General features: G+C 34.5%; 1 protein-coding gene across 1 annotated transcript; it reads right to left on the bottom strand.

Annotated features, from left to right (window-relative positions):
* Nucleotides 1–19,797: 19,797 nt before the first annotated feature.
* LOC149776229 (peroxidase mlt-7-like) lies at nt 19,798–37,838 on the bottom strand. Its single transcript, XM_089942621.1, has 9 exons — nt 37,821–37,838; nt 37,204–37,348; nt 33,039–33,227; nt 28,923–29,030; nt 28,144–28,332; nt 23,589–23,687; nt 23,100–23,204; nt 21,728–22,040; nt 19,798–20,020 (listed from the first exon to the last, which is right to left on the bottom strand). The coding sequence occupies exons 1-9, from the start codon at nt 37,836–37,838 to the stop codon at nt 19,798–19,800; spliced, it is 1,389 nt and encodes a 462-aa protein (XP_089798747.1).
* Nucleotides 37,839–72,089: the final 34,251 nt, after the last annotated feature.

Genomic DNA, 72,089 nt, shown 5'->3' with positions numbered 1-72,089 from the left:
CAAACGTAACACAACCAGCTTATCACAAAAAAGGGTAATGGAAAATACGTTTTCCGGTCCCAAGAGAGAGATATTGATCACATGATCTTCTTTTTACTATGCATTCTCTGCAATCTAATCATGATGATACAAGAAGGTCCATCAGGGCAGAACAAGAACAATATCCTGAGATCTAGTTTTTGTTTCAGAGAGCTATTTTGTGGAAAATGGGGGTAATTATGAGAAATGGAGACCACCTGAGGTACCGCTGGCGATAAGTGGTGCGTGAGATAAATTATAGTTTCTAAGTCGTTTAAATAGGAAAATCTTTATTTTAGCCCACGAAATTTGTTTGGTGATTTAAGAATTGTTAAGACTTATCACGAGATTTTCCATCGTTCTTGTTGAACGGAAATTAAAAATGATATTTCCAAGTAATGTAAATCTTGTTTTATTTGTCAAATGGCCGGTTGTTGTTCCGAGATGATATCGACGGGCAGGCTATTTTAGGCCACCTTTTCTAGGCCCCTCTCTATCCAGGGTGAGCAGCGCTGTCCTGAAAAGGTCTGCCCAGTCACTCTGGATACTGCCGAACTGTTCTGCTGCCTTGTGTACAGAGCAGAGCGACCACCTGTCCAAGGGCCGTCTATGTACAGGTCTCTGACTACAACTCACAGTGGTCATCTCCACCTATTGCATCGCCAGTCGCCCATCGTCGTAGAACTTTGGTAGGTACAGGTAAGAAACGAGTGTGATGATGAGGATGAATGATAGGTGCACAACATAACCTGTGCGTGAAGGAGATTAAAGTGAAACAGCCTTTACACAAAGACAGTCTCACTCTCTCGGACTTGGTAGTTGGAACTCAGTGGTAAGAAGATTCGTCACGGCTGGGGACTACTTCGGTTGCATTGGATGACCATGACGTCTTCCGTGCCTTGTTATACTCTACGCTCTCCACAAAGTGTTTGCAGATTCGCCTTCGTGGCCATTGGATCACTCCGTTGATCTCTTCCGCCCAATCTGTCGAAGCTGGCTTTGCATGCAAGGATAGACAAGCTCCTAAGTCACAGAGGGTTTGAGGCCCGTCGGCTACCCTCAACCTGGTTTAGCCGGGCAGTCGAAGCTGTTGCCGTGGTGTAACCGCTGCACATGCTATGCTACAGCTGCTTGGAGCCACAGGTGAGAGCTGAGCGCCTGGTGTGGACCAAAGGTGGACGAGCTACTCCCGAAGGAGCACGAAGTCCCTCCCAACAGAGGTACTACCCCTCCCAGAGCACCCCGAACACCAGATACATACATACATACATACATACATTCATACATACACGTCTTAATACATCACAACATAAACTGACATATGTATTTCCTATAATTGTTACATAACTTTTTATGTGGGATGTGAACATATCTGTGTTCCTTATGATAGCTTCTGCTCTGAAATGCTGAACAGCCCTTTGTATCTCCCTGGGATTTTTCTTAAGATCTCATCGTCCTTTAATAATCTGACAAATGTTTCAATATCTTCTTTTCCTTGATTTTTTATTTTGATTTTCCTGACTGGAACGTTGCGAATTTAGTCACAGTCTTATAATATATTTTTAACCAACATTTCCACGTACGTTATTCTCGGTTGTTCTCGAATCACTGTATATTAAAATTTTTACTTTGTAAGATCATGGATCATTCTCTTTGATATGTACATATAAAATGCGTGCATGTGATCCTGGCCCCATTCAAGGGTTTATTGGATATTCTACATTGGTATAATATAATTTTAAACGCAATGACAGGTCATTGCTCAGCAACTTGGCCTTGTTGTAGGTTTTTTCTTTTCTTTTTCTCTGTGTTAATTTTCATTTCTTTCTTCAATTGACTAGCATTGTCCTCCAGCATAATTACCAAGATATTTTTGTATCATGTAATACATGACAAATATGTTAATTGTTTACTCACCTCGATTGTAAATAAAATGAATCATCTTATCCTACTTGCGCTGCAGTAGCGACGCATGTTATCGCATATGTATTTTTAAGAATATTAAAGCCTCACAGCTTCATTACTATGCTGCGTCATTCAATATTCAATTTCAATCATTTGTATAATATTTATCAGAAAATAACTTTGGTATGCAATGTAGGTGCATCATAAAGGTATGGTGTTAAATGTGATTTGCTTTCAATACAAAGTCACGAAAGTGGCCAGCGTTAAACAAAACGTGCGACATCATTCATGTTTGCAAGCATGAAAATGTAGCTTTATTTAGTTCCTATAAATCACATGAGATGTGAACATTGTCGTCACTCCATCTCCCTTCTTTTCGAAGAGCTTATATCGTAGAGTGTGAGTTAATGTTCACCCTTTCTCATTCACATTATATATAACAACACTGTTAGGCTCACCTGTACTTACCTCCATTTACAACACTGTTAGGCTCACCTGTACTTACCTCCATTTCAAACAATGTTGGCATTCTCTCCATTTCCTTCTTCTATTCAACATTTTATAATCGTACTACCTACCGATCTTATCCATACTCGTTTCGCTTACACTTTTTGTTGCTTTCTTTTACATTCACACACAGACTGATAATAAGATCTTAAGTAAAACTATTTACTCTTGTGTGGGAAAGTCATGGGAGGTATGGGATCCTAGCATAAGGAAATTCATGAGATGTTTGATGAGATAACGTATTCAAGCTAGAGAGCAATTTTTTTTTTATAAGTGTATTTATACGCAACAGGGACAACATTTTATATCAGCATTTCACGTGCGTAAAAGCTTGTGTCAAAGTCATAATTGTTCATTGCGCAAAATGATACTTGATATTGAAACAATAAATATACACGTACAATCTACAGTGCAAAATAAATCTATATATGCATGTATGTAAATATCCACTTAAATACGTCTGTATGTGTCAATATAGCTCTAAATGAATACTGAAGTTACAACATTTGTGTCAAGTGAAGATTTAATCTGAAGACACACTGCAACCCTCTCTCTCTCACTTTCTCTCTCTCTCTCCTTTTCTGTGACTGTCACTGTCTTTGTTTCTCTCTCTCTCTCTCTCTCTCTCTCTCTCTCTCTCTCTCTCTATATATATATATATATATATATATATATATATATATATATATATATATATATATATATATATATATATAAAGAGAGAGAGGCACAGAGGGAAAAATAGCCATATCCACTTCGTCCGATCTCGCTTAAGATAAAATCCCATTTAGTATGAACCGAAACGATTTTACTCATCAATCTGGATAAAGATGAGAGAGAGAGAGAGAGAGAGAGAGAGAGAGAGACTTTACTAGCCAATTATTGGTCAGAGATTTCAAGGTATAGCATATCAATTAACTGAGTCTGAGTACGGAGATCGCCTCAATTAGCTCTTCAGTGAAACTGTTTTGCAATTATCGAATAAATGGGCGTTATTCACTTCAGGTTCAGAATATATCACGAGCAACCAGGTATAATATTAAACAAGTAGCCTTAAAATTTGTATGTAGACGATAAAATCGTGTCCTAAATATTCAGTATCATGAAAGTACGTCACGATGACTAAACTTAAATCAGCATGTTTACTTCACTTGTGTCAATTCTGTTAGGAAAAATGACAATTGTCCTAACGATTACAACGATACCTGAACGATTATATATATTGTTACGTGTTTAGGCTCGTTGAATAAACAGTAACACAAGAAAGAGTGATAACAACAAGCTTTAAGAAAAAAGAATAATTTATTTCCCTGGAAAAATTCTATAAAATTGAAAAAATATGAACTTACGGTTTTAAGAATCAAATCCAAAAATAATCGAACAATAATCCACGAATAAAATTTTTGAAGTCCTAATAACAAAATGTTCTAATGATTTCAAGTTCGAGTCCCGACGAAGAATCCAAGATGGAAAACGATGACATATGCTGTAATCTGTAGTATCAAAGTCTACAGTTCCTTGTAGAAACAAGAATTATCACTCCGGTTTTGGAAAGCTGAATACATTTTTATAAAAGCTGTCCTTATTCAACAATTTCATAGGAGCACACGTATTTTCCAGGAAAAAAGAATTAATCCTTTTGAATCCAAGTAATTTTAAATAACTCAAAACAGCACAACATACAACTTCCAGTGTATGAAAAAGCCCAGCCTCTACTGAGAATAACTCTCCAAAACACAGGTTATTTCGTCTTCTAAAACGCAAAAAGGGGGTCACGCGATCATGTTCCAGAACCCCGTATAAATTAGGTACTTGTTAAAAATCACGTACGCCCTGACAAAAAACAATCAATTTACTCTAAGAAATAACAAATAAATAATTGTTTGCATCTTAAAAAGGTAGTCCCATCATGACCTTGACAACAACCAATCATTTAAAAATAAAAATTGAACTTATTTACGTGGTTGCTACTAATGTTGAATCAAAGTCAGGATTTAGATCAACACTTGCTTGTTTATAAAACAAAGTCAAGGTCAAATTTTTTTCTGGAAAAAGTATCATCTCTAGTGAATGAAGTTATATTACAATAGCATGTAATAAAAAATTAAAAAAATATTTAAAACTGAAAACAATTAAATTGAAATATAATTGAAATATATGTGCGTGTGTGCTTCTCCCTTTATGCACATGTTCTGAAAAACGTGTTGCTTGAGCGCACAACAACGCAGACTTTAAACAAACATGTCGACTGTCGAGATCTCTCATCGGATGTCCTCTTCCATTTCGTTACATTTAAAACGACGATATCGTGCTAGATGGCGTTGGTTTACAAGCTATCCTTACTCATCATTTTTTATTCCTGTTTTCAATTCCTCACGAGAAATAGCTATGATGGGAATGTTAGCCACACTAATCGAAACACCCCAAGGCTTTTCTACCAAAATCCACCTCAAAATTTTTTCGGAAGGGTGAATTAAAGTGCATAGGAAGTCGACGGAAAATGGCGGAAATAAAATGCAGAAGTGCACATGTTCAAATATTTAAATAGTACTGTACTAAAACGATCAAGATAAATAAAATCTTATTCATCTTTGGTCCATGAGAAAATTACCAAAATATTTTACTGATTTTTAAGATTAATGACTTCCTATAAAGTATTTTCGCAAGCAATTTGCACGTTAATACAAAAGACTCTTCCTTCATATTTCAGGTGTGATATTCCGACCCCGGACGGAAATTCTTGGTGATATTATACAATATGAAACCAGCTTTTCTTTGCCCGTAAATTTGTCAATGACTTCGAATAATAACTTTGACCATTTTCAAAGGATTTAAAAACAAATTGTTTACTTTGTTTTTGCACAATACAAACGTACAGCTTTAAATATGAACAATTTTACAACATTTTCATTCATATTCATTTTATCCTTTGTAAATGACATCAACAAGCACGTTCCGTATACCTCTTTTTGTGCTGACATGAGCATTGCAGGCAGCTTACTTATTCGATCCCAGCTTTGCTGAATACATCATAGTTGCTGTAACACTGGCTGTAAATAATAAACAAGAAGGAAAGACAAATACGGAAATCTCTAAGAAAGGTCAGACTATTCTGCATTGAAGATCTTAGTTTTAAGTTTGAGGTAGAGATTTGTTTTCAGCCAATCGAAATCTGAACTTCCCAAGTAAAGCCTGTTGTGATCGGCTGTGTTCAAAGTTCATACTCCTATCTCAGGCTCATAAAGAAATAATCATCGTCAGTCTTGTAATTAGGTATATGGGAGATTGTTCACGGAAATTAAAGAAGTAATGTTTCAGGTTAGGGACAAAATGAACTAGATTTCAGGCAAGGTCAAATCCAAAATATAATTATCCATAGCCTGTAATAACATAAATAGTAAAATAAAAAAAATTAACAAACAATGCAACATGGATAGTAGCAATTAGACCCCGATCATGCAGGTTCCTAACAAGGTTTTCCTGGGTTCTTCCTCAAGCAGTTATACACATGTATAAATATTTCTCAAATCAACAAATGACAACACATTACGAAGCTCTATTTATTTCACGCTTTCAATGTAATATAAACACGATCCAAATGATTACCTATGCTACAATATTTGAGATGTTCCATTTTACGAAACTAATCCATTCTGTCATATAATCTCTGTATATTACGCATTGAGGCGTCTACTCCCAGAAATTGACTTATAACTCATGCTGACAAATATCTTCCAATTATCGAATCCCCATAATCAACAAATAATCACTGCAAGAACCTAGAACATCCAGACTGGGACATTTCCTTTAGACCCCAGAGTAGTTTTCTAAACTCTTAATATGACAGCAACACCGTGTAACATTTTTTTTTTTTGGTTCCTGGTTAGTAAGTGTTAGTTTCTAATTGCTTATGCCTCTAAAGTATAGAAAATGGCTATTATTCCCCGCAGACATTCGTTTTGTGACCAGGAGAATGATATTTTGAAATTTACCTTTTTTCCAGAACATTCCAGATAGATTCAGTGCTGAGTAAACTTGGAGTAACTTCTGAAACTATCTAGAACTTTACAGTAATATTAATAGTAGTATAATACAAGGGCCTTAAACCCACCAGTTCAGTTTATTTCCAGATGCCAAAGTGGATACATATCTGCATTTTTCTGAGATGACATCAAAAGGCTGCAAGCATCCGGCAGACGCATTTTGCTATGCATGCGACCATTTTATCAAGACAAGAGCGAAAACGTACTCCGTGGCAGCATCTGCTAAGATGCGAGAGGCCTATAAGGCATATTTCAGCGTGTCTGTCGGGGATCAATACAAACCCTGGGCACCTCATTTAACATACGAACACTGCAAAAAAAAAAAAATATGGAAAGTAAGATGGACAATTGTTGCTCGGAATTTTATGTTATAAAATTTAATAAATTTTTTAAAGCTTTACAATATGAAATTTATTGCGACAATCTCTTACACATTAGTCATGGGTGAAATAAAAGTAATTTGTAGGATGGTAAGAGATGACAAGAGAGCCATGAAGATCGATATCCCGAGAATTTGGCAGGAACCCACTGACCACTCAAGCAACTGCTGCTTCTGCATGGTGGACCCTTCCAAATGTCGGACTGGCAAGAATGCACCTGCTATCACGTATTTGGACCTTCTTTCGTCTATCTCTCCGGTGTCACACTGCCCTGAGCTCCCTTTACCCATTCCTCCGGAGAGAGAGAGGAGCCGTCTTTAGAAGAGATAAGCAAGTCAGAAAGCGAGAAAGACGTTGTAGATCCAGATGACAATTTCAGAGGTGGAACTGAGGAGAGAAGTCAATACTATCCCAAACAAAAAGACTTGATCATTGATCTTGGTCTCACCTAGCCCTTTATTTGCTTTTGACGTCTAGGCTCAAGCATTGGAATTTGTTGGATGAAAGTGTGCAAGTTGCAGATCAGAGGTAGCGTCACCAAGCTTTTTCCAGCTTTTTCACACGTAAAGTTGGGCTCTGCTTCTGGCACAATGTGACCAGTCTGTTCGAGGCCATCAGAATCGCCTGTAACCAGAATTAGTGGCGTCTCTTCAATGACAGCACATCCAGGAACCTCAAAACCATGCTGCTCCATAATGGGAACAAGTACCCATCTCTTCTCCTGGCTCACTCTGTGCACCTCAAAGAGGATTAACACAGCATCAAGACCTTGCTGGACGCCCGGAAGTATTAAGAGCACAGATGGTAGGTCACCGGAGAGTTCAAAATGGTGGCATTTCTGGTGGGTCTCCAAGGCAGGTTTACCAAGTTTCCCTGCTATATTTGCCTTGGGAATAGCACGGACACCAAGGCGCACTACCACAAGTGGGACTGGCCACGGTGGACCGAGTTCTCTGTGGGGAGGAACTGCGTCAAGTGGGAGCCACTGACTGTACCCACGGAAGGTGCTGAATACCACCACTGCACATCAAATTGGGCCTTATGAAACAATTTGTCAGAGCTTTAGATAAGGAGTCAACAGCCTTCAAGTACCTTCAAGACTTCTTCCCTAAGCTGTCTGAGGCAAAGGTCAAAGCCCGATTCATTGTCAGACCACTGATATAGAAGATCCCGGAGTGCAATAAATTCTACAAGAAGCTCACTAGTAAGGAGAAAGCGGCTTGGAACAGCTTTCTCGCAGTGGTTCAGGGCTTCCTAGGCAGTCAAAAGGCCGAAAACTATGTGGAGCTGGTAAAGACTCGGGTGTAGAAATACGGCACAATCTTCTGCAGGATGACGTTCAAAGTCCATATACTTGATGTTCATCTTGATAAATTCAAGGAGAACATGAGAGCGTACTCGGAGGAGCTAGGCGTGCGCTTCCACCAGGATATACTATACTTTGAACGCCGCTACCAAGGACAGTATAACGAAAACATGATGGGAGACTACATTTGGGGCTGATTTGTTAAAGTGATTTACAGTATAATCGTATATCTCGAAAAACGATTCACTTCTAAATCTTCTGTGGTCATTTGTGTATTACTTTAGCATACATACATATTAATTTTTGATTTATATGTTGCTTTCTTCTGAGTTTATGATACCTTTCAAAATATCACTGTCCTGGTCACAAAAGCAAAGTTTGTGGGGAATAATTGCCATTTTCTATACTTTTTAGGCATAAGCAATTACGAAATAACACTTACTACCCAGGAACAAAAATTGTGTTACAAATTATAATTAATATGTAGCTACTATCGTATAATTTACTGCTGTGTTTCTTGACGTATATTTATCTGTTTAACTTTTTCTTTTCTAACTACCTGCCGTCTCTCGTTCTTGTAGACTTTATTACCTCTATCTTTTAGTGTCTTTCTATATGTCTGTCATCTACTGTGATAGTATATTGAAAAGCATCTACCTCGTTTTCAGGATTTCTCACAAAATAAAAGACAAAACATACGTATCTATTAGATATATCCGAGATGTCGAGCCAGTTAGAAACTGCATCAATGCTTTTAATTTAAAATAAAAGGAAATTATGAAGTGTTTCTGAAAGTGAATTATATGCATCAATGATCGAAATATTAAAGTAGTAATTCTAAATTGCCGGATGGAGAATCGAGTTCACGAATTCACTAATCCATACTGCAAGCGGAACTTGCTGCATATTTTCTAGCGTGGACAGTCTCTGTATCGTGTCCTTATCTCTACACCGGTTTCCACGGGTTATTTCTTATTTATTTATTCTTAGATTCACTCAATTATCCAATTAACCAGTGGTCTTTCACCTGTCTGTCTGTGTCTTATTCTTATGAAATTGCATTCGTATTTCTATCACTCTGTTTAATTTCCTTCTTTACTTTGGTATACAACGTGGCGCACCACGTTCGTTAGGGTCGTGAATATTATTTTTTATCTGAACCGGGACTTTGAACCTTGCAATTTAAGAAAATGGGCTAGTTAAACTCTTTAACCTAACGAAGTGTCTAACTATTGCAAGGCTTTCTTGAAGATCAGTAGAGTGCATTTCGGTTTGGTTGACAGTCTTAAATTCATCTTCAAAAGTTATTTTTAAAGGAAAATCCACTTGAAAATAGACCAGTCTCTCCTAATATCAATATTATCGTGTCTGAATGTTTATCACAAATTGTTAAAAAAAAGAAGAAAAAAAAAAACACAAAAACCCCACAAAAAACACAAGTTAGAAACTTAGGTCTGATCAAATATGTATTAAAGTCTTCTACTTCCCCTTGCACTTCCGTAGAAAACACTGAACTTTGTAAATTATTTGCCTTGGTTTTACAATTCTGATTTAGTATTCTGATTTATTAAGGCAGGGCCGGAATGATCAAGTTTGTATCAGTTAGTCCTAAACGCTAAAATTATTAGCTAATGTTTATTTGTAAATTTTCTAGGAATTCCATTTTCCTGCCAATTGTTGCAGCAGTGCTTTTCATCTTGATTGGTAATAGCAATGAGATCCATAGCTTTAATAAATGCTTAATTAATTTATTAGTGATTTAATGATGCGTCTGAGGCTTCAAGCTTTAAAGTTATTCTCGAGACAAAATTTTAAGTGTAATATGACGATACGAAATGTGATAATTTTGCTGGACTTTCTAACATAATTGAGCTGTTTAGCAGGTTCAAGGAGTAAATAAATTTGTAAAGAGATGTAGTTTTAATCTTTATTCTGCACTGAAAAGTTTCTGATATAATTAATGGCTACTGCATGTGTCCCTGTCTTGTTGCGAAACGTTTGAAACTTTTATTCAGATCATTTTTCATAATCTAAGGTTGAACAGATGCATTACAAACGAAAACAAAATCAAAACTAAGATCACAAACATCTAATCTCGTTTTTTTGTTTGTTCTGAGTACCGAAGTTTTAATCTCATTTATTTCTTAATTAATTTATTAGTGATTACTATTTATTAATTAATTAAATCAGTTGACCAATTTTAAAGGATGTTTATTAAGGAAGACTTTTCATTGCTAACCTTAATGTTACTTGTTAAGTGATGTAGACAGTGGGAACAGTGAAAATAAGCTGATTTGTTTTCTGTGTTTTATTTCATAGTTATCATAACATTGTTTATATTTTTGGACATCCTCCATTCAGTACCATATCCATTGGTTATTGTATGCCTTGTGTGGCTAATCCCGAAAGACTTAATTCACTGAGATCTACGACGAGGACATTAATTGAACTGCTTTGCATTATATATATATATATGAATTTTTGTATTTTGATTTGATCTTGTCCAAAATATTAAGTTCATTTTCTACCTGCTTTGAAACTTTGAGTTTTTAGTTCTGTAAACAACTAATACATTGTAAACAATTTCTCTATGAATATAGCTAAGCTATTAGTATTATTATGTTGGCCTGAATCAGTGGTGTTGTGTCCATGATGCTCTTCATTACAATTATAATAACAAACTTTCTAATTATGACTAAGATTTTTCTTAAAAGTTGTCTATATCCTGGCTTTTTTTTGATGTCTTAGTTTTTGTATAGTCTTATTTACTGGAAAATTATTTACTCGTGGTGTAAGATATGTATAGAATCAGTTACATTATTGTTTGTCCAATAATTGGTTTGGAATGGAATTTATTTATTCAAATTATTTCATTCAGGTGATTCTTCAACGAAAACATAACATTCATGGAAATTGAGACTTGTGTTTATAATGAAACTTAAATAAGGATATATTTATAGGACTGTACTATTGTAATCTAATAAAGACACATCATCATGATACTGGCCGTTACCTTCCGCGTTGGATTTATTTTGGAATACCGATAAAATGTATTCAGAACTTTAATTATTAGGACTTGTGTTAGGTATTATAGGATTTTCTGGGACTTAATTCCCTTTTCCTACATTTTTACTTTGTATTCGATGAAAATAAATTATTTGTGATTTTGTTACAAAGCTTGCTACGTTTTACTCTTTTCTAATACTTATTTAAAGACCAGTGATTCAAAATAATTCTTTATGTCAAAAATGTATGCGCTAAAATGTTTGACGTTTTAGCCTCTTGATCGCTTGGATGTATTTCAATACAATAGTCCTTATCTTGCTCTTCCAGGAGGAATTGTTAAGTTCCATCGTCTTTCTGGGATTTCACTCCATGTTGGAGTCCAAATGATCTATCTCACCTTTTATCCTCTTTTCGATTGGTTTTAAATACTGCTGGATATTAGATAGTTCGCTCGATCTTTCCCTTACTCTGTGTAGTATTTGAATGGCAGAAGAAGAAGCTCTGTCTGAACAAATCTAGTGACACCGAAACCTTGCCACAATATGTCTGTAGCTATAGCTATATGATTGTATTTCTTCATTTGGTAGTACTCTAATCGATAGCTGTTAGTGTACTCACTATTTTCTCTCTCTGTCTTGATAATCCAAATCATTGTATCATCCAATCTCAAACACGTGTCTTATTGGGTGTTTCCATTGTAAAACCACTGCAGTCTCTGTCCCAACTCTCAAATTTATAACTCACTGGTACCTCTCAGACTTCATTTTGACCTTTAAGATATATTTGCCACTCGCTGAAGTAAGCCATATCTCTTGCGTGAAAAGCACATTAAAAGGGAAATTATTAGGTACTCGATTGGGAACTGGCAAAGAGAAGCAGCGATAATTAGTTTGAGATATTATTCAGTAACCAGTGTTGATGGAGTACCCCAGAGTAAATCTTCAAAAGCGTATTCCAAGGAAGGCTGTTTAATGCCACATGGTGAACTGCGGTAATAATTTTTGTGCTTTATATATAAGCTTGTAGTTACTTCTGTGCAGTGTTAAAATTTCTTGCAGACAGTAATTTGTGAACTGTTCTTTGGTGATTGTTCATTATATACATCGGAGGCTAGAGATAAACCAAATTTATCATCGTTTACAGCAACTGGATGTCGGTGACTCCGTCATGTCAAGGTAATAATAATTTAACCAAATGAAGAGGATCAAATTAAAACAGGTACACCACCACTTATCAAATATTACAGTTTAATTTCCAATTTTACGTAAAGAAAGGTTCATTAAAATCCCACCAACTTGTGCATTTTCTTTCATCTTGCACTTCTTCAGTTTTATTTGTTGTTTTTACAGGTTCCAAATTTTCTTTTCTGAATGTTTCTGTTTCCGAAGATTTCTACCTATTTCATCTCGACATGGATAATTACGTTTGTACGATTTTACTATCTCTGTTCATTGTTCCACTGGCATATATTTCCTTTATGCATGCTTCATCTACCTTTGGTGTTTGTTTCTCTCCACTATCTATTGTTCAACTTCCGTCTGTTTTACAAGAAGATTTGGAAACAAAGCTGAACATGATTTGTTATAAAGGTTATATGTATGTCATTATGTCAAAGCAATCTCTCCCAAACGCGCAATATTAGAAAATTAATTTGAATAGTGCAATGAACTTAAAATATATTTGCTTACGGGATGAATTTCTACATATCTTCATAATGTAGTTTAATCAAAAGCGAAGTGAACTTAAATCTTGCCAAAAAGAAATTTTAAAAACTACATTTTTAAATGAAGGAACGAACATAAAGAATACCGCACAAGTGCTACAATACCAAAAAATTAGAAAAATAGCATATGCATGAATGCAAAGGAAAAAATTATATTTAATTTAATTTTTAAAGAATATGTCGACCTTTACATGCATTAAGGCAAACCATTTACTGAGCATATAAATCCCTACAATTGCATTATTGCAATGAACTTAGAGATTCTGAGCAGTCTTTTCTGACGGAAAGATCGACATCTTAGCAATAGAAAGATCAGTGCCATATGTATGCATCTATGTATGTATGGATGGATGGATGGATGGATGGATGGATGTACGTATGCATGTATGACTCGTATCATCATATAATTAGTGGACAAGAGATATATCCTGCCTGCAAAATGCAGAAAGCAAAATCTAATGAGTTTTAAATCTAGGTCATCACTACATATGGTGGAGATGGACATTATAAATTGGTAGATGTTTTTATTAAGTTGAACTGTAGTGAAACAACAACAGTAGTAAGCAAAAATATATTTTTTCGAACAGAAAATATCTATTAGAACTAGAACTGGACTAATATATGTAATGAAAGGAAACTTTTGAGACAAGAAAAAAAAGATAATGCCTATAAACTCTACCCATCTAAAATTGTATTATAAGCAGCATGGAAAGTGATCCGTTTGTTGTAGATCACGGAATAGCTTATAGTTTGCATTAAATAATTCTTGGTAATTTGTTTTTAAAATGGCCGTCTTTCTTCATTTTATTTTCAATGATATGCAATAATGGGGGTTTAAAGCTTTGTTTATCTTTTAATTCTTTATACAGTTTATAAACATAACTTTTTATTTGTAGTTTAGGAAATAATAATGGTAGACGAGGCAAATAATATTGATATCCAAGGGCAAAAATGCTGATAGACAAATGCAGTGCTACTAGTACGCAAGGGAAATGCTGCTGGTAGACAAAGGAATGAACACTATTACTAGTTGACATGGGCAATACTACCAGTATACAATGGCAATAATACAGAAGGCAAGGACAATATTACTGGCCTAAAAGGGCATTATCATTAAGCAAGTATTTCCCATGGATGGCAAGAAAACAAAATTCATTATCAAGCATTTCCCATCGATAATTTTGCAATTCCAAGTTGTAATACTATACTGACGTTTCAGTTTTTGACAGAAGCTGTTCACTGGGAGTTGGTTTATAAAGGATGGCCATTCCAGGCAGTACATACATTAGACACATGTTGCTTGTTAAGTCGAAACTTAGGTAATTTGCATGTTCATGGCAGACGATGTTGCGGATAACAGCATTCTCATGAAAACAAACTATCCTATTTGTGGCAGCCTAATCATCCCCGACATCAACACTGAATCATAACTACCAATATATTTTGAATTTTAGGATCTCATTTTTTGTCGTTCTCTAATTTTCAATTTTAATGCCTGAAGCTACGTTTCCATTAAGTAATTCTTATCGCATGTATGACTGAGTAAAGGAAAGACTGTACTCATCATGTATTTTACTGACATCTCTTTTACGCAATGCATGCTATTTCAAGAACTTATGACATATAATGGAAACTATTATTTTCAACTTTATATTATTATGCCAAAATTGTCTTAATTATTTATTTCGATTGTTTAGTCGTATGAAAATTTTATTAAGTTTGTTTCTTCCTTTTACCTTCATAACGTTTAATTTTTAGTATACAACCTTTATGCGTTACATGTATCGATATGATTTGAAGCGTACACTCATGAATTTCAGCTATAAATGCACACTACTCTGCACTGAAATTTGTTTCTCTGATCGATGGCATCTTCCCTCTACATATGTAGTAAAAGTAAGGCGTGCAAGCATTCTCGTCTTAATTTGACCTTGGAACGTTTTTGAGGGTGTGTCTTTCTTTGGTTCTTTTTTGTGTTTTTTAAAACAATATATATTTTGTTTTGCTTGGTGTTTTATGCGGGGTGGGGCTGTTAGATTTGCTCTTTTCTATCGATATATTTAATACAACATATTCCTTCATTTGCGAAGCAAAAATCTTAAAAGTTTTCTTGACTACACAAAGAAAGAAAGGTCTGTTTCTACGTTACATAGGGAATCGGTATGCTGATATCCGCTCGAGGACTTGTGTGATTGACTTAATGTACCTGCGGCTAACGAAAGGTGTTGAAAGACTACACGTTGTATCATGCACACCAGATCTTGCTGCTAAGTTCTGTGTCTACTAAACTTTAACTCCTTTATTTTAGATTTAACATCAATTTGTTTTAAATCAGAGTAACCCATTCTGATTAGTACGTTAGATCAGTGTTCGAAGAGTGGTGATAAGAATGACACAACATTCAAGTGAAGTAATTCATTTTATTCCAAGAAGATGATTTCACTACTAAAGCACAAGTGTGTGAAGCAGAGTTCAAATCACATTTCCATATACATTGATGTTGCTTGAATTAGCATACAATCTGCAGGAAGGACAAAGAAGAAAAAAAAGAGGAAAGACATCAATGAACTAATACATATAACGAGCAATATTAGTTATAAAATGTATTAAGATGAAATTTTCATTGAAATGAGCTAAAAGAAAATACATTTGCAATAGATATATTCAATGCATCTCAACAATAGAAAGAAGCACACATACAAAGTGATAATAGCAGGGAAAGATTCAAACATCAGTATTAAGATATGTTTTTGGTTCCGTCTTATTTAATTCAGTCCTATTCTTAATTTTATATGAATTGTGGATACATATGCAGAAGGTGCTCACTAAAATATTGTAAAAATGTAATCAGAATCGTCATGCCTTTTACTTCTTTACATCACCAGCCTCTCCCTCTTTGAGAATTTCCAAGAGCAGGTGAACCAACTTGTTCTCGAATTCATCTTTACCTGTGTCCAAATTCCGCTTTACTGATCTGCTCCAAGGGCTGAGATCCAGTTTTGGTATCTGTGAGCAGGGAAGGGCCACATTCCTAGAATTGCATATGTTTTTAATTATTTAATGTGTGGGGTGTGGTTGATGGTTGTGCTGTACATATTTAATACGCGAAGAAAACTGTTCATTAGGCAAAAAGTTTCGTTTTTGCTTAGAATATGCACCATTTTCGGCAGATACTTTAAGGTCAGAGCAACATACACCCACAACAAGTAGGTCAGGTCAGTGCAAACTGCATTTTACACTTTAATTGCATTCTTAGGAAGCTTAATATTGGAGTCATGTGTGATCTCTCTCTCTCTCTCTCTCTCTCTCTCTCTCTCTCTCTCTGTGTGTGTGTGTGTGTGTGTGCGCGCGCACATATTCATCTAACAATTCTTCTTAAATGTCAAAAGCAGTAAAGGAAACCAACAACTGTCATTATTTTCGTGTTTTCTGTTCTCAAAAGCTAATTTCAGTTCCGATCTATTAGCTCCGTGCAACCTACATTTCACGAGTTAATTCAGTTTGGACTATGTTGACCATTTTGATTAATTTCTAATCTCTGTTTTGTGTGTGTACTCGTACATCTCTTCTCCTGAACCTACGTCACTAGGTCGGATGGACAAGTACACAGATAAAAGTTTTCCATTTAAGTCAGTCTGTTATGCAATGTTAGCCACCGCATAGTGAATATAAAGTTTATGTTTGCTTCGTGTTAAGCACAGCATCCTCCTGGTGGTATGCAAAATGAAGCAGGTTTCATTCAGCTGGCTAATATCTGTCATTTAACAAACCTATCCTGATCTTGATTCAATCGATTTTGGATTGCATTTAAAATGGGAACTATAAATTAGTCTTTCAGAGGAAAGTTTGTCTCTCAAGTAAGATTGATTCCAAAACAAAAACTGTACAAGCATGCACTTGATACGATATAACCGTGTTGAATATCCATTTATAAGTATTTACTTATTTCATATCAAACATTGAACTCTATAAAGTAAATATATTTTTTTCTCATTCGACTGATACCTACAATTTCAACAAGCACTAAAGACAAATCATTTACGTTTACAAAATTATAGTAATGTTAACTTGATTGCATGATAATTTCCTGTATATACTGAGTAATCTATACTCAGAGGCACAACAAGCCTTTATCATAACCAGTCCATCGTGAATTGTTTCCACCTTTCTATCTTAAAACCAGGAAAACACAGCCTTAATGTTTTCATTTTGTAATGATGCGATGTGAGAAAATATATACTGTAATCTTACTTGGTGTCTTCCGCGAGGAAGGCGTTTGGCGGAATAACGAAGCTGGCGTCATACACATTCGCACACAATATCGCTGCCAGGGAGGTTTGTTTTATGCCAGCCAGTTTTGCTTAAACACAATTATTAAACTTCTATATGTAGCAAATGATAAAGATATATTAAAATCCTTTATAAAAGATATTAATAAAAAAATATACGCATATGTCTGAAAATATCTTTCGGAAAAGGTGATAGCATCAGTGAATGATTTGAATTTCCGAAAAAGAACACTAACTGATAAATAAAATTATAAAATAGAAAACATTGTACAATCTTATATCTGTAATAAACGGTTTAAATCGTCCATAAAAAAGCACAGAAGACTAATAATCCGGGAAAATACTCTCGAATTTAAACATTATACTTCCTGATCTTTTAAGATCTAGCTTGTTTTTTTATTTAGCTGGATAATCGTTACATATTATGTTTTCTATCCTCACCGAGAGAAAACCCTTCCGGTTCCGGCCTCTCAAACCAATATCTGTCGCCATTTCTGAGTGCCCTGAACTGCGCAAGAAAGATGCAATTTAGTGTTGGACCGATAATTGCTGTGGCAAGTGATTCGGTAATAACACCCGTCCACAGGTCTATATCCATCGGTGATCTGAATGAATCAAGACGTACAATAATCTGCTGATGTAAATAAATAAATATCTGCATATGATAAAGTGATCCCTGTAAAAAAAAGTATATCACGTACTATCTTTTTAATTATCAGTACTGTTTCAAATGACGAGATTCACCACCATTTCTCGCATGTCTTCTGTCGTCTGCAACAACTTTAAAATAAGATGTAACCGGTATTTTTCTCCAATTCAGCTGAGTTGACGTTTACCGATTTTAAAAGGATAAGTATAGTTCTCTCAGATATAGTAAAATGGATGTTACAATGAACTCTTGCGGAAAACGTTTGAACCATTTTAATTAGTACGATCTCAAGGATTGATAATGGGAATAGTTTGGGGAGGTGAGAGTTAGGGAAAGTGGGTCGGTGATGTGACTAAATCAATCTGAGTATTGATGTAAACAAGAGAAATTTAAGGCTAATTGAGACAAGAATGCATTGAACCCTTCCTTTCCTCAAATCTCAACAGCCTATACAGCAACTGATGTCTTTACATCATTATTATTAAATCTCTAATTATATTGGAGTGGTAGTGACCGAATGGTCTGAGGACTTGGAATTTACAGATCACACCATGTCATCTCTGACCGCATGGGTTCTAGTCTCGGTTCGGCCATAAATAGGTGTCTGCCACTGTTTGCCAGTAGCTTCCCAAGGATAGATGTTTCAACCCGTGGTTTTCATAGTTCTTCTTCCACCAAATATCCTTTCCGCCAGGTATAGCATATCGTGTGCTGAGGAGTGGAGTTACACATATAAAACCAAACCTAACCGAATATATCATGGCATAAGGAACGTCAGCAGGCCTCAAACATGTGCTGATAAGGATTTCCAAAAATAATTAACACATTAGATACAAAATGCCTCCCAAAAAATCATAAAGATATACTATCTAAAGTCAGAGGTAAAAGGTAGAGATATTAAAGTTATGTAAAAGACATACAATATAAACGACAGCGGTAAAAATGCATACAATTCTTAAAAAAGACGTATAATTTTCCTTATTTGAAACCGCATTCCCTCGAAAAGTCTAAAATGTTATCTTGTGGTAAATAGTCCAGAAGTCCGTTAATAGAATTTAAATCAAACAAACAAATGTCTTACATGATGGAAATTGACCCATTCTACGAGAATGTGTCTGATTTTCTGTTAACATATCAAAGCATACACTCTGGTCAAGGTTATCCATTCATATGTTACGTAACCGCTGCGTGTGTCCTATACGCTGTCAGCACAAAGACGTTTCTCCCTGTGGTTTGTTCTATAAGAGGGATGCCATATCCAAGTATGAATTTGATTTTCCCAAACTTGTTTGCAGATTAGTATAATGTGTGTGTGTGTGATTTGAATATCTAACGTATCATTAACTATTTTTCAGTAATATCGCTACAATGTCTGCGGTGTGGCAGGTTATAGTGATGTCTAGCACTGGGGGATAATATCGCAGACATGTAGAATGATGTCCCATCCTTTCATGTTATCCTGACACCAGTCCAACCAGTCCTAACACTAATCTCTCAATGCTGAGCGTCTAGAGAGGCAGCTGTTAGTACCATTTTAGAAAAGCTTCTGGTTTGACTCAGCTGGGGTTTGAAAGCCATCTTTCGAATCCGAAGTGGACGCTCCAGCCATTAGGCTACCGGAGAGGTGACTCGTATAATGGAATAAGTCGTTAATGGAGAACATTTATTTCACAATAGGTTGACTACAGTTTGCCCCTGACTGATTTATCTGCCCTAGATACCTTTAATACGCATTTGACTATGAAACCAACATTTGGGAATATTTTCGGAAGTAATTTTTTTCCAGCTCTTAGTAAAGTAGTTATTCATTCAGAGCATTTACATATATTGCCAAGCATGCATTTAGTTTCTATAGTAAAATCATTCGAAATGTGAATATCGTTGTGCACATAATCTGATTAACTATGTTTTTGTCATTGATTTGTGTGTGTGTGTGTGTGTGTGTGTGTGTGTGTGTAAAGAGCATTTATCTTACTGATAGACACTCTTCAAGAGTGCTATGGTAATGTTGTCGTGCCATGTCAGAGACGTCCAAGATCCTGGATCAGCCAGGGTTTCCCCACATAAGTCTGTCCTGTATTTCCAGTAAGGAGGAATTCCATGATCTCTCCCTCTGTTTATGTTTAAGGCCGCCAGGTCGAAACTTACACCGTTCTTCAAGAACAACTTGTTCCTCGCTCCATCTTCTAGTAATCTTCAAACATATATAAAGGTTTCATGGTCATAATTCATTCAAGAAGGCGTTTGAGGAAAGACATTGCAGTGAGCTAATTAGCAGTTCCTATGATCAGAACATATCAATTTATAGGAGGAATAAAAACTGTTTGCATTTAACATAGAATATTTTGCGAAGTATCCCGGAATCCTAATTTCTGCCGCACGATGAATGGAACTTACATTTCGTCTTAAAGCTAGGCAGCAGTTCACATACTCGAAACACTGTTCCAAATAGTTCATCTGGCTTAAATCGTACAGTCTACTCATAGAATTTACTTTAAATCTTCAACCACGTCTTTGGCTCTTTCTTTTTCCATTTATCTCTTAATGTACGGATACGTATCCGTCCTCTGCTTCTAATATATATTATATCCGTCCCTGACCCGTTAGCACGTTTCGTTCTGGGATCACAAACATTTAGAATTTGTTCTAACCCCGTCTGAGCGCCTACGATAGACGATATATAAATGTACAGATACACAGAGATATGGTTAGATGCAATTTGAATTGATTGTCAGTTTCTATTTAATATATGGACATGTACTAGTAATATATATATATATATATATATATATATATATATATATATATATATATATATATATATATATATATATATATATATATATATATCGGTTTCGTGGTCATTTGACTCTATATCCACGAATGTCCGATTCTAATTCTAATATTTATATATATATATATATATATATATATATATATATATAGAGAGAGAGAGAGAGAGAGAGAGAGAGAGAGAGAGAGAGAGATGTACCTATCGGTGCGAGGGCATTTAGTTTCTGTCAACCATTTTACCAATCGATTGGGCCCGGTTCTTTCCCTCATATAAAGCATATGTGGATTTAGATACGTGTCCTCAATGTTTTTAACATCTGGGTCATTGATATCTGACATTTCTGGAAAATCTGTATGTAGTTTCATTTGACTCGGTATCCAGGAATGTCCGATTCTAAACGATATGGATAGAAAATGTATATATTTATGTTTTCATGCATACTTTATTCTGGCTGTTCATCATTTCATCCATGAATTCATCCATCCACCCACTTGTACATCCATCGCTCTAACAATTTTATGGTCGGTAGTAATGTTGATTAGAGAAGAATAATTACGTAGATCAACTGTAAATATATTAAACGATTTTAATTACCTCTTATTAGCTTGTCATTTCGTTTAGTTTCTATTCCACGCTAATTTCCATATGCTATATTGTGAGTTCTTGTGCGTTCAGAGAACAAGAAGCTAACCATGTGTTTGTAGTTCTGTACATTCTTCATTAAAACCATCTTTTATGTTTAAATCATAAGTGTGTCTTATCATGATTTATTCAGCGTGAATAAAAATAAAAACTCATAAAAGAAACAATCAACCTATGAGTTTGCAAAAGGTGGTTGTGAACAACAAGAAAAAGCACATAACTACGTTTTGAAATGGATACACAGTTGCCCGGGGTATATCTTAACTCAGTTCACAGGGCAACTATGTGTATTTGAATATGATATAAATATGATGTATGTATAGTATGAACGCTGTATCATTGATATACCACTCGTTGTAAAAAAAAAATCATCAAAAGGAAACTCGGTAAAACAGTATAAATGAATATTGAAACAGTGAAACTATGAATATAATACGGAACAGGTATATAAAAAGTAATATTTACCTGTAAGCTATTCCAAAATCATTGGCAATGTCAGCGTTTATTGTAGGGTCGTAGCCTGTAAAGTAACTGACCCTAGAACCAGTAATGATCAAGTTATTCTGAATCATCCCATTACGTGAAAGGAGCCAGGAAAGAAACTCATTGTATGTAATGTGCTGAATCTGGGCGATATTTATTTTCCTGGCCTCCTGGAATAATTCCTCTGGATCTGTCCACCCTAGTCCTTTGAGAAGGTTCACAATACGATTGTGTTCCTGTACAAATAGTGTGTGGTAGGAGCCAAGACTGGGCACGACATTCACCCTGGAGTCACCTGGGAATGACAGTATGAGTATTTAAGCTTGAAGGGATTTCAGCTTTATTTTAATATAAATTCATCATTAAAACATAAATATATAATCAACATAAATATATAATCAACATTTGGATATGTGTGTGTCTGTCTGCATGCGTTTGTCTGGCCATATCAAACAATACCAGCTATCACTTACGGAGAGCTTTCTTCTGTCTTCGGCTGGATTGAACATATTTTTATCTTTATAACATAAAATAAATTTTGATTAGAAGCCGCTGTAACTGGCTGTTAAAAATGAATATTTGTTTATCTTGCGATGGTTTTGTAATGTTTTATAATAATTGGGACCTTATCTAACTGATGATCTTTCTTGTAATCATGGGGTTCAGTCGAAAACGATTTATTGTCCGACACATAACGATAACATAACTGCCAATATTTTAAACTTATTGCTAACTCCAAATTAAATATCCCATTAAGAGGGAAAAGAACAAGACATAGTATAAGTCTGTACATACGATTATGACACTGTAGTTTCTTTCCAACATTTCAGTTATTTCACCTGCCAGTTGCAAAGCGATTTTTCAAATTTATACTAAAAGGTGCTCAGCGTTGTTTGAAGATATTAACTTTCAACCTAAGACTACCATATTTGTTCATTATGGCACCAATTTTTCAAATACTTGTTTTATCAAACGTTTTCAAAACTCAATTGTTCTATATATGTGCTTGCAGTTAGCTACCACCACTCACTGAACACGACTTACTTGTGTCCAGAAAGTTGTCATTTTACACATCGGGTTTTCGGAAAGGAACAACGCACGAATCTTTAACAGAAACAAAGCAGTACATCCATTAATGCGTATAATTTCATAGTTGGTACTTTATCCATAATTGTGTATGAATAAGGATTTATAAAGCTCTCTTAGGCATAGTAAATTCCTGAAGCCTACCTATCGTTTCATATAGATGTTTGATATATATAGTCGGTTGTTCTAAGCATGCATTGTTACATTTGTGTATTCACGGTTCAACACAGGTGGTCACATGATACAGATAGGGCAGCTATAAACTTACCAGCCATGGAACATCTTTCCCCTTGTACAGTCAAAGTGCACTCCGAATTGTCATTATTTGGAGGAAGGTTGTTTCCGTCTGTGACAGCCATATACTCCGGAAAATCTTAAAATACAATAAAAGACTTCTGTTTAGACTCATTATTTCATCAAAGAAATTATAACATCTTTTCTTGATGTACGTAATATGGAATGAATGCATAAATGAATTTCCGGGAGCCACAAAGCATGCTGCTTTGTTTAGGTCTGGTCTCCTAAGAGAAGCAGGCACGGTGTGTATTTTGTTAAATGTAGGATGTTCCGCCCGATGTCATTATTATTCAAACCATATATAAATGGATATTAAACACGATTATATCGTATCAATCTTACATTTTATTCGAGCATGGGAAAAGTTTACAATGAATATAACTTGTATTTATATTATATTCCATATATTCTTAATTACAAGAGACTAGTTTTGACAAGAAAGAGTGATTGCAATACAGACTTGTGTTTCGTAGCTTGGTTAATTCTGCCGCAGAGGAACCATAAACATTGGAACCATCAATGTACGAGGTTATCTTGTTCACCTGCTGTCTTGGTCCGGCTGTAAATAAATAAAGAAATACATTTTGTTTTTTCCTGTTGTCTTCGTCCAGCACCAATACATCATTAATTAATGAGATTGTGTACGAAAAGATTATGAGAAAAGTACTGTCTATTTATCCCATGACCGTAACATTGAAAATGTCGATAACCATGTATTCTGACAAACGCTTCGCGCGCGTGTGTGTGTGTGTGCGTTAAATACACCTATGTCAACAAAGCAACATCAAACTTTTTTAGGCCGTAAATGTTGACTATCGTTTTGATGTGTTAACATGCTGAAACAAAATAATCAATGTGGGCGTCTTTACCCCCCACCCCCCACCCCCGTTACTTATAGAGGAATTTGCCTTTAAGTTGCCTGCGGGAGATGCGTCTCGAGTTCTTTGAAGTTTGTGTTTTCTTGGGAGTGAAAACATTGTATTATGTTTAGACAAAGTGGAGCTTATGTTTGTGAGACTTGCTAAAACATTTTGCTAATTCAGGGAAATGTTTGGAACGGAAGTATGGCTATTAACGACAAAAATAATTATAAATGACTATCGTGTTACTGTATTATCAGTTATTTTCGGTGATATCAATTTTCGACATTTTCATAAACATAAAATTTTCATCGGTAATTCAATTTCATGGCTTGAAGACGAGGTATAGAATGTGTCCACCGAAAGATCAGTTCTCATTGGAACTTAAATGTGTGTTTATATCAACCATACAATGGACGCAGATTAGTATAATAGAACAAATGTAAATTCATAACATATGAAGTTTGTATTTTAGGAAGCGTTTGACCACTAATTTAACCCTAGTTATATCCTCCAGAATATGTAATGGTTTTGTTGAAGTTTGATACTTACTCGGCGTATTGCAATTCCCGTCCAACGCCGGTGCTGAACGTGGCACGTTCATGCAGGTGCCATCCGCAAAGAAACCATCGCCGTTGGGTACGTAAATCGGAGCGCACTTCTCCCTGTTGTTTGAAACGAACGATACTTTGCATACAATTTTTGAGGTAGGTGATTTTTACTACCATTTACTACATATATATAAGCAAAGCTACTGTATTGTCTGAATTTGTACTGTCTTATTTCCAAGGAAAATCAAGATCAAAAACCATTCCGACTAAGTACTGTCTTATCTGTATGAAATGAAAGTCGAAACAAACCTTTGGTCCATCATAATACGAACATTTTGCTTTAGTATGTATGTATATATATATATATATATATATATATATATATATATATATATATATATATATATATATATATATAAAGAGAGAGAGAGAGAGAGAGAGAGAGAGAGGGGTAATACGTATGTTGGTGACATTTAACATACCAATAAGAAAACACGAAGCTCTAAATCGTACTTACGTATCAACGTTTACAGGATTCGTTTCACAGCAGCTCAGTGTGGCACCGTCAAGTCCTGAAATTAATAAACAGTAGAAGACATATTGAGAGATCTGACCTTAGTGAAATTTAATACAACAATACATCTGTCAACACACAGCAAATAAGTAGATAACTGAGAAATTCTAACCAAACAATATTCAAAACGGACGCAACCGACAAATTACGATACCAGTCTGATTCAAAGTGATTACTGTACAAATTACAAAATGAATAGTGTAGCTAGGCCCTAAGGACGAGTAGCATGGCGAAACGTTTAAAGTAGAAACAATACTTTACTTTAATTAATCTTAAATAATGTCAGAAAACTAACTTGCATTGAAAACATCAACACTGAGAGTTGAAGAGAGAGATTTAATGAAATTAACACGAAAGCAATATCGTCGGTGTCAAGAGATTATGTTTAAAAATTTGATTGGATAAACGTATGATCAAAGTTAGCTGTATCGACGATATCCAGGATAATAAATAAAGGAACATGAATTGTCCACTTCATTGTTTCATGGAAGATGCAGATTGCACATTGCACATTGCTTTCAATGACCATACCGTTAACGAAACACCATCATGTTTTAAACGGTTGAATGTGAAGTAAGGATACATTTCCTTATAGGCAACATTCACATAACAACTTAAAGATCATATCATCTTTATGAGGTTTAGCCAAATGATTCAATTTCAAAGGGATGGAATTTATGCAAAACAGATTGAATTAAAACAACACATGGTTTCTCGGTATATGAAGCAAATGAAGCGAAGAAAATTATAGAAATAACAAACTTCGAATTAAACATGAACTCTTTCATACGTTTTGATTGATTTATAAAGGGCGGTGCGTTGTTGGAAATATGTGTCCCATGTGGTCTTCTTTTGGCTTCTTGATATCGTCTAATGTCAGTTTATTCGACTAAAGTATGATCTGTATGTGTTGGTTCTATATAAATGGCAATATCAGATGCAGTTGAATTAGCAGATGCAGCTATTGAAGTCATCGTTTCTACGGTAACGAATGTCTGTTAATTGTAACAACAGAGAAGGGAGTAAAAATGAAAACAAACTATTGTAATAATTAAGGAGAAAAAAAAAAGAAAACAAAAGACATTGAATTGAAAAATGGCTCGCTAAATAGTCCACAACTCCAACATTTTATGAGTATATGCACGGAAGCATATGCAAGGAAAAACAATGGATGCAGTCAACAATGGATAATTTGTCAAAATACACGTTTGCAAGAAAGGTTACAAAAAGAACACAAATTTTAGACGAACATCTGAGGAGCAAAATTTTAAAAGATACTGTTTCATGGAGAGCATCATTACTAAGAGATCTGGAATATGAAAAAGGTGAATGTTTCACAGCTTCCATAGACATTAAGCAGCCATAGTAGAAGGAGACAGTTTAAGCATAAAAAGTGTAATTTTCCTAATTTGAACCAAAAACTGAGTTGATTTTTTACCATAGGCAATAAGGGAACTAAACATATTCCAAGAACATCACAAAAATAAGATTCAGTTTTAATTTATTATTGAACTGGGCCATAAGAGTGTTTACTATCACTTTTTTCTGCATATGTTTTTGATCTTTACTTCATGTGCATCACCGGATGTTCCTCCAGAATTTAGGTAGGTTTCGCCCTTAATACCTCAAGACATATGTGTTGTCTATAGTTATTTAAAAGGACCAATGCTATCTCTCATTAGAAGTTATGAGAAGATCCTCTAATTTCGTTTCCATTCTTCCAATATCTTCATGCCCAGTATAAAATTGTCGTTTACCTTGATCGTCAAAACCACTATCAACATATATACTCTTAAAATGTTAAAAAGATTCAGTATCATCAACTCATATGTCGGCTGATGCTTGCATTTCATAACAATCACGCGCAAAGTTTTGTATCTCAAAAACCTCACCATCATCTATCATATTTTGGTTATCTAAAAATAAAAGATTTTCATAGATGGACAGGATTAAACTAGAAAGAAAGGTAATTTTCTAGGAAATTATCATATATATTTTGCTTCGACACATATGCGAAACATTTGCGGAATTTGAACACTACAAACAAATCCAGTTGCATAGGTAATGCAACTGAGACAATCAAATCTGTAGCAGGTAACATCGATGAATGGGAATCAATTCAAGAATTTATATAACGTCTTTGGTAATATTACCGCTGGTCAGATGTCCAAACCATTGTATTACGCTGTTATTTATCCTGTGACATAGCGATTGACAGACTTATTGCACTCGACATCTTTGATAGTTTGCAAGACGAACCGACCGAGGATTCAATGTCATTAAGTGAAATTAGATATTTCACAGGATATCATTCGAGTTGGAATCAAATCTGTCTGCACTGAGTGTTAGTTTTATCGCGTTCAGATAGTGATTTCCAAAAGGCAACATAAGTCAAGGCGGTAGCGACAATACTGAACAATTAGAATACATTTACTGGACATTTTTGATCATGCATTTGAGTCTTTAACTACATTCATATTGTTATAACTGATGGGCGAAATGCTTTCTATCATGTATTGAAATTGATGACGAAAATCAGATGGGACACTAATGTTCAAGATTTAATCAACTAACTCCTTAAAGCATATTCCCTGTATTGATAATAATAATAATAATAATAATAATAATAATACTAATAATAATAATAATAGTGTTTATTTGCAATATAGGCCACTGGTCCATGATACATACATCATGCGTCACAAAAAGATGTTATAGTACGTAACAAAAGAACATCGTATTTTTAAGAAGTAACAGACATGAAGATTGTAATAATAATAATAATAATAATAATAATAATAGTTGTTATAATAATAATTTAATTATATAATTTGTATTATTATTATTATTATTATTATTCACCTTCAACGAAAGCGGTATCTCATGTTGTATATTAAAATTAAAGAAGAACGATCGAACAGAGGGGTGTAGATTAAAACACAAACTGACAGACTGACAAGTGAAAAGCCACTTGAGTGGATCTAAGATTAAATAAATAAATAAATAAATAAATGAAAAGTGAGGTATAACCTGTGGAAACTGGTGTAGAGATAATGTCATGGTCCAGGAACTGTCCCCACTGGAAAACATGCAGCGAGATCTTCTGATCTAAAGGCGTTAAAACGCCTCTGTTAGAATGAATTACGTTACTGATGGTTCTTGGGTTGGGCAGAGTTCCCGTTCCGCTTGCAGTATGGATTCGCGGACTGGATACTCCATCTGGTAATTGAAAATTACTAATTTAATACTTTGATAATTGATTCATATACTTGACTGTAAGAAATACTTCACAAATTTCTATTATGTGAAATTAAAAGTATTGATGCATTTTTAACAGGTTGCATAATTTCAATAATTGATAGGAATGTTACACCATTTATTTTGTGTGTGTGTGATTTGGATTTTTAACGTAGCTTTAACAATTTTTTCAGCCATATCGCTACGATGTCTGCAGTATGGCAGTTTATAGTGATGTCTAGCACTGGGACATCATGAAGCAGACTTTCGTATGTCTCGGCCGGGGATCGAACCCACGAAATTCCGCATCCGAGGCCGACGCTCTAACCACTAGGCCACCGGAGCGGACTTTTTTTGTAAGAAATCCTGAAATTCAATATAATATCACAGCGTATAATATATAAATACATACAGAGATAGACAGAGAAGCAGTTAATGAGAGAGAGAGAGAAAAGAAAGTATTGAACAAGCGAGAAATGGTTGGTAATTAAAGATGACATCAATAAAGCAGATACATACATGTTAAGAAGGACATACAACAAAATATACGTTAGTAGGCAGGGATTAATTACCATCATATTGTGGGTTTATCAAGCGTCTTTGTGGTCTAAAAGCCATGCCCCACTCTGGATGATTCAGGTTATTGCAAGAACCGTCCAAAGTCCGGTACGCACTCGTCGCTTGTCCGGTACAATTGAAATTTTTCACAACGCAAACTCCTCGGCTTTGGAATATGGCATATAGTGTCTCATTATATACGATGTTGTTCAATTGAGAGACCGTATAGCTGAATCAAAGAAAAAGTGTATGATCGTTTAGAAGTGCTGTAAAACATATCGCAGTATTAGCATGCGAGCGTACGAATTCACATACGTATTTATTTACATGTAAATTAATGCATATATACATATACACACATACAAACTATATAGATTTACACTGTATATGTATTTATAAATAGATGCAAACCATCCATGTACCCACCTAACTACATACTTATATGTACACATATTCAGACATACACTTTGCGAAATACAAACTGCCACTGCGTCAACCTACTTGCCTACATACATATGTGTGTATATGTAGACATACAGTTACTCCTACCTACCTACATATCTACATACATACATACATACATACATACATACATACATACTTGTCAATATGTAATTGTTAATATGTATTAGCTTTTCTTAATAAATATATGTTTCGTATAATTGTATATTGTGATTGACCTTAGTCCATAATCACGTTCATGGTATATCTGAACAGGAACTTTGATTTTGTAAGCAACATAATACATAGCTAATATTTCTCTGTGAGTATTGATTAAATATTATGATAATTATCAATGGAGGTAAATATATTTATCTTGATCTGAGTCTAGAAGACTGTTATTCCCCTATGGAATAAAACTGGATACCTGATGGTTGATATGCTCTTTATTATAATTATAGAAATAGACCTTATCTTGTTGACAATTTAGAATATTCTAGAAATAAACTTTTGACCATCGTTACTATTATTATGTCTTATTTTTTTAGTAATGTTTTTCACTTGAAAAAGTATTCATTCTTGCCCTACCGTCTGCAGCAGAATCATTCGTATTGTTTCAGATTTTGACGTGAGTGGATTGATTTACTCAAATTGTTATTCAATGGAATAATAAGGCGCTCAGTAATATTATTGGACAGAAACATTAATTTGGAAATATAGTGAATTCAGACTAGAACATTTCTGATTTAAATATTGTGTTACATTTCAAAGAATGGCACCACATCATCACAATTCAGGTCACTGGCTCATCAACCCATTTATTATTGGAACTTGTTTGAAATATCATTCAAATTCAGTTAAAACTTTACTCATTGGGGCTTGTGACAGAACGTTTTGAATAATTTAGAATTTAGATCACAAATCAGTAAGATCCCTTTAAATGTTCACTTTGTCATATTGGAAAATAAATTGTTTCCAATCTAACAAAATTTGTTGCTATTTCGCTCTTTTCTGATACTTAGTCTCAGACCATAGAGTCGTACATCCATCCATACACACACACACACACACACACACACACATCCATTCATCCATCCATCTATCCATACATACATACATGCATACATACATACGTGGTCGACAATATGATCTTCCATTGCACATTGCTTTCAATGACCATACCGTTAACGAAACACCATCATGTTTTAAACGGTTGAATGTGAAGTAAGGATACATTTCCTTATAGGCAACATTCACATAACAACTTAAAGATCATATCATCTTTATGAGGTTTAGCCAAATGATTCAATTTCAAAGGGATGGAATTTATGCAAAACAGATTGAATTAAAACAACACATGGTTTCTCGGTATATGAAGCAAATGAAGCGAAGAAAATTATAGAAATAACAAACTTCGAATTAAACATGAACTCTTTCATACGTTTTGATTGATTTATAAAGGGCGGTGCGTTGTTGGAAATATGTGTCCCATGTGGTCTTCTTTTGGCTTCTTGATATCGTCTAATGTCAGTTTATTCGACTAAAGTATGATCTGTATGTGTTGGTTCTATATAAATGGCAATATCAGATGCAGTTGAATTAGCAGATGCAGCTATTGAAGTCATCGTTTCTACGGTAACGAATGTCTGTTAATTGTAACAACAGAGAAGGGAGTAAAAATGAAAACAAACTATTGTAATAATTAAGGAGAAAAAAAAAAGAAAACAAAAGACATTGAATTGAAAAATGGCTCGCTAAATAGTCCACAACTCCAACATTTTATGAGTATATGCACGGAAGCATATGCAAGGAAAAACAATGGATGCAGTCAACAATGGATAATTTGTCAAAATACACGTTTGCAAGAAAGGTTACAAAAAGAACACAAATTTTAGACGAACATCTGAGGAGCAAAATTTTAAAAGATACTGTTTCATGGAGAGCATCATTACTAAGAGATCTGGAATATGAAAAAGGTGAATGTTTCACAGCTTCCATAGACATTAAGCAGCCATAGTAGAAGGAGACAGTTTAAGCATAAAAAGTGTAATTTTCCTAATTTGAACCAAAAACTGAGTTGATTTTTTACCATAGGCAATAAGGGAACTAAACATATTCCAAGAACATCACAAAAATAAGATTCAGTTTTAATTTATTATTGAACTGGGCCATAAGAGTGTTTACTATCACTTTTTTCTGCATATGTTTTTGATCTTTACTTCATGTGCATCACCGGATGTTCCTCCAGAATTTAGGTAGGTTTCGCCCTTAATACCTCAAGACATATGTGTTGTCTATAGTTATTTAAAAGGACCAATGCTATCTCTCATTAGAAGTTATGAGAAGATCCTCTAATTTCGTTTCCATTCTTCCAATATCTTCATGCCCAGTATAAAATTGTCGTTTACCTTGATCGTCAAAACCACTATCAACATATATACTCTTAAAATGTTAAAAAGATTCAGTATCATCAACTCATATGTCGGCTGATGCTTGCATTTCATAACAATCACGCGCAAAGTTTTGTATCTCAAAAACCTCACCATCATCTATCATATTTTGGTTATCTAAAAATAAAAGATTTTCATAGATGGACAGGATTAAACTAGAAAGAAAGGTAATTTTCTAGGAAATTATCATATATATTTTGCTTCGACACATATGCGAAACATTTGCGGAATTTGAACACTACAAACAAATCCAGTTGCATAGGTAATGCAACTGAGACAATCAAATCTGTAGCAGGTAACATCGATGAATGGGAATCAATTCAAGAATTTATATAACGTCTTTGGTAATATTACCGCTGGTCAGATGTCCAAACCATTGTATTACGCTGTTATTTATCCTGTGACATAGCGATTGACAGACTTATTGCACTCGACATCTTTGATAGTTTGCAAGACGAACCGACCGAGGATTCAATGTCATTAAGTGAAATTAGATATTTCACAGGATATCATTCGAGTTGGAATCAAATCTGTCTGCACTGAGTGTTAGTTTTATCGCGTTCAGATAGTGATTTCCAAAAGGCAACATAAGTCAAGGCGGTAGCGACAATACTGAACAATTAGAATACATTTACTGGACATTTTTGATCATGCATTTGAGTCTTTAACTACATTCATATTGTTATAACTGATGGGCGAAATGCTTTCTATCATGTATTGAAATTGATGACGAAAATCAGATGGGACACTAATGTTCAAGATTTAATCAACTAACTCCTTAAAGCATATTCCCTGTATTGATAATAATAATAATAATAATAATAATAATACTAATAATAATAATAATAGTGTTTATTTGCAATATAGGCCACTGGTCCATGATACATACATCATGCGTCACAAAAAGATGTTATAGTACGTAACAAAAGAACATCGTATTTTTAAGAAGTAACAGACATGAAGATTGTAATAATAATAATAATAATAATAATAATAATAATAGTTGTTATAATAATAATTTAATTATATAATTTGTATTATTATTATTATTATTATTATTCACCTTCAACGAAAGCGGTATCTCATGTTGTATATTAAAATTAAAGAAGAACGATCGAACAGAGGGGTGTAGATTAAAACACAAACTGACAGACTGACAAGTGAAAAGCCACTTGAGTGGATCTAAGATTAAATAAATAAATAAATAAATAAATAAATAAATGAAAAGTGAGGTATAACCTGTGGAAACTGGTGTAGAGATAATGTCATGGTCCAGGAACTGTCCCCACTGGAAAACATGCAGCGAGATCTTCTGATCTAAAGGCGTTAAAACGCCTCTGTTAGAATGAATTACGTTACTGATGGTTCTTGGGTTGGGCAGAGTTCCCGTTCCGCTTGCAGTATGGATTCGCGGACTGGATACTCCATCTGGTAATTGAAAATTACTAATTTAATACTTTGATAATTGATTCATATACTTGACTGTAAGAAATACTTCACAAATTTCTATTATGTGAAATTAAAAGTATTGATGCATTTTTAACAGGTTGCATAATTTCAATAATTGATAGGAATGTTACACCATTTATTTTGTGTGTGTGTGATTTGGATTTTTAACGTAGCTTTAACAATTTTTTCAGCCATATCGCTACGATGTCTGCAGTATGGCAGTTTATAGTGATGTCTAGCACTGGGACATCATGAAGCAGACTTTCGTATGTCTCGGCCGGGGATCGAACCCACGAAATTCCGCATCCGAGGCCGACGCTCTAACCACTAGGCCACCGGAGCGGACTTTTTTTGTAAGAAATCCTGAAATTCAATATAATATCACAGCGTATAATATATAAATACATACAGAGATAGACAGAGAAGCAGTTAATGAGAGAGAGAGAGAAAAGAAAGTATTGAACAAGCGAGAAATGGTTGGTAATTAAAGATGACATCAATAAAGCAGATACATACATGTTAAGAAGGACATACAACAAAATATACGTTAGTAGGCAGGGATTAATTACCATCATATTGTGGGTTTATCAAGCGTCTTTGTGGTCTAAAAGCCATGCCCCACTCTGGATGATTCAGGTTATTGCAAGAACCGTCCAAAGTCCGGTACGCACTCGTCGCTTGTCCGGTACAATTGAAATTTTTCACAACGCAAACTCCTCGGCTTTGGAATATGGCATATAGTGTCTCATTATATACGATGTTGTTCAATTGAGAGACCGTATAGCTGAATCAAAGAAAAAGTGTATGATCGTTTAGAAGTGCTGTAAAACATATCGCAGTATTAGCATGCGAGCGTACGAATTCACATACGTATTTATTTACATGTAAATTAATGCATATATACATATACACACATACAAACTATATAGATTTACACTGTATATGTATTTATAAATAGATGCAAACCATCCATGTACCCACCTAACTACATACTTATATGTACACATATTCAGACATACACTTTGCGAAATACAAACTGCCACTGCGTCAACCTACTTGCCTACATACATATGTGTGTATATGTAGACATACAGTTACTCCTACCTACCTACATATCTACATACATACATACATACATACATACATACATACATACATACTTGTCAATATGTAATTGTTAATATGTATTAGCTTTTCTTAATAAATATATGTTTCGTATAATTGTATATTGTGATTGACCTTAGTCCATAATCACGTTCATGGTATATCTGAACAGGAACTTTGATTTTGTAAGCAACATAATACATAGCTAATATTTCTCTGTGAGTATTGATTAAATATTATGATAATTATCAATGGAGGTAAATATATTTATCTTGATCTGAGTCTAGAAGACTGTTATTCCCCTATGGAATAAAACTGGATACCTGATGGTTGATATGCTCTTTATTATAATTATAGAAATAGACCTTATCTTGTTGACAATTTAGAATATTCTAGAAATAAACTTTTGACCATCGGCCTTTTACTATTATTATGTCTTATTTTTTTAGTAATGTTTTTCACTTGAAAAAGTATTCATTCTTGCCCTACCGTCTGCAGCAGAATCATTCGTATTGTTTCAGATTTTGACGTGAGTGGATTGATTTACTCAAATTGTTATTCAATGGAATAATAAGGCGCTCAGTAATATTATTGGACAGAAACATTAATTTGGAAATATAGTGAATTCAGACTAGAACATTTCTGATTTAAATATTGTGTTACATTTCAAAGAATGGCACCACATCATCACAATTCAGGTCACTGGCTCATCAACCCATTTATTATTGGAACTTGTTTGAAATATCATTCAAATTCAGTTAAAACTTTACTCATTGGGGCTTGTGACAGAACGTTTTGAATAATTTAGAATTTAGATCACAAATCAGTAAGATCCCTTTAAATGTTCACTTTGTCATATTGGAAAATAAATTGTTTCCAATCTAACAAAATTTGTTGCTATTTCGCTCTTTTCTGATACTTAGTCTCAGACCATAGAGTCGTACATCCATCCATACACACACACACACACACACACACACACACATCCATTCATCCATCCATCTATCCATACATACATACATGCATACATACATACGTGGTCGACAATATGATCTTCCACCTGGTCCGCAATAGTTTATTTTTATCATTTTGTTTTCTTTCTTCAAGAATGATCTGCACTACATTTTGTTTGCACGAAAGCATACTTGTAGACATGAGCACATGAACGAACGGACATGCCGTAGTAGTTCCGCATGTTTTTATAGAGTATTCATTATTCACAGTAATTAAATATGCATTTCCCATCCCGAGCCTTTTCCCCCACACATGTGTACGTAAAAATCCAGCAGGGGTATGGTCTAATAGCATCAATGTAGTAATATAGTCATTTTGGAGTGTGCGAGAGAGAGAGAGAGAGAGAGAGAGAATACATTGTCTTCAGTATATCCATCGTTTTTGAAACCAGGGCCGCATTGTTTTCATTGTATTTTCCAGAGTCAAATAACTGGAACAGCTGGACAGGGTCTGCAAGCCAAACGGCAGCAAAATGAATATAAAAGTTAGCAATAAAAGTAAATGTATATTAATGTTTCCTCACTCCTTTTTCCTTCTGCTGTAATTGCTACTACTACTATTACTACCACAATCATTATCACCGCTATTACTATTATTATTATTATTATTATTAATGTTGTTGTTGATTTTATTGTTGTTGTTATTATCATATCTAACAAGTTGCCATTACGATTTAATCTGCTTGACAAAACTGGTCACCGATATTATACAATAACCTTCCTTAAGTATGCACTTTTAAGTTTTCGTACACATCATCAATGTAGAACGTAACTTTTAGAGAGCGGAGACATGTTTTTAGATGCTATTACCTCTTTCACGTGCCTATTTAAGAGGATTTTCAAAGTACATTTGAGACTCATTGTGGATGATAAAGTTTCATTAGCAGTATATCAAAAAACATCAAGGAGAAAACTTGTTTATATGGTCTAATGATACGATGCATGTCTGGAGATCTCAAATTAATAATGAACTTCTGGGTTCTAGTCATGAATATTGTGCGAATTCGATTTCCCGCAAAATACAATCATTTGTTTGTTAGTGCTGTAATAAATCTAGGCTGTTGTCAGATTGTTTGTACATCTCCTTTGTATGCTTTGTTATATTTTAGTCGATGCTTGTTGAATGCGGGAAGCAAGTGTTGGGAAGATATTTGTCAGACCGAGCAATTATCCAACTTCTAGCGGAAGAGGTCATAAGGTCTAATGCACAAGACTTTATGACTGCACAGATTAGTGTCGTAAAATCACCCCCTCCATTTCCTAACATATTGAATCATCTAGATATTTGTACATAAAATTATTAGTGTTTGAGAATTTAGTAACCCGTCAGTTGACAAGGACTGTTATGTTAAGATCCATTGAAATAGGAGAAATATGGACTGTTAAAGCTACACTCACCCACAAGTTCTTTGATTCGCTACGAACTGGTACCCCTTATTGTGACTGTACAGGCTATATACTAAATGAATATATTATATGAACATTTTATCGCATTTCTCAGCAATATTAAGTTCCCACCGTACACCATGATATGTCAAAATAATGAAATTTGAATGCAATTAATTATTTAAATTGTCATACTAAGTCTCTCTCTCTCTCTCTCTCTCTCTCTCTCTCTCTCATTAGATCCGTTTGGTAGCAAACCCATCTATACTAACCATTGTGCACACCTACAAACCCCTGTCCCCCTCGCCGTTTTTTTGATACCTTAATGCAAGTCTGAATATGACTGAATTGTTGAGCCTGATTTAGGAGCATGAACTTTGACCAGAAATAATCACAACAAACGTTACTTGTGAGATCATTTTGTGATTGGCTGAAAAAAACACAGTCGTTACCTTCTGTTGGCTGTGCTATGTTAGTCAGAGCCAACTTTACAGCAGCTACAACGTTTGCAGCAAAGGCGGGATCGTAGTAGTACGTTCCCTGTACCGAGCATGTCAGCACAGAGACAGCCAAAAGGAAAGTGATAGTTGACGTCATCTACAAAGGATAAAATGAATATGAAAAACTAAGTCAATTGTGAAAAAGAATCTTTTTCAAGACGTGTTTTAATTTTGCAAAAATAAACTATGACACTAACAAACTAAATAAAGTGATCGTTTAGAAGTCATTAAACAATTTACGACCAAAGATAAGATGATGCACGATCTGTAACACTCACAACTTTTGGTCGATGATCGAAAAATTACACGTGTCATATGACGGAGGATTTCTTTGCATTAACGTGTGTTTTGTTTAGGATATAACTTGATTTTTGATGCCAATCATCTTTAAAGTCATTCAAAGATTTAATTGATTTTCTCCTGGACAAATTATTCACAAATCTCTCGTTTCAAGCATCATATTATGATAGAACTTTTATTACCTAACTTGTGCTGATATTTCCACACAGTTACTATGATCATTGTATTACAGGACTATTTGATTTTGCGTACTTGTGCATTTTATTTACATTTCCACCATTTTCCATCTTGCTAGATGGTGTTTGTTTGCAAGCGATGGCATCATGCTAGATGGCTTTCGTGTACAAGAATGACATCAAGCTTAATGGCATTTATTTGTAATCAATGAAATCATGCTGGATAACGCTTTTGAAAACCGATGACATCTTTCTATAAGGCTTTTGTTTACAAGAGGTGACGTAAAACTCCAAGTTTGCTACTATTCACAAATGACGACATCATGAGAGATGCAGTTTCTTTACAATTTATATGATGACTTTAATCTTTCAAGACATGCAGTTGGTTACATCATTTTGTCTTGGACCAAACATTCCTAAGTTTATCTTTTCAAGTATAAGATTATTAAAGATCTATCATTTACCGTACTTTTGCTGATTTTTCCACACGATTACTATTTAACTATTGATGCTGTGCTTTCTGCATCTTATACACATTTCCGACATTTTAAGTCAGCTTCCCAATTACTCTGTAACACCTCTCCCAAAATATTGCAGAAGTGGATTTTGGTAGAAAACCATCGTGGTGTTCCGATTGGCGCACTCCTAGGAATCGCTCACTAACCTATCATATCTATGTTGACTGTAGCAACATTTGCTTTCAATCATTCCGGAAGAATGTTGCTCAAAGGTTTCATGTAGTTAAATTTTTCCTGGCAATTGACATCAATTTTAAATTATGATAAGTAAGGGGCACTTGTAAACAAATGCCATTTAGCATGATGGCATCGCTTGTAAATGAATGCCATCTAGCATTATGATCTCACCACTTAGAAACCAACGCCATCTATCTTTAGCTGTAATTAAACGGAAGAGGACATCAATAGAGAGATATCTTTAGAAAACAAATTTTTATAAGGTTGCGTTCCTGTGCACTCAAGGGACACATTCTGTCAGTACATTGTTTTAAAGGGGAAATATCTTTCTGTGTGCAGGTTATCTGTTTAGCATGGACATTTTATTTGTTATTTAGGATCATCACCAGGTCATTTTTTATTTCATTAAAATCATTTACCACATTTTAAAAGTATCAAAACGTTCGACTTTAAATTCAATCATATCTTCTCCGTTTTAATTGTTATTTTTTAAAGTCGCACATTCAATATGAATTTCTCTCAACCACATATTTGGGATTTTGTCGGCGAAGTGGTATGTATTTGAAAAGTAAATCTGAAGACAAAATATATTAGTGTTGGTAATAGTTTTCACTACAATTTACAGCTCAAATTTATAAACACGTAGATGAATGGCCATTACCGAGTTATAACATCACGTAATTTGCAAATTACAAACATGTGATAAGTGAAATTTAAAAATTGAATATTGTGCTTGATTTCAAAGTCAATGACTGAAAGCTATCACTTTAGATCACATGAATTGTGTACAATTTGTACAATTTGAGCGTTGTTCCAAGACTGTCACTATCTTCTCTCATATAACGGTAAAGAAAACAACAAAGAGTCGAAGTAAATTTACTGGAAAGAGAGGGAATGAAAATGATGGTAAAGAAAAAGGAAAATAAAGAAAAATATACGTCGTAAGAGAAGCTAGAGAAAGGATGGTTATTCTTAGTCTTTTAATTAATTTCATCACGAGGAGAGACTTTTCAAAAGACATACATTAATACTAGTACTTACCTTCAGCACCTCTGTTCAAGCACCATTTCTATGAAAGGCTACGTGATACCGTTGGATTGCCACGAATTTATACCTATCCCGGGTAGGTCTCCCCATTGTTGGCACTGTATTGGTTCAGTGGTAAAATAACAATAGTGATCGTGCTGTCCGATTATAAAAATAGCGTAAAAAGAGCCCAGCTTATCAGTCGATCAAACGTTTTTCATTAAAATTCTGCTGACACTGCATTGATTATTGAACATATCGCATCCATAACACAAACATAATAAATTATTCTGGTCATGGTAACGCTTGGTATTGTATATCTTTGTGACACCGACCTCTGACTTTAACAAAAAGTCGAATATGGGTTATGTTTCCCGCTGTTTGGTTCCATGCCACTGGAATATTACATTGCTAACCATTGACACAAATAAAGCTAATGACTTTCATTTGCCATTTACACAAATATAATGCTTAATATCACTGCAGCCTTATTGCATATTCTAAAGCATTTTAAACCCAGGTTGTATTTATGTAATTCTGGCTTCCTATGTTTTTCTAGAAATATGCAGTATAATGCTGTAATTTACAGTTTAACTCTATTAGTTTAGACATCTGTCTACCAAGCTAATTTGCATGATTGTTCCATTCTGTTACATCTACGTCTTCCTGCCATCAATACTGCAAGGCACGAAAAGTGTTCTACCAGCTCTATCAACCGCAGCAGAAACAAGATATTTGATGGACATCTATCAACTTTTCTGACTGGTCTAGCCAAAGCAAATACAGGAAAACACTAAAGCAGCACTTACAGGACGATTTAGTAAAGATGATTATTATACAGTGGTGATGGTTCTGTGATACATGATTCAAACATACTTATTCCTTGCAGTAAGCATACGGTTCCATTGACATTAACCTGGATGTTCTCATATCACAGTATATTAGAATATTCCTTTTAAGATGGCTTTTTTTTGCTTGTTGTCAGATCCATACAAATACCCGCATTGGCGTCTCTTTACATTGATGTGTTTCTTGGATTCTCTACAATGAAATAACGTAACCTGAATGAGATTACTAGCCATTACGCAGTGGTTTTGGTACTTTTCTTTCTATCGCTCCATTTTAAAGTTTGTTTCATCTAGTTGACTAATAATTTCTTCCGAGATAATTACTAAGTTGTCTTTGTATAATGTGATATATGGCAGATATTTATATTACTAGAAACATCTTTTGGCAATAATATTATTAAACTACATTTAAAAATGTTTGATGCAGATCATTTTACACTCTTTGTTGTCGAAGCATCCTACTTAAAACTATTTTCCTTGCGCATAGAAACTCATAGGAGGTATAACGGGATCCCTTTATCCAGGAATCTTTCAACAGATGGCTCCTTTAAACGTAGACTCTAAATAGTTTTCTGCTTCGTTCCCTGATACCTACTTCTATATAATCTCTGGCATATGACACGAATGCTGGATAAATGTACTGGGGAAATAACAAAGTTTCTTAAATTGCGACTTAAAGAAACGTCTCACTCAAGGGAACAAGAAAACAATATACAGACACAGAAAGAAAAATGGTAAAGAATAACAAAGAGACCAAAATTATAGAGAAAATTACAATATAAAACCTAGCTGCATGACTTATTAATGGGTAAAATTTCTGTACTTGATTTTTGTTTTTCTTTGAACCTTTCATGCGAAATTCAAATATGCCAGACCAGCAGTCGCAGTCAAACGGCTTGTTTGTGAATATGTGAAATTTGTCTCTCAAAACTGGCAGAATTTCAGATAAGGCTCGAGAATCGGGAGGTTTCAGAGGCAGTGTCTTGAATGGAAAATAGCACCATGTATAATGCAAATAAGACCTGCCAGTTCGCAATTTGTTTGCGATTGGAAACGAAATCCAAAGCCAGTTTAGATTATGTTACCTTGTTGTTCCTAAATATATTTGAACTTTAACTGGATAGCATGCACGATACAATAGAGAAACAGTAGAGTTTACAGTGATACATTATTGAAGGTTTTACCGAATGAAAGGTATTTCTTTAAAGGTATATTTTTCAGTTGTACGGGTTCAATAATTACTATTAATTTCCCATATAAATCCTAAAGAAGGTGTGAGGTACTTTATTTCATTAAGAAAAGAAATAATCTCTTTCAACTCTTTTCATTATTTCATTCAGCGTAGCTACGGAAGAATATTGAAATGGAAACAAAAACATTGCAGATGTGTCACACTGTAGAGAATACATTTTATTCTGTACAGCATCCATATTATCCATTTTTTAGCAGTGAAGTATAAATGTCTCTTCAACAAAAGGAAATTGGACTAAAGAAAGCTCTTTATGAAAAGACTCCTAAGCCAAATGATATCTCAAAGAGAAGCTGATTGTCTGGACATAGCATATGATATGTAGCCTCCATATGTTAGTCACTTTAAAATGGGGGCATGCATTGAAACCTGGCCGGACGAAGGGATTAAATCAAACTTATGAGAGTTGCACAGCTTCATCTTTTAATGTAAGGATCCGACAACGTTATGTTTTAACTAGGTTCAAGTATCTTTGTTTTTATTTCAGTCTATCAACAGCAAAATACAAAAGATAAAGAAAAATATTTCAGTAAATTTTAAACTATCATTTTTTGGAGAATGTTTCATCACTTTGGATTTCAACATATATATGTTTTCGGCATCAACAATTCCTTTTTTTATATTACAACAGACAATATAAACGCAAAACTTCAACGGTCTTGTTTCAGATGAATGCTTCAAGTCCAACATCCTTCCGTGCATACGTACAGACAGACAAACGTAATTACTCTTCTTACACTGTAAAATGTATATGTACGTGGTAAGACGTGTAGTTTCTGAAAACGTTTGTATGCATGCGAGGTGAATTTTATTTTTTTTAACTTTCGTCCTTATAACCATTTCTCATTATCTTTAAAGTAAATATGCGCAGATGAATAGAAGACACAATTTTAACGCCCACATGCTCAAATTTGACAACGTCACGTTTGCAATAATGTTGTTAATATATATGGTCGAAGTGGACATTAAATCAATACCAAATCAATATTCTCTGGTTTACAAACAAAATGCTTCCGAAATAAATGCATCCAAACTTTACTAATTCTGGGTCACTGAGAACGGAGTTGATGCTTAAAACACTTGATTCGCTCTAGATTTAAAGATATGATACTGGGTTAGTATATACGGCCCTTGATTTGGGAATGACGGTTGATAAGTGAGGTGCTTTTATGGCAAAACAATTAATGACGCAATCTGAAGCTCGTATTGCGTCAGACATAATATGAATTGCATCATTTTTTTTTCTAGAAGTCATGGATGATGCATAAGCTTACATCACTCTGCTGAACAAATCGCCCCATATCAGCTCTAGAAATCATACAGTGCAGTGCTCTCTTATTTGTCAGTTTTTTATTGTGCAAAGGGACATATGTCTGTTTAGCCAAAGTGAGCAGACATGCCTCCTACTTGTGTGAACAATGCATATAATTTCTTCTATGCTTGTGGTGAAGTGACTTTTGCATAACAAAAGTATAGTATAACCACTATGGTTAAGAAAGCCTATCACCTTTGTTTTGGCTGCAAAATTATAGATCAGGACAAGAGGTGGCCCCCACACATATTCTGCAATACTTGTGCAACAAATCGTCGCCAGTGGTTGAACATGAAATATAAATCTTTATTTCTTGCAGCGCAAATGATTTGGAGAAGCCAAGAGATCATATGAGCAATTGTTAGTTCTGCATGGTGCCTCCAGTTGGGAAAAGGTGTCTGAACAAAGAAAAAGTGAACTGTGCATTATCCAAACATTCAATCAGCTATACGCCCAGTACTCAAAGGAGAAAGACTGCAGGTTCCTGATGCACCAGAATCATTATCACTTGTGTCAAACGAGGAAGAGGAAGAGGATGAAATTTCTAGTCCCGAACAGTCAATGTTACTTGACCCATATCATATCCCCCTCCTCTGAACCACACCTCATAACACAAGGTGAACTGAATGACATTGTCAGGAATTTTGAACTATCCAAGAGTAAGGTAGAACTATTGGGCTCCAGACTACAGCAGATGATGTTAGGGTTTCTATGTTTTGTGACTGTCAAAAGGATATTGTCCCATTTGTCTTCATGAAGGTGTTCATATTGCCTGCAATAACGTTGATGGTGTGATGGCAGCACTCAACAACGTTCATGATCCAGATGATTGAATACTATTCAATGATTCATCGAAGACAAGTCTTTAATTTATTTTGCTGCATAATGGCAATGGTTTGCCATCAATTTCATTTTGTCATGCAGTCCATATGAAGGAAACCTATAAAAACATGAAATAACTTTTGCGGTGCATAAACTGTGACCAACATCAGTGACAGTTTTGTGGCGATTTGAAGTTTCTAGCTCTCATGCTTGGTCTACAGACTATATACAAAAAGTACTGCTGTTCTCTCTGCGAATGGGATAGTCGTGCGAGAGATTCCATGACATCAAGAAATATTGGCCACTCCGACAAGCATTGGAACCTGGGAGGAAATGTGTTAATTATCTACCACTTGTTGAATTAAGGAATATTTTGTTACCACCTTTGCTCATCAAGCTTGGTCTGATGAAGAACGTTGTCAAGGCCATTGCACAAAACACACGCAGCTTTCAATTCCTTCGATGAAAACTTGCAAGGCTACTTAAAGCTAAGATAAAGGAAATTTTTTTTGTTGGTCCTTAGATTCGTGAACTTCTTCGAGATGATGCATTTGACCATGCACTGCGTGGCAAGGAAAAGACGGCATGGAAAGCCTTCCAACTAGTGGCAACATAATGTTCTCAGAAACAACAAGGCAGACAACTACAGGGTGTTGGTGGAAAACCTACTGAAATGACTCAAATAATTTGGTTGCAAAATGTCAATAAATATACTTTTTTGCACTCTCATCGAGATTTTTGTTTCCACCGAACTTCGGAGCAGTGAACAACGAGCACGGCAAGCGATTTCACCAGGACATAGCAACAATGGAGAAATGCTATCAGGGCAAATGGAGCCGATCAATACTTGTAGACTATTGTTGGACAGTTACAGGAGATGCTCCATTTAATGAATACAAGAGACAAGCGAAGAAGCGGCGAATAGCAATTGAATAAGGACTAAACTATGTATTTATATGCACAGTAGGCTTTTGCATTTTGTTTCATAATAAATTCAAATCGAAATCCATAATAAATAGCACATTTTATCTCTGGAGGAGACGAATTCGAACAATTGTAGAATTATTTGAATGAAGCTTTAAAAGAAGATAACAGAAACGTGTCATGAAATAATCAGGTCTAGAACGTTACATATATCAATTAATAAGGCATGAAGACACATGCAGCTGTAATTTTGTATTTTGTTGGGGTGTTTTGTATGTTAGGTTTCTTCATCATTCTTTGGAATTTTTCTTTTGTGTATCAGAATATAATAAATGTTGTATGCACCACACTCTTTGCAATTCTTTGTGTATATTCGTTTTGGCTCCATAAGAATGACGTACCGCACTTTTGTCCAACATTCGTGTCATTCCAGAAGTTGTATATAAGCAAGTAGTTAAGGGCAGTTTCGATAACGTTTTAAACGAGCACATAAAAAACATATCATCACATATATTAAATGATGTGAAACCATTAAAGTAATAGGCCATTTCAAAGGAGCCCATCATTCCTCCTTTAAATTTGCCTGCAAAAGAGTAAATAGATGTGCCTAAGATGCTGCACTTGGATACTGTGGGAATGCCGCAAGAATTTTGTAACAAAGAGGGATCGCAAACGTAAAAGCTATACTGAGACCTGTTTACGCATGAATACTATGGCTGTAGTTCGGGCTTACAATGCATAACAGAAGGACCGAAACGGAGAGAATGATGAAAGTGTTTGACATGGCAGTATGCACAGCAGGTCTCGACAGTTCTGTTAGATTTTATGCAAATGAGAAAGGATGACGAGAGAAGCTGTGCACGCACAATATCACATTCTCTATAATATTAATTACACTGGACAACAAATTTTTACAAAAGTCATGTTACTGAAATAAAATTAGTCAATTCTTATCAATTTTTATGTGCTGAACACGAATATGACAGTCAAATTGCAAAATTGGCTCTAGTTTTTTTGTAATCTGCAAGAAATTAATGTTTACATAACGAAATGCATTCCAATAGTAAAAGGTCAACTGTAATAGCCTACCTATAAAAAATCAAGTCATTGACTACATCTTAGATTTCTTCGCCTGTCTCTTGTACAGCTGTTCGGGAGTATCTCTGAGGAGTGTCCAGCAGTAGTCAGCCAGCATTGTAGTGGACCATTTTCCCTGGTATCTTTGTTCCATTGTTGCGATATATTGATGAAAACGTTCGCCGTGTTCATCACTAACAATACCACAGTTGCTAGGAAAGAAATCCAAATGGGAATGAAGGAAGTGAATCTTTAGAGACATATTGCAGCCAAGTTTCTTATACTTCATCAACATGTCTTCTACTAGTTCCTTATAGTTTTCTGCCCTAACATTTCCGAGGAAGTTTGTAGAAACTAGGCGAAAAGCATTCCATGCTTGTTTCGCGTCACCTTCCAGCAAGTTGTTGAACCGGTCATCTTTGAAAAGCTCTCGAATCTGAGGACCCACAAAAACTCCCTCTTTAATCTTTGCTTCGCTGAGTCGAGGGAATTTTTCATGCAGGTATCGGAATGCTGGCAAAGTCCGGTCAATGGCTTTCACGAAGTTCTTCATCAAACCTAGTTTGATGTGAAGGGGTGGTAGCAAGATTTTCTGAGCCTCAACCAGAGCTGGGTGTTGGATATTCTTCTCTCCAATGGCTACATTCTGCCTGTGAGTCCATTCCTTCCTCATGTAGTGCATTTCCCTTGCTCGGCTATCCCACTCGCATAAGAAACACATGTATTTTGTATATCCTTGCTGCAACTACCTTCAAATCACCACAGAGGTGCCAGCTGTACTTGTTATACTCAATGGAATTCAGTAGCTGCCTTAAGTTATCGTATGTCTCTTTCATGTGGACAGCATACGCTACTGGAATAGATGGAAGAATGTTTCCATTGTGCAAAAGCACAGCTTTGAGACTCAGTTTCGAAGAGTCCACAAATAGTCTCCATTCTTGTGGGTCATGAGTGATTTTTAAAGCATTCATGAGGCCCTCAATATCGGAACAGAATATCAGATTACTTTCCTTTCTGAAGAAAGGCTCCAATTGCTGGTGGCGCTTTCGATATGCAGTAATTGTGACATCTTCTTCTAGAAGATTCCATTGTTGGAGTCTTGATCCTAGCAATTCTGCCTTGTTCTTTGATAAGTCCAAATCACGAATCAGGTCATTTAGTTCTTCCTGTGTTATTCTGTGTGGGGTTGATGATGCACCACAGTGAAAATCTGGATCACTGCATGCTGATGGACCAGGAGAAGAACAGGTCGACTCACCTTTGTCTTCGTCAGATGAATCAAGAGAATATTCTGCTGGAGGTTCTGGAATAGGAAGTCCCTCACCATGTGGAACTGGTCTCAATGCAGACGGAATGTTTGGGTAGACTATTCTCGACTTCTTTCGCTTCGTTATTCCGCCGGAAAGAGGAGGAACCAAGCAGAAGTAACAGTCATTTAGGTGGTTGCTTGGCTCTCTCCACACCATTGGGACTGCAAACGGCATTGATGACCTTTTGCAATTCAACCACTGTGAAAGCTGTGTTGTACATGTAGCACAGCATATATGCGGAGCCCAAGGCTTGTCTTGGTCACCAACCTTGCATCCGAAGTAAAGATGATATGCCTTCTTCACTTGAGAATTGATACTTTTCTTCTGGTTGGCAAATGTCACTTCCCCACAAATATAGCAAAAATTGTCCGCGGTATTAACACACTTTCGAGGCATTACTGTTCTTTATTGTACGTAAATGGATAAAATAATAAGTTTTATGTAACAGTAGCTTGAACTGTCTCGCACAACGTCTAAAATATTTTAAATGCTGAACCTATCTGATTGGGCTTTATATAGTACACTGCTTACGTCAGCTTCAGCAGCCGCCTGGCATTAGTATAATAGGCCTACACATGTATAGTACACTGCTGACGTCAACTTACTTCAGCAGCCGCATGGCATTAGTATTGCATTGCATCAGAAAATGATGCAATCAACTGTGGATGATGTGAGCATGATGGTATTATGCAATGTTACATCATTATTCCGGATGTTGCTGCAGTCCTACTGGAGAAATTTACACAGTGAAACGTAGAAAATGAGGTATATGAATATCTTCAAAACGAGAGCCAATACAAATTTTTCACGGTTATATTCGTGTTCGGCACACCAAAATACTACAGATTAGGGCCTTTTCAAGTCAGTAATGATTTCACTGTTGACCAGTGTAATAAAGGCGACAGTTTGGTTCACTATGTTACAAATATATGACGCTTTTGCTTGTTTGTTTCGGGGATTATTTTGGGGACGGAGGCCTATTTCTCGCTCTGGATTTGACACGTGAAGCGAAAGCTGCTTGTTCTGCACATTTGAAATTCTATTGTTCGAGTCTGAGAACACCAAAATTTGATTGTCAATACTTATTATTTTCTTAAGTCTGTAAATGTGTTGTTTTGAATCGTATCAAGACATATACACTAACGTTTTATGAGCAAAACTTTCAAAATATTTGATGCTGTGGATAGGCTGGAAATTATTGTCCTAACTATTGACAAACATAACAAGTAACTTTATGTTATTTATGTAGGGATATTCTGCAGTATTCTTCAGAAATGTCAGTGAAAATGTTTTTGTTTTGAATGACAGTGAAACTACATTAATGCGTTCTCTTAAATACGTATAAATGGGACAGAGAATGTGCCTCGGATTTTAATTTTACGGTACAACATACATTGAAAAAACAATGTTCCTGTATTACGTCCACTTTAGTGTCATTAAGAGATAGTTTCCCTTGTTTAAATCTGTTTACATCATCAGGATAAAAAATTGTACGGGCACACCGGACATGACATGATGTATAAGTAATCTTTTATATATAAATCACAGATCTAAACATATAACCACTAGGCAGCAGGTAACTATACATGGCGTAGATAGCACGTTTTCAATCTGAGACAAACAATGTGTAATACGGTAACCAACTAGTCCAATATACCTTTTCTTAAATAACTTAAAACAAAAGTAATCGAAGATTTCTTCCTTTCTCTGAAGATAAGATAGAATTCAGCTTCTCTTCCTTTCTCTGAAATTACACGCATTTCTGCATCATAAATCTTATAATGAAAATTTATTTTCAAAATCATTCTAAGTATAATACGTTACTCTGAAACAGTGTTGTATCGATTAAAATGAGCAACAGTGACAACAGCATAGTTAATTTGCCAGGTAAAGAACATTCAAGTTTGGGCTGGATATGTGCTTAAGAAAACATTTTAGCACACGAATTTTAATCAAAGTTCAAAACATTCATTACTCTATGCAATGTTCCTCTAATCATTGTGGACAGAACTCCTTTTTTATTGATTAACAACTGCAACATCTAAACCTTTTTTTTCCAAACATATTTTAAATCATCTTTTGTTGGCAACAGGTATTCTAATTTTCATTGGTTAAGACAGTTTAATTGTACTTTTGAATACGATGGAAAAGAAATAACAAATAGGTATATAGCACATTCATTATATCAGAGGAAGAGATATACCTATATCAGAAATAAGCCGAACATTTGTATAGTACTGATATAGTACCTCAATATGAACTTAAAGGATCTGAGTTCGACAAAATAGATATAGTACACATGGAAACATTGGTACTAGCTTGTTCAGTCATGGAATACAAAGTCAATATTTACCTAAGGTACAAACTATATCATGACCCATAAAGATAATGGTCATCACCATGGTAGGTGGGCGTTGAAATCACGAATTTTATCGATTGACCTATATTTCCGTGTAATAAATATCACGTAAATAGATCATAAAATGAAAGTTAAATCCATCAAATTTACGTATCGTTCGTATAAGCTCTTACGAAATTGATACACCCGTTACTGGGCCTGTTGAGATATGTTTTAATCCGAATGTTTCATCCGTTGATATGCATGAATCTTAGTATGTATGTATGTATGTATGTATGTATGTATGTATGTATGTATGTATGTATGTATGCAAACAATATATTACTGATGAATGGATGGTCATTTAACAAACCATAAGAAATGAAAAAATCATTGAAAGGTTTATTATATTCATCATCTTGTCCATCAAAACTCATGTACTAATATTGTTTCATGCTGATCAGTAGTTGAATTATATTAATAAAGAAACATAAACTGTATTTTCTAAATACTCACACTATTGCGAAGCGTTCGATACTGCTGATCATACAATTACACATCATTCAGTCTCATTCGTAGGTTATAAACAGAGATTAAGAAATGTACTGTATCAGATTTTAGGTACTTTGGATTGGAGTGCCAAAAGGATCAAACCAATTCTAGGCCCTCTCTTTTCTTATTGCTTGAAGTATTCTTAATTATCTATATATGCCGATGATACCAAAAAGCGTTCCAAATGTAACCAAATGTTGTGAATATTCCTTCAGATTATACCTACAATGGGATGGAGCTGACGCAAAAGTATGAATTGGGTGAGATTGCCAAACATCGTGATATATCGTAAGTAAAAGGGAAGAAATACTTTGATTCAGTATTTGGCAGTAAGGGAAATCCTTAATGACAGTGCTTGGGTTTGATTAGTAAATGTCTCTGATTTTGGTTGGAGCTTAAGGAAAGTACAGTTTTAAAGATAAATCTAATGGAATTGAATTAACAAAGAAATGATGGAATTGCAAATTCCTAGATAGGAAAAGAAGAGGCTAATACAAAAACTAAAAGAAAAGAGATAAATACAAATACGCAGATTAACAAAATTTAAACTGTCTGATGGAAAACACTCTTCCCCTTAATATATCGACACAGGTTTAGGCATCGTTAAAAAACTCTGAACAAACCAATTTGAATTGGCAAAGGAAAAGAACAACTTTTATATAGAATGCGATCGGCCAGGATTGTTGATCAAGATTAAGATAACCTCAGGCAGCTCATATTAATTGAAGAGTTCAAGAACTGTATCAATAGTGACGTCAAGAGCTCTCTTGATGAATAAATGGTACAAACTTTGGAAAACGTTTCTCTCACAGCTAACGATTATTCCTTGACTCACAAAATTTAATTTGTCAATACTTCTTCCTCTGAGAAGTGTTTTGCTTAAACATACTTTCTTCTCGTGCGCGTATTTCCAAATTTCAGTCTGGCACAACTTTCAGAAATCAAACGTCTGATGAGACTGATCAGAAATCCTTATCTTCTCCTAGTGCACCTTCGTGATCCTATTTTAAAAAGAAAGTATGTGTCATTGCTGCTTCATATAGGTTGGAAACAAGAAATATAAAAAAGCAGAGCTATTCCGTTTGCTCTTAGTTCAAACACGTAACAATGGTGGTCTTGTACTGAAGTCCATCATTTGGTATAAACAAATCTATATAAAGGTATTGCAAACTCCAGTCCGATATTATTATGAAAAATTATGAACCATTTATGTCGAAAGGTTCTATATCACTTATCGGTGATTCCGAGAAGCCTATCGCTGTTAAAATATTAAGGGACACATGAGCTTTTCAGAGTCTTTTTTTTATCAGATACGTTGCCATTGTCTGAGATGCCTTCTTCTAATGAAAGTGTTACAGTTTATTCCCATTAGTCTCAGGACATGTGACTGTTGGAAATGCGATGTCTTTACCTATGAAATGTATTTATCTATTAGTAGGCAGCAGCCTAGATGGAGATTGTGGTTAGTTCAATTGTATCTGATAAGCCTTGTTTAAATCAATGAGTTGATACCGTTGAGCTTAAAATCCCTGATTGTTCTCCTACTTCTGCAGTTACCAGAGACATGAGAAGACTAGCTCTTGACAATGATCTTGATAAAGAAAGCAATCTTTTAACGTCTTTACAAACATATAAAGTGCTCCTTTAGCAGTCACATGTAATGTCCAGTCTTTATATGGCGTGGCTTTTGCTACTGGCAATGATCCATCGGTTTTGCTACTGGCAATGATCTATTCGTTCTCTCTATTCTAATCAGGTTGACAAAAGACAATCGCTCATTCTCGAACAGCAACAAGATGATGAGATTGCCGGTTTGTTTCAGAAGGCTATTAGCTAACCTGAAGCTACAGAAGTACCAATTTGTTAGTTTCGAAAAAGGGTGTCTGTATAATATAATGGAGTCCACCCGAGGCACCCACTGTTGACGACTGGACAGTGAACTAACAAATTCCAAAGTCAAATCGACAAGGTGTTCTTAGTCTAGTCCATGATACTCCCTTGTGTGTTAATTTAGGGGAAACTAAGACTTATCACGAGATTATGAATAATTTTCATCGGCCGAAAATTAAATGTGATGTTTCTAAGTACTAGAGATCTTGTTACACTTGCCATATGGTAGGAAAACACAACCAGACTATGCATAAGGATCATCTGCAACCTATTCCTGCGTTTAAGGAACCGTTTAGCAGAATTATGACAGACTTTATCAGTCATGAAAGCAACTACCTTTGACCATAATATGTGCGCCCACAAGATTTTCAGAGGTAATTGTTTGCACCTTTTGGTCTTCCTAAATTGGTCGAGTCTACGCAAGAGTCAAATCTTATGTCTTGAATTTTTTAACAAGTTATATATGAAATAAGAACCCAATCATCTGTTTGTCTATAATCCTGAATGTCAAGTGTCTTTAGAAAGATTGCATCAAACTTTACCGAATATGATTTTAATAAGATTGTATTAAATTTGGGTGACCTTGATACACCACATGTTTTCACTGTTACAGTACACATCACATAACCAACGTGCAAGTGACCTAAAAATGAGAAAACAAACAAAATTAGAAGTATATCAGTTCAATTGTCAGTGAAGCATTCTGTACTCGCGTCGGCTACAGAGTTGAAGCAATAAATGCTTTTCTTGTAATATATGATATTATTCCAATATAATCAAGAAATTTGAAAGATAAAAGAAGTGAAACAAATTGATTTTGGATCTATTTATTATCTAATAAACAAATCTATAAAAATAAAACTTGCATATTTACCATCCACTATGGCATAACTTGCATGAAAAAATGTAAATGTAAAGCAGAATTGCAATATATATATATATATATATATATATATATATATATATATATATATATATATATATATATATATATATATATATATATATTATGATACTGATCCTTATTATAGTCCTAGCTATACATTCTTTACGTTTGCTTGTATTTAATTAAGCCCGAGATGGAACAGAAATAGGAAAAAAACAAGAAATGTCTTTGTAAAGCATGAGAGTCACACTGAAAAGAAACCAGTTAAAATAGTAAAATTGTATGAAAACATTAAACTTTAATTTATTGTGATTCAATCCAAAAACTCTCTTATGCGGGTAGATATTATTACGAATCCATGGTCTTAAAATAAGCAAAAAAGGACAAGCTTTGTAAAATTCAAAAAATAATTTGTCTTCCTAGAACACGAAGTGAAAATGAAAAGATAAAACAATTTACAGTAATGCAAGTTAAATCCCCAAGAAATCTTATAATTAGACCCAAGTCCTACTAATAAAATTTTTCAGTAACCTTTAGAGGAAATCCAAGTTAAATCCAACCATGAAAGTGTCTGTGACTCCTAAAGCTTTTGATGTATCAACAGGTTTTGTTTTGATAAAAACAATGCTATCAAAGTATTAAATTTTTATTTGAAATTTCATTGTAAATTCAAGTCTCTATTTCCATGAATGTTATCAGAGCACTTTTGCATTTCCAGAGAATAAACTAGCTGAATAATTAAAATTCCAGCCCAAGCAAACTACTAGTCACCTGAATACCTGAAACTGATTCTGCTAGATCATAGAGTATAAATAACTAAGTTTTCCATTAAACAAGATTATATTTTAAACTGAGACGTAAAATGAGAACCCGGAAAAGGATTAAAAAGTATATAGTTCTAGAACGATTTTGTGTGTGTGTGAAACTCTACCATCACAATCACATTGAAGCATGTGACCATTATTACGTAGGTCTAACTACAAAAGTACAATTTCCATGACTCAGGTTAAGATAATGATCCTCACTGAGTTATAATAAAAAGTCTTTTTTTATATATACTAAACCTGTTATTGATCTTGGACACAATATAATGAAATAAAAAATAAAATATAGAAAACAATGCAAAAAATATACTTAAAAATATACACTTGTCTACCTTAGTTGTTTTTTCTTTGCTGGACTGCGCTAACAGTAATTTTATAACAACCTAAAAGTAAAATATTATGTAAATTGTGTATCATGCTGAAAATTCATGTAATGATCTGAACATCTCATATGAATAAAAATACGTATAACAAATTTCAACTAACTCAAACGGTGTTTAGAAGAACATGCTAAGAAACACAGCAAAATGAGGGTCTACAAATTGTGCAATTTTGAATATTTCCTTAATGGCCTAAAACTATAACCATGTCTACTTTTATTCCTGATAAAATGTGTAAACTGTAATGGCTCTAAAAACAACAACTGAAGTTGGAAGGCTTTTCAATGACCACACTATTTAAGTACTCTAATTCGGTTACTAATTTAAATACAAGAAACAAATACAAACAAAAACAAAGGAAATAAATACATACTAAAAATAGTTTTTCCTTTTCTTTTTCTTGGCTACGTGGAACAGAAATACCCATTCCTTCAGCATCTGTGTTTTTCTTGCACACTTAGCAAAGAGGTTACAGCTGTTGCATATTCAATTGGCCACTTATGTACCTTTTCTAGTCCTTTTCTAGTCCTTTTGCGATAATAACACATTCAAAAGACTCTTGTAAATTGATTGTACTTGCTTGACAGAAATTGTAAAACTTGCTGAAGTGAAAGAATGCACATGCCTTAAAGACATCATGTGCTATGCAAGATATCCAATCATTTCCTGTCGATTCTGTTAATGGCCGAAGATGTTAGGTTGCATGGATGTCATGCATTAATTGCTTTATATTCTTCATAAGGTGATTTCTATTAATAACAAACAGAATTAGTGGGTTAGGAACTCTCACGTTGTGATGACATATGATAAATGTGTTCCAAAAGGCTCTGATCGCGGCCCATTTCTCTTCATTATATACAATTAGCCACTCTCGAGTGTCATAGATAAACACCAAGTGTCTCGGTAATTGTAAATTTATGACACAATAATATGCAAATGTAGCTGCACAACTGAAGTTGAGGCTAACATCCAAGGCGTAGACAAGGCGTTTCCGATGTGTATTCATGGAAAGTGTGCAACAAGCAGCAGATGCAATAAAATTGAAGACATCCTGCTATGCAAACGTTATGTGCTGGTCAAAATAGCTTGACCGATGTGAAAGCTATGCCGATGGCAGATACAGGAAAATATTTGAGGGAAAAATTACCCGTAGAATATTGCAGTGAAAAATAAATAACAAATTTGAAAGAATTTGTCCAGTTTTTCCGTGATGCAATACATTTGCTTTTTACGTGATGCAATGTATTTGCTTTTTATTTTAAACAAGTTACAGACTATAGCACATGTGCAAAAATGCTGGTAATTTCAACTTTTAGAAACTGTTCTACTAAACAAAGATATATTACATGATCCCTTTATAATAGTTTGATCTGTATTTCATACATCAACATATAAATATATGTATTAATTCACACAAGGACTTAGACATGTGGACCGGCCTTGTAAACATGTGGACTGGTCTTGTAGACCCGTGGACTGGTCTTGTAGACCTGTAGACTGGTTTTGTCACAGAGAACTCGAGACCAACTCATCCAACGTCCAACATTAAACTGTATCCTGGCAGCGAAGTTCAGGGCCCTAAAATTTGGAAACAGGTATTGGCACGAGAGGCCGGAACCGGAAGGGTTTTCTATAGGTGAGTCGAGAAAACATGAAACGTAATATACATTCGTCCAAATCAAAATACAAGGTAGAGTTTATAGATGACGTGGTACAATAGTCAACATAGAACGTATGTTATCATACTTACTATACCATTATGCACTCTTTTGGACGATTTCAACTGTATTTTACGGATAAAAGATTGTTACAATTCTTATTAAAAAATAATATATTAGTATATGGTTCTTTTTATAAAATCCCTATAATACATATTTTCATAAAGATAGTTTCAGACATATACCGAATATATATTGATTGTATTAATCTCTTTTATTAAAGGATTTTTAATAAGAAATGCATATTTAATGTATACTGGTGAACTGTTATAATTGTGTTTCAGAAAAAAGGAACGTAGTAATAGAATATACTACTGAAGCTATCCTCTGTGCTAATGTGCATGATGACAATTTCAATATTAACATAAATGTCTTTCTTTCGTCGTCTGACAGGTATTATTACAGTATATTGGAAAGTTTTGCGACCTTGTTCTAACTGACATCGGTATAATGCAAACTGAAGACGAATGTAACTAAACCTGGAAAGGCATGCAAATGTTACCCGGACCTCAAGGTATTATCCTACGTTAAACCAAGCAAGAGACAGTATGTCTCCTGAACATTTTGTATCTGATATTAAAGATAAAGACAACACCTGCATCACACACACAAACACACACAGACGCAACACGCACGCATGCACACACACAATAATTATATGCATATGAATGTTCAGGAACCCGGCCCTTCTATGCTCATATATATCGAAATTGGACCTCAGTCCTTGAAGGAGGAAAGCAGCAAAGCGGAATTTGGACACAGAAACAGTTGAACTCCAGAACAAGGCTGTGTACCTACTCCTGAAGCTTCAAAGAGAGAGAGCGAGAGAGAGAGAGAGAGAGAGAGAGAGAGAGAGAGAGAGAGTGGTGATGAAAGGAGGTAAAATGTATGATTTATCACATTTTTCTAATGTTTTCACGAGCACCTTCTATACATTTACTTATATCAAAATTAATTTCCATTTAAATAATATCAAGGACAATTATATCTTAATAAAGTTTATAACTACTACTGTTCGTTATATATATGCTTTCTGTGAGCCTTTCGTTTTGTCTGCTTTGTCCTACTGGGAGTTCTATTATATTAAAACAATAACAGTGCATATCGAAAAGTGACGAGCAGTATGAACTGCAGTCTTCAAAAACGTGCTTCAGTAGTAGACTAATCTGTATAGAATAAAATGAAATCTTTAACTTGAGTCTTGTTTTATTCATATCAGCACTCATTGAACACTGATGGAACGTATTAATCAAGATTTGCATCACCTATTTAAACACACGTTTCATCTAAAGCAGAGGTGTTGACGTTTATTTCGCAATAACTGAACTCAGAAGTTGCTAATGTACATGACCCATCTTAACACAAAGTAAATCCACGTTTCAATAGCATCAGATAGACGATGTCAATACCATCCGTCCTCGCACGCAGGACAACCTTCCCCATCCCATCTGTGTAGTGAATAAATTAAGGTGATAAGCTGTTGTGAAGCCATTCATTGTAGATCATAGATTGTCATCACTTCGTTTGAATTTGGGGTGAATGTCTGAGAATAAAAAGCATAACATATCAATGAAAACAAGTGGTATATGAAGTAACAGCTAGTTAAAAACACGAGGAAAGTCTGTTTTCAAAATGGATGTGTATCTTATAATAAAAGTATGAATGGAGAAAAGAGCAAAAAGATGTAAGGAAACAACAACTTGCTCACCTTTGTTTGACAAATATTCTGAGGCAGCATTTCATCTACCAAAGGAAACATTGCAGGCACACATACTACTACGTCCCTTAGCATCACCATAACTGCAGGGACAGTAGTGTCCATTTCTATATGAAATGCTATAGCATACAATTTGAAACATATCATAATTTATAATGTTTGTATACCTAAAATTAAATATAATTGTACGCCAGGGAGGGGATAAGAAGAAACAACCGATACCATATTTTGAATCGATTATTGTTTTAAGATGACATGATTATGCCAATTGTGGTATAATAATTTAAGGATAATATAAAATTTAATTTATAAATCTAATCAATATTTTCAAAAAACAAACAAACATTGGAACATTGTAAAGGGAGATAAATGAACTAAATATCCACAGGTATAATACTGGATTTCCTTTATTCCATTTTAGATGAAATAATAGATAATTCAAGAAAAGTGGTTTCAAGTATTTAAAATGAAACTAATTCAAAATGGCGATAGTGAGATACTAAAATTCTGGACATATTTAGCTGCTATGATTTAATTATGTTCTTAAAAATGACGAGACAGCCCCATAACAAATAGCTCGTGTCCAAAACTAGATAAACAAGGCGTTTATCGATGGAACGGACAATATGTTGCCGATGTGGTTACTACTCAGGATGGTCAGCCTTTATAAGGAAATTCCATATGAAAGAATGAAGGTTGCATAAGTTGACCTCACAAAAGTGTCCATGTTAACTGCTGGCTTAATGAAATTGCTTTTGACCACCAGGGTCCACTGAAAATACGTCTTAATGAAATTGCTTTTGATTACCAGGGTCCATTGGAAATACGTCTTAATGAAATTGCTTTTGACTACCAGGGTCCACTGAAAACACGTCTTAATGAAATTGCTTTTGACTACCAGGGTCCATTGGAAATATGTTTTAATGACATTGCTCTTAACTACCAGGGTCCGTTGGAAATACGTCTTAATGAAATTGCTTTTGACTACCAGGGTCCATTGGAAATACGTCTTAATGAAATTGCTTTTGACTACCAGGGTCCATTGGAAATATGTCTTAATGAAATTGCCCCTGCCTATCAGTTGTATTATTCTTGCCTACCGTTATTAGTGTCCTTGACCACCAATATTAATCACCTCGTCTACCAGCATTATTGCCTTTGTCTACTGTTGTCTACGATACATTTTTCACTCGTTTACCAGTAGTATTTTGCCAGCGTCTACCAGATTACTTGCCTTGTCGAAAAGTATTATTGTATGTGTCTGCTAGTAAGATACTTGAACGTTTCGCCAGCCCCAAATACGTGAAGTCAAAAGACCCTTCCTAACACTCTGGCAAACCTCCACCATCCATATATAACATAGTTTCAAAGTTTTCATTCTTTGTTTAGGAAATGAAATCAAAGCAAATCAACATTTTTCTTTCGAATCTGGACTGAAAGTTTGAGGATAAAAATAAAATGGCAAGGAAAACAAAAGTAGGTACAGCGTGTACCAGCAAGTTACAACATTAGGAAAGTTTGTTTCCAAAATGGAGTTGTAGCTAACAATAATAATAATATCGATACAAAAAGAGCACCCAATACCATCTCCCCAACAAACCCCAAACAAAAATAAATCAAACACAAATAATTATATTGGAAATTCAATAGGGTGCAGTTTAAATCATATTAATACATATAATTTATAATGGTCGTGTACCTTAAATTAGAAGTAATTTTAAATGAAAAGGGAAAAGGGAGAATCAGCGAATATAAAAATGTATGACCGACTAAACGTTTGGCATAATAATATAAAGTTTAAAAAATATTTCATTTATAAATATTATTATTATTATTATTATTATTATTATTATTATCAACATGCTTTAATTAGTTTTAAGTTCTTGAATTAGTCTGCATTGTGTAATGGAGATAATGAAGTACAAACAAAATATCTCTTGTTCACAAATCTCATGGTAATACGAGTAATACATACATACATACATACATACATACATACATACCACACACACACATACATACATACATACATACATACATACATACATACATACATACATATATTTCTGTCATACCTACCTACCTACTTACCTACATACATACATAAGTATAGGTCAATGAGTAAAAAGAGTGATTTCAACGCCCAGATGATAAAGGTCACGTTCGCAATAATGTAACCGGTCGCTCATAAAGTACATCAAACCTTAAGTAAATATTCTTTTTAGTTCATAATTAAATAAGGCAGCCTTAATGCTTCTATGCATACATACTTGAGGCTTTTTCTGTGCAGTTCATACATTGTACCTTGAAATCTCTGGTCTTGATGGGCTATAACCTTCACATTTACCACCTTTATAATATGTATATGTATACGAAGTGGATGGATTGACGGGTCATTTTTTTAAAACCGGCATAATTGGGACGTATCCTGTATACTTACAATTACTTAAGATTTCATTAAAAGCGTCAGGTATCGTTGGCTGGCGATGATAAGTGTCTTTCAGTAATGGTTTATAAATACTTGAAATAAATGTGCTGACGTCCTTGTGACTTATTTTGAGGATAATACGCTAGAGTTAAATATTTACCTCGATAGAACGGTCACGATTTCATAGCCTACAAAAGAAATTCAATACCGTATATCCCATGTAATATCTTCTTTTGAATTTGTAGGCATTATACCACGTTAAGTTGATATGAGAAGACCTTGTTTTTGGCTCGTGTGCAAACAGTTCTTGCATCTGACGAATCACTTAGCAGCAAAATTACAGAATGTGTTAGTCCCTGGCAAAAGACTAAGTCATGTAACTTAGGCAACTGATAATTGTTGACCATAATGTAAGCGTTCACAAGATTTCCAAAATTTTATCTTTCAAACATATTAACACTAAATCCAGAGTAAAAGCTTTGATAAAGTTGTTTTATACTTCTGGCTTTCCTAAGTCTGTCCAATCTGAACAAGATTAAAATTCTGTAAAGGAATTTTGCAGCAAGTTATGCATGAACTAGGTACCTAACAATTTCATTCTTATGCCTATCACCATCAACGTTAAAGATCTTCAGAAAGATTTCACCAGACTTTGAGAAATATGATTCGATAATGTTGTTTTGACACATGGAATTATCGGTATGAATGTGTTGATTTGCTGTTGTTTGCTGTTAGGGAATCAGTTCTAGAATCATGTTTTTGTCCATTTGGACATACTGATCGTGAATTTTTTAAGTCATCGATACAGAAACTTCTTTGATTTAAAGTGTCCAAGATCAATCTTCTTGACTATTTCTTTGATTCCAAAGATAAGATTTGGAAGACTTTTGAACAAGAACAAATATTCATTATATTCAGTGAAAAACGAGATTAAGTTATTATTATTATTATTATTATTATTATAGAAGTACAAAGGAAATGAGCTTTTGGCATGATGATATTATTCTAGCTATCTTGCGAATACATCATAAACCTCTTCGGTCTAAAACGTATAATATTATAAAATGTAATTGTTTGTTCACCATTTTTCCCAAACGGGTAAACATATCGATATGAAGGTTTCACCAAAAGTCTTCTAATGGTATATTGTTTTTCCAAAATGAAGGTGTTACCTATCTTATTGCAAAAATGGTTGTCACAGCGGCTACTTCTAAAAACATGAGGACCAAGAAGATGGGTTCAACATTCGGCAGTTAAAATGAAATCGTCTTATATTATACTCAGGGAAATTCTTTTCGGACAGAGCCGAGTGTGCCAAGGAGCTCGCCTTGTCGATTGCTCAGATCTCACATATGTCCGCGTGGGTTCAAAACTTGGCTCGATGAATATGCATATTTGAGAAGGCTTTCTTCCTCGAAGAAATATACTTGCTGTTATGTATTTCCCATAATGTGCTTAAAATGACGTTAAACTGCACATTCACTAATCTTTTTCGGAAAGTAAAGCGTCGCTTCGAGAGACATTTGCTGATGAGCTGCGTCTTAGTTCATATTATGTCCATTGTTTGAAGATGTACACATTGATAAATCGCTCAGCTCCAGTAATTTCTGTTTGAATTATTGTCTTTTCTCATTGGTGCTTGATAGTGTGTATGCGGCAATATTGTAAACGTATATAGTTCTATAGTTTATCAATGGATATCTATGAAACATTGTACTTCATATGTGGATAATACGATGGTGCAATCGACAAATTATTGTTCCCGCCAAATTTATTTCACAACAGTCATTGCTCTTTGTACATTCAAGTTTGTGAATGCTATACTCTACAGATTTAGTAGATTCCATTTGTTATGAATGTGAAGCGGAGTAACTTCTCGTAACGTCTCAATTTGTTTCCTATATTTTCCATTTATTTGCATTTGAATATTGCGATATTCTGGCAAAATTAAATGGACTGGCTTTACATTCATAAAACTTCTAATCCGTAGCAGGTACATAACCCAAACGCGTGTTCCTATGTAAAAAGTCTCTTAGGTCTGTCTAAACGTACGCACAATAATGTTACTTCTTGGATAAATACCTTGCTCTAAGATGTAGGTTTAGTTACATTAGGTTAGTTACATTGTCCATGAGCTGAGAATGTACTCAATGTTGAGGCGTTTTGAGAAAGTCGAATTTGATTACGATTTCGCTCTAAAACATATTAAACTCTATGATAAATACCTTACTGTAAGACGTAGGTTTAGTTACATTATCCATGAACTGATATTGTACTTAATGTTGAAGCGTTTTGTGAAAGTCGAATTTGATTACGATTTCGCTCCAAAACATATTAAGCTCTAGGCAAATGCCGATATTCTCCCACTAAAACGTTGAGATATATTTGGAAAAAGACTGACCCAGCTTTTTCTGCTAATTTTATTCTTGTCTTTTCATAGACAAATTTCACTTTGGTTATCCTCATTTTAATGTTGAGGAAAACGTGTAGCTCTGGTGTGATCTGTACACATTTTGGTTGCTGATTCGATGTTTGTCAAATATGAAATTAATTTTGAAACGAAGTAATAATTGTATTCTGTGTACTATGGTTTATTTATATAGATAAAATTGATTTTCTTTCCGAATGGATTAACATTCATCTGTGACATAATGTGATTACAAAAAATAAGCGTAAGGCCTGTCAGAGTTTGAAATGTTTTATATTTACATAAGTCTGTTTTTCGAAGGTAGCAGCTAGCATCAAAATTAAACAGGTATCTCCAGAAGATTGATTCTTATCATGAAAAGATTTTTTTTTTTAAAATTCACCAATCTTTGATAACTTTAACGAACTAATAATGTTTAGTTTTGAATGGTGTACTTTTGAGGTATACTGAATGTAGCTATCTGAATGTGTTAAGACTATGCTTGTAAGATAAATCAGTGTTTATGTGTTAGAGTTAAGAGTTTATTAATTGCATAACTGAGAATTTATTGTTTATTAAAATGAGAAATTTCAAATAGACACCCGATTAGACACGGTTTGACACAATGGATGCATTCCTTGCCCTAGGTATCACTGATGTGCATTTATTATAAATAAGTCCGATTATACTGTAACGTTAATGGCTAATATTGAGCATTAGGGTGAATTAGGAAACAAAAATGTACTACCACATTATATTCCTTTATTTACAGCTATTTTGTAATATATTGTAATAAATCGTATTTTTGAGATATAGTAAAATTGATGATCGGCCAAGCCATCCTTACAGGAATATGGGGTATGCCTCATAGTTAGGGTAACCATCAATTGCATATTATTTGGTGCCACTTCACTGTTTCGTATTTTGACAATATTATTCCTCACGTTTGACCTAATGTACCATATGTTATTTAAAGAAGAATACGATAATGCTTATGATGGCGTGATTCACTTTATTTAAACAACCGGTATGTACAAGATGATGTGAGTATTTCCCAGTTTCAGGTTTTGTTTGTTGTTGTGCATTGTGGCATAGCAACAAAAGAAGGTTGTTTAATGTCGTGGTAACCATAGTGAAGTTACTTGCTGAAGGACTTAAGCATCCGCGCGCGCCACGGTAACTAAAATTGGCTGCTCAGCTGGTAGAATTCGAATCCGCACCCATTAGGCCGCGAGTCTATGACACTAATCACTGAGCTACCACAGCTCTTCCGTTTTAGAAAGCAAAAATTAATACTAAATTTTTTGATCTAATTTTGAAAAAAGTTTAGATGGTTAGAAGTTTCTTAATTCCTTCCAAAGAAAGACAACGTCAGGTTCTTAAAACTACATATAGGTACAATAAAGTCAGTAACTGCTGTGAGATACTTGTTTTTAAGACACTTGGTCCAATCAAGTATTTTGGAGCGATGGCTATCTGGAGGTAGTCTAATATATACACCTTGATGTAGTTGAACTAAGTAAAAGTCTTCGTAAAATACGTAAACTCGTCCATGCTAGCTAGGGATTGTCTGCGTTCAAATCTTCAGTTTCGAAGGAGGGTAGTTTTTTGTGCTTTGCCAAACTCTTCAATTTCGGAGGATGGTAAATCTTGCATGTAGGTCTCAGTACCCGTGATGCCTAAACTGTAACTCAGTAAATCTTTAGGTCAGCGTCATGAAATGAAATGCAGCTAAAAGTAAACAATTCAGTGTAGAGGAAAGTATTTAGAACGAATTAGGTAGATTCGGCTACATGTTTTTACGCTGACATGAAAATTTACCGAGTTAGAGATATGATAAAATTCGCGATACTATGTGGGACGAATTATAATTATGTCCTTTCTTGAAATATGGACACAGATTTTCAAAGTGTATGAATTACTTGAAATATGGACACAGATTTTCAAAGTGTATGAATTACATCGTGAATGTGTCGAATATTTGATTTTAAAATGTCACTAATAAAATATATACTGGTTACTGGGTTATATTTTTTATTAGCAGTTCAGGATGTGAAAATAGCTATGCAGGTATATCAATCGTCCAAGATGGACATCAGAAGTAAGGATTAGCTGTGTAACCTCAAACCAAGATAGCCTCACCTTCAGATATTAAAGTAAAGAATGTTGAAGATTCTTGACACCCCTAAGATGTATAACGTTTGCTTGTAAAAAGGATTACATGGTGGGCAAATTTTGGGAATACCGTCTCCTAAAATTTAGAAACTTTGTTAAAAGTGCGAAAAAAGGAAGCAAAATCTTAAGATAAATTTTGATACTAGAACAAGTGTTTGGTCTCTCTTTCATGTGATCATGTTTGATGTCCAGAATAAAATGGCACATTAACATATTCTGTATGAAAAGGAGCTAAATATGCCTAAGTTTACACTCACTAATTCAACGTGACTTGAGGAAGTATTAAATGTGAAATGTCCCTATTTGATAGGAACGTCTCAATCGTAAGTCACAGAATTAAAATCAACTTATATTTTTTAATTAATTGGAAACACGTATCGCATAGTCGGTTCTTTATATCATATTTAATAAATTAATTTAATATAATAAAATGAATTAAACGTTCGACCTTTGAAGTCAGTAACGGATCTATTACATTACTACTGAAACTGTAAAATCTAACGATGAGCAACTGTATCAATTTCATGTCCTTGTCATTCAGCATAGACGTAGGTGCAATGTGGAGAAAATCAGTTTGAAAATAGTCCCCTTGTCCTAACTATATCGCAGTAAAAGATGATGCCTGTATGAAACTTTGGCGCTTGCTTAATACTGTTCTGTGGAAGAAATATATATTCTTATCTACCTAAATGGATTCATAGACACATATACAAAATATAATTATTACATAATATTATAATATAGATAGATATACAGATAGATTGTTATAGAGAGATAGGCTTTTGACTTTGACGTGCTTTGAAATGAGAGAGAGAGTGGGTGTGCAGAGTTAGTCAAGGTTGGACATTTGCATTTATTTGTTTAGTAAATGGTTGCACAAAATCACGTTTATCCAGACATTATTTGCAAGTATTGTTAGCTGAAACAACAGGCATAATGCATTCCAATGATTCTACCGAACGGCGATGGTTTCTGCAATAACGGTTCCTGTATGATGGTGGCACGTTCCTCCATGGTTTTCGACGGAAATAAAAATAAGCATCGAATGATTACCAAATCATTACATTTTTGCGAGGGTAAAGGTATGAGTTAAATTAGTGGTAAAATGCCTCATGAATAAATGAGATCTTGTGAATTTGCAATTTTTCCTGTATACGTTTCGTCGATTTTGCGTCCTATCATAAGTAGAAATGTCCCGAGTTCCAATTAAATTCCGGTGGATCGTGTTTCAAATAAATTGAACTATTAAATATTCAGATGTGATTGCTTTGTGTTAATGTTCAGTTTCATGGAACGTAGTGATGAGTTAATCGTATTTTGATGTATTACAATAATATAATCCACATGGTCATTGAAATTCCAAATTAATAATTTAGTCCTTAGAGCATTAAAGAGTAATTTGTAATAATATTGGATAATTTAAATTAATAAATAAACCCAAATTAAAAACTCAACACAAGAATAAGACTGATTACAGTTTAGATGTTATTACATGAATGAGTAATCAGCATTCAGAACCCTCCACGTGACCTAGGTGGCAATTACCATTTTCTGGCAATTCTCTCTCCTAATATTAGATAATTTCTCTTCTAGGCCTCCTGGGGTTATAATCAATACTGTAACTATAGCTGAAACAAAAATTAACATGTTTACAACTAATAACGATCTAAATATTTCATCTATAACCATAGATAAATATTAGCTATGTATTATGTTGTTTACAAAATAAATGTCACCAGTGAAGTAGACAAATAACTCGAATTTAGACTAAGGCCAACAAATAATAGAAATTAAATATAAATAACAATATCCTAGTGACAAAATTTTAATGTTCTCATTATAAATGTTAAATGTATCAAGTTCATTGTTTTGGGATTCAATTATAATGGTGTGTGCTGTATAGACTATACTAGATTAAACATTATTCGAACCAGTTCATTTGTCCATGTTTGCAATAAATGCATGTCTCTGAATAGATTTGCTGTATTTCTTCAGTGATACGGACGAGCAACATTTGCTTTTGATAATATGCGAGATTCTTAAATATATTTAACTGTTTTATTAGGCTGTTTTATTGATTGGTATCATGAGACTCCAGGACGGAGAGTTAAGAAGTAATAAACAACCATTAAGAAGACAACTGAATTTGGTGACATATAACTCCTATAGATAGGGCATGTCTACTATTGATTAACTGTTTCAGAAAATGTTACTAGCATGCAAAGCCTTCTGGAACAGGAAACTATCTTTTATGCTAGATTCATTCAGCGTGCGGCAGAAATCTAGGCACTAGATATTTCACAAATGCTTTTGTTATGTCATATACAAACGTTTTACATTTATCCAGTTAGGTTATATCTTGCAATCATAACATCTACTAATTGGCTCATACTATATTATCTCTCTTCAAATGCCTTCTTGAATAAAGATCGACCATGAAAACTTTATATACTTTTAAAGAGTCGTGGAAGATGGAGTGAGGAACAAGCTGTTCTTGACGAACGGTCTAAGTTTCTACCTGTAGGCCTTATGTTTCGAAATGTAGGTCTTAAGCCCTTAATCACGGTGTCTCTTTATGCTTACGGCCTACACGACTTAAGGCCTTTAAGTCGTGTGGGCCGTAAGCATAAAGAGACACCGTGATTTCTCATTTCTGGAAATACCTAACATAAATCTTTTGGGAATCCCTGGTTGATCCAGGCTCTTTGATATTATTCACCTGACATGGCACGACAACATAATCATATAACTGTGTGTGCACAAAGATGCTTACATCTCTATAGTTATTACATACACAAGGATAAACACATAGCATGTATCTCTCTCTCTCTCTCTCTCTCTCTCTCTCTCTCTCTCTCTCTCTCTCTCTATATATATATATATATATATATATATATATATATATATATATATATATATAGATAGATAGATAGATAGATAGATAGATATAAGTTCCTCATTTTTTTTACACAACGATACTCATCTCTGTATAGTTATTAATATGGGAACTAAATCAGTACGTGGTTGGTAATACATGTACTTGTTATGAATTAATTTACGAAAACACATTTACGTTCGGAGAGAAGCAAAATCATTACTTTCGCAAGCGGACATGACAAATAATTATAATTTATAATGGTTGTATACCTGAAATCAAAATAAAAAATAAGCCTATTTGAGATGTTTAAATTACCAAACCATTCAAGGAGAACTCATTAAATCAATTTAGGTTTAGTAAAATATTTCGTTTAAAGATCGTATTGTCATAAACAAGCATTGAAAAGTGTTTAAAGTTCTTGAAATAATATGCATTGTGAAAGGGAGATAACTCAATGAAATTCTCTTATCCACTATCACAGGACAATGCGAGTGATACACACATACAAGGACTCATGCATACATACAGATAGGCACTACTGCTACAACTGGCCCCGCTATTTCTATTGCCAGAATTACATTAAAATAATGTTTACATTCTCTCAAACAAGTATAAGTTTTGACTTTTGTGTGCTGAAGCATTGTCTCTGCCGAATACAAAATGACTTCCTTGCAACCTTGAATAATAATAATAATAATAATAATAATAATAATAATAATAATAATAATAATTATTATTATTATTATTATTATTATTATTATTATTATTATTATCATTATTATTTATGCAGGGTAAGAAAAGGAGGTAGCAGCTTGTTTTCATTATAGCCTTGCATTGCAAGTGAAACGAACAAAAAACAAGGAAATACAGTTAATATTTACTGCTTTAAAGAAAACAAGCATAATAAATATTAAAACAAAGTAAGCATGGTTAACCCAAATTATACAAGGTTGACCCAAAGTATACAAGGTTGACCCAAATTATACAAGGTTGACTCAAATTCTATATGGTTGACGCAAATTATACAAGGTTGACCCAAATTATACAAGGTTGACACAAATTCTACATGGTTGACGCAAATTATACAAGGTTGACACAAATTTTACAGACCTAATTTGTACAAGGACATTATTTTTAAAGCCATGTAAAATGTCCAAACATCTTCACTTTCTGTTGCTTCTCGTGTAGAATATTCATGGTATGCATGGATGTTAAGATGTCATTTTTAATACACGATCTAAATCCACGCTCTTTGCTTAGTAAATGCAGATCAAAATATTCATTCGTTGAAGGCTAACCATGCATCGTTCATATCACCAATCATCCCTTTGACCCAATGATCTTGTATTAATTTTTTTCTACAACGTTTGTTCAACTAAGTTCGTGATATTCAGAATAAACACCGTACAGATGCCATACGGACAGATTGATCGCCATGGTGTCCACCATTTCTCACCCATGCGACAGAGAAATTTACTTGTTTTGCTAACCTTACTTTTTTTTATCTCAGTCTAGTTATCTCAGACCAGTCGTCTCAGCCAAGGTGTCCACGCGCTCAGAACTACTTTAAAAAATAAACCCTTGTTGTATTCTGCTGTGGCTAACGTAGTTGTACTAAAATCAAACAACAACAACAACATCAACAAATATATAACAAAAACATAGTAAGTTAAGTTAAATCCATCTTTGAGAAAACACCTCACAAAAACATTTCGAGAGAGACAAAGACAAACGCATATGATGTCGAGCTTTTTGGTATTATGCTTGTTCGTTCCACATTTCTTGGTCAATGTTATCCTATATGCAGGCCTAGATTTAAATACTTAATGTGAAACAAATTATATACTGTTAGCTATATTTAATGACGCTGACCTGAAAATGTACTGTGCTACAGATAGGATAACCTTCTTAATGCTGTATGGAATGAACTATGACAGAAAACACTGATCCGTGCACATATACTATATAGACCTATACACTTCATAGCCTCCAAAACTCTCTTAATAACTACAGAAAACTTAGTAACAGCCAGAAAGTGTTATATAAAACATGCTTTATTCTAATTTTGTTAAGTATCTCCATTGTGCCCCGGTTGAATCAAAAATATACCTACACTATTTAATGACAAATAATGCACTTACAAAAGCCAGAAGGAATCATTTATCCGTCCGCGCAACAATCCATAAGCAAATTTTATTGTAGCACTTGCCATTGTTCCATGACAGGAAAATAAATGTTCAAAGAATCTGAACTTGAAAGTTTAGCACATGGTTATCCGTTGGAGTCCGTTTTTGGAGGGTCTATTATACACGGGGGTAATTTTACAATCAATATTAAGGACAACACAAGTATGTCACAAACAGTTTCCTCTCCTCCAAAGAAAAGAATATACGATAGTGACAAGATCTCTAATTACCCATGAATAATCTAAAGCAAAATATTAATCTTCGTTACAGCTTGTACTAGGCATAACTACAGTAGATATGATTAGCCAATATAGTTTTGTTATTTAAAATATAACTTTTCAAAATTGGAACTGATGATATTAATTATTTATTGTCAATTTCATACAACATCCATATATTAAATGTGATAATACCTCATTACTATGCGACGTTTTATCTTATTATTATTCTTTCCTCACTCGTATAAACTGTACTTCGGACGTAACAGTCACACCACAGCCCTCATTAACATATTTATATTCATGCGTCGCATGTAAACATTGGACGTGAACACTAGTGAAGAATTCTTTTTACTTTAAAGGAAAATATTGGGTGAGAAAAATAATCTATGTTGGGGTTTTTACCGAGACAAGGAAATCCCAGTTGCGGGGTTACATTATATTTCTCTTCACTCGGGCAAAACTCGTGGGGAGACAAATGATATAATCCCTTGACTGGGATTTCCTTGTCTCGGTCCAAACCCCAACATATATTCTATATATCTCACCTTTTGCGATATTCTTACTGGCAGGTACAATATTAACTGCTTTTCTCAAGAATGACTTTGGAACTTCAGCATTTCTTTATCCAGTCAAAGGTCCTTCCATTTTACACTGCAGCCATACCTACATACGAACACAAAAGCTTTATTTACATTGTCCAAGGTATATGTGTTACTAGATTAAACATATATCAAATATCAACGAGTGTGGTAAGAGAAGTGTAACATTTCCTACGGCGAATGCGCAAGAGAATTAAAAATGATCGTTTAAACTTTCATCGTCTTAGTTTCATGACAAAAGAAAATATAGGTCAGTTAGTAAATTTCGTGATTTCAACGCCCACAAACCAAAGTCGCAACCACGTTAACACTGATATACACGGTCGCATAATAATAGATTTTGAATCATAAGTAACTACTGACACTGCATTTTATAATAGAACAAGCTACCTGCAAAGTTTCTATTCAATCATGAATGAGGCCCTTTCCGAACCTGTGCACATTTCATATATTTGAAATCTCTGACCCGGAGGAGCTATAGCATTACACACACACACACACACACACACACACACACACACACACACACACACATATATTTATATGATATGTTATGAAAGCAAAGAAAAGCCATTGTTTTCTGACTCTTTCTCAAAGTATCAGCTAATTAATTCGTTTATTTACAACATGTTGTGCAGTTTTATGCAATATATATACCGTCCCATTTTAATACCTATTCATCTTTTTTACATCTCCCGTTCATCGGGAAGCTTTATTTTGCACCGTTACCATCTTACCGTTTTTAATTTCAACCATTTGTTCTTTTATATCGCTGGTCGATATAGGACCTTTTATAAGTTTTAAAAGATTATACAAATAACACTTTGTTTGGCGCTAAATAGCCTAACAGTGCTGATGCGCCGTTAAAAAACAAACAATCAATCAATCAATCTATTTACAACATGTCCTATATAATCACTTAAATGATGGTTGTCATACTAATAAAATCGTACTCAAAGAATCATGACACAATATCCGTGATGTTTGGTCTGTTATCGCTGATAAATTTCCATGCATCCTGGCTAAAATGTGTGCGAAGTAAGACGAAAGTCTATAGAAACACAAAGATACTGACAGAAAAAATAATAAATAAAGCACTGCGATCATGATCATTGAAAAAGGGTACAAGCAGACAAAAATTACTCCATTATCCCACTGTCTGTAGAATGATTCGGATGAAACGTAGAACGTTTAATTTATGGTTATGCTTTCAATCAAATGGAGCGTATTATGATCCACGGTGAACGTAGAGGCAACGTCTGATGATGCTCGGATGATGTAAACAAAAGAATAATATTTTCATAAACTGTAATGTTAGGGTAGTGCCAGTGGAACAGATATTACGAACGCAGTATTTTTCCTTTCTGCGATATTCTTCTCAACAAAGAAAACAACCTTAAATCTGAAATCATATTAATCCTGACAAATGTTGTAACAGTCCATCCATGGAACCATAATGCAGATTTTGTGTGTGGAATCTGAAATATCACGTAGCAATGCAAAGGATGACACGAGATTAAATACCATTAAATTTTCAATTTTAAATTTAATTTAAATCTCACTATATGTGTAAAAATCAGTCCAATGCATTGCCACCATATGTTTGAGAAGCATTCTTCCTTGTTGATGAGCCATGCATTGATCATCCTTTTTGAATAAATCTTTGTATCGGTCATCCTTGTTTAAAATTTCATCCATTGACAGTATATGTTGACAGATGCATGCATCGATCAAACTTGTGTATAATGCCATTTAGCAGTCCAATATTTTGATAAATCATATTGGTTGATAAATCTATTTATCAGTAATACATATTGATAAGTTAAATACGTTCATTACATCCATTGAGATACGGGAACGTTTGTAATTATTGTTGAAGGTCCATATCTTGATCAGTTTC

The sequence above is a fragment of the Sinohyriopsis cumingii genome, chromosome 18, assembly GCF_028554795.1.
Source record: "Sinohyriopsis cumingii isolate HCF-2022 chromosome 18, ASM2855479v2, whole genome shotgun sequence".
Lineage (NCBI taxonomy): Eukaryota > Metazoa > Mollusca > Bivalvia > Unionida > Unionidae > Sinohyriopsis > Sinohyriopsis cumingii.
This window is presented reverse-complemented; position numbering and strand designations above follow the sequence as displayed.

Bases quoted from the DNA above. Each gene is read 5' to 3' on its own strand.
- LOC149776229 (XM_089942621.1), bottom strand. The intron at 23,688-28,143 runs GTTATACCTCAC...ATTTATTTACAG, and splicing joins CTCTACACCAGTTTCCACAG to CCGGACCAAGACAGCAGGTG. The intron at 23,205-23,588 runs GTCTGTATTGCA...TTGTATTTTAAG, and splicing joins AACCAAGCTACGAAACACAA to ATTTTCCGGAGTATATGGCT.